The 71,255-nt window shown below is 46.5% G+C and overlaps 2 protein-coding genes and 1 long non-coding RNA gene across 4 annotated transcripts; 2 read left to right on the forward strand and 1 right to left on the reverse strand.

Moving 5' to 3' along the window:
- Positions 1-11,130: 11,130 nt before the first annotated feature.
- On the forward strand, positions 11,131-43,938 carry bmt2 (base methyltransferase of 25S rRNA 2 homolog). The gene is made up of 5 exons (XM_036520220.1): positions 11,131-11,325; positions 21,585-21,726; positions 24,540-24,665; positions 39,482-39,596; positions 43,199-43,938. The coding sequence occupies exons 1-5, from the start codon at positions 11,160-11,162 to the stop codon at positions 43,838-43,840; spliced, it is 1,191 nt and encodes a 396-aa protein (XP_036376113.1). The 5' UTR covers positions 11,131-11,159; the 3' UTR covers positions 43,841-43,938.
- A 3,486-nt stretch (positions 43,939-47,424) lies between these two features.
- tmem168b (transmembrane protein 168b) lies at positions 47,425-57,537 on the forward strand. The gene is made up of 5 exons (XM_036519651.1): positions 47,425-47,546; positions 48,754-50,012; positions 50,880-51,022; positions 52,805-53,079; positions 56,936-57,537. Exons 2-5 carry the CDS (start codon positions 48,828-48,830, stop codon positions 57,502-57,504), a joined length of 2,172 nt encoding a protein of 723 aa, XP_036375544.1. The 5' UTR covers positions 47,425-47,546; positions 48,754-48,827; the 3' UTR covers positions 57,505-57,537.
- Positions 53,183-54,263, reverse strand: LOC118771643. 2 transcript variants are annotated; one of them, XR_005004620.1, is made up of 3 exons: positions 54,097-54,263; positions 53,607-54,008; positions 53,183-53,529 (listed from the first exon to the last, which is right to left on the reverse strand). It is a non-coding gene; the product is annotated as an uncharacterized LOC118771643 (long non-coding RNA). The 2 variants fall into 2 exon arrangements; XR_005004619.1 differs by having other exon boundaries at positions 53,183-53,276; positions 53,354-54,008.
- Positions 57,538-71,255: the final 13,718 nt, after the last annotated feature.

Below are 71,255 nucleotides of genomic sequence, written 5' to 3' on the forward strand. Positions count from 1 at the left end.
GTTTAAAATTTAATGGAGAACGCTGCTCCGCTGACCGGGCGAAAGGGAACAGTGAAATGGAGTCCCCCGCAAAGCCGGGCCTTTGTTCGGTGTTGTGTGATTGGGACTGCGCTACCCTGGCGGGAGGAGTAATAGAGCACTCCATGTGGCCCAGTACCTGTGAAAGAGACCGGTCCCCGCGATCCAGAGTGGGTGAAACCTCATAAATGCAAAAGGCTTAAGGTTCTTTCAGGACACCCATCCCTGTTTGTATTCTCAGACTGGCACAAGGAGCTGAAGACAACCACTGTGAAAAAGCCCTTCTGCTGTACACTCTAATGCAGGGAAAGATGAGCCGTGCTGATGCCTCCATTGAAATGCAGATAAACCTGATCCCTCACGATGTTATCACTATATACTTGAGTTCTGTTGTGAAGCAAACTCCATTCATATCAGACTGTTTATTAAATTACTGTTCCTGTTCCAGTGAGCAGTGGGGCTATTACAGGGCCCAAGCATGTCCCTCATTCAAAACAAATGGCTATGATCAGCTCTGCTCTCATAACGCTGTTGCTGGAGTATCACACTGTCTTTTCTATCAAGTAAATCTATCCTTTCTCCCCCGTTCTTTCTATTCATATATTTTAATGACTATAACTTGTATGTGCATACACACATGTGGTTGGATGGTTGAATGACAATGAAATGTCGTGTTGATGAAATCTGCACTAAACGTGTATCCTCTGTTGAAATTTCAGGAAATTTACCTCTGTGATGCACTATTTTTGTATTGCATCCGTTTGATGTACCTAATTTTTGTGCTTACTGAAGAGAATTCAGTGTGGACAGTTTTTCAGCTGAAACACAGACCAACTCTCCAAGCTCATGGGAGTGGAGAACAGCCAATAATGACCAAATACTTCAAGCTGAAGCAGACCTCTCAAGTTACAGGAACACTACACCAATGACAAGGAGCCAGTTTCCTACAGATTGCTACCTTGTTGATAAACCCTTGTGTTGACTTCATTGTGTAGTGCATGACTGTTTGAGCCAGCTGGTGTCCTACATTATAGAGCCGTTTGTGTATAGCAGAATGGATCTGTCCTTTTATTAGGCTTTTAGATAAAATATCCCCCATGTGTTGAACAGTTATTGATCCTCTAGGTCCAACATGGTGCTCTGCACCAGGTCAAGCAGCAGAGTGATTTTTTTTCCTTGCCGGGAGGCATCTAATACCGCTAATGTGCAGTTACCAATCGATACAATGGCAATATTAATGGAAAGATCATTTCTGCTCCTTTTACAATGTCTGGCACAGACGCTATGAAATGACTCAATTTGTCTCACGTTTTAAATGCAGTTTCGGTTAAAGCAAAGCAAAGCCTACACTGAGAATACTGTTTCTCCAAATGTCACTTTGTTATGTTTTCAAACAAATTACAGTTTGAGAAGGGTGAGAGAAAAAACCTATTTTCACGCATTTGAAACTCAGTTATCTAGCCGCCTCTGGTGATTCCAATATTAACAACAGGTGTTACATATTCTGGCACATTTTTGAAATGCATTTGTATAATCAAAACACAAAAAGCTCCAGGTCAGTAGCCAGGTTAGTTTCACATTTAGCCGCTAAATGTCTGCTTTAATATAAATGTTTGATATGTTTGATTAGGTACACTGCAGTATACTAAATGATGGAGGTGGTTGAAAGAAACTGAAAAAGAGGTCATTATCAGTCCCTTTTGGTCTGCAGTAACAAAAGGCTACTGTATCTGTCATTAGCCTGGCTAGTGATGTTTTTGGACAGCATAGGCCTTTGAATACAACCATACAGAGCTGGCTTCCAAAAGTGTTTGAATGAGGACACAGAGAGATGACTCCCCGCTCCAATGACTAAACACTCTTTTAAGTCCACCATTCTACTGGCTCTGAAAAAAAAAAAAAAATTCCTGCTTTAAATATTTGGTGATTAATTGCACTTGAAGCTTCAAAGGTAGCCTTTGAATTTTCAAACAGCAGTTTTCTCTGATATGGGACTTTAAGGGAGATGGGTGATCATTTTCATTAGATATATTACAGCACATTGCAGGGATTTAGACTTGGCCGGATAAAAGGCACCACATATGGCGTGGGGCTGTGCAGTTTTTCTCATGGCCATAGGGGGTGCTGTTTTTTGTGCCAAGGCTGTGACAGAGCACATCTATTTCTTGCAGTGTGGTGCACCGAGAGGCTGCAACAACACCCCGAGGAGCAATTCTATTATGTTTTTCTGTTTCCCGTAACTCTGGTCCTGCAGCGTGGATCGGGCGGAGAGGTCAGAGCCGGTGGGAAGAGCCGCGTGCCTTTGTGTCTGCCCTGCAGGTTCTAATTTACCTCATTATCACTCCGGCTTGAGGCTCGTAAACCTGGGAGGGCAGGCGAGTCAGGAACAGCTTTTCCTGTGCAGGAGCATCTCAGAGAGTATCCGAAGGACATGGCTGAGACCGAGGCGACTGTGTGTGTGTGTGTGTGTGTGTGTGTGTGTGAGAGTGTGTGTGTGTGTGTGTGTGTGTGTGTGCTTTCTGCGTGTGTTTGTGTGTGGGTGTATGTGTTTGTGTGTGTGTGTTTATGTCTTTGGCTGTGTGTGGATCACGGAAAGCATGGCCAGGTTTTAACCCCCGCAAAAGCCCAGAAGCCAGGCCTAATGTCTTTTGTGCAAGATAAAGGTGCTCCATGATATAAACATCTCACATACTCCATACTGGAAAAAACCAATGGTCTGAACAGATAATCACTGACAAGAATGTTGATGAAAGTGAAGTACATGCTTCAACAAACAGAGCATATAGACCATTGAGCAGCATGTAGCTGTGAGTCAATCATGATTTAAAAGAAAGAATACATTCAGTCACTCTCACTCAGAGGTGTGAAATGGAGATCTGAAACTATCTTGTCAGCAGAAAAGAAGAGGAATATTTAGGTCATATGAAAATTGAATGGGATCTTGAATACGGCTCACTAAATTCTTTCAAATTCCTCCAATGTGTATCTTCAGATCCACCATTAATGTTCTTAAATTAGATGAAGTATTTTGGGAATATGCATCTTATTATTCTAAAAAATATTATTTATTTTCCTAACGTTGTTTTTAAATGCCATAAAAGTGCCAATACAAAACCTCATTATATATCCATATAAAGATGTTTTATTAGCATGTCTAAAAGTGGCACAAATAAATATTAAACACACTCTGAAAATTATACATGCATCAAAAATGTACATGGACATAATATGGGGAAAATTGGAGATTATTTTGTACATTTTTGTTGTGGAGGCCCTTTGTTCTCTGGTAGTATCACTATCATTTTTTCATGCACTGGATCAAATTATTTAAGCACTGTTTTTGTGCCTTTTTCTGAAATGTTGATATGAAGTTGCTGAATTTTCAGTTAGGTTCAATGTTGCTGATGCATGGTTTATATTGTTGGGTTTAATTTGCATATGGAGGGTGCAAACATTTGTGACATTCTCTAGCTAGCTGCTGCCTCCTCATTGGCTGTCAGCCTGAGAGAAAGTGTCAGAAGAGGGGCCGCGTCAGCAGGGACCGAGGGGCTCATTTGAGAAGTATGCAGCATCAGAGCACCGGGGCCGCTACAGGCAACAGCAGGGATTAATGACATTAGCCATGCGGATGAAACATCTGTCCCCCTCAGATTCCACAGCAGCGGGACACAGAATTAACAGAGGCTCAGTACATACCAAACAAATACAAGCAGCAGGACAGCCACGTCCAATCTGTGTCTGACAATTAACCCTGCAGTGTGGTCGAAGGCAATGAACGACGCAATGAGAACTGGTTTGGAGATCGAATGGCCAGCCTAGCATTGTGCACCTTCTTCTGAATTTGGTTCTCCAAGAACTGGCAGTGAAGACTGCCTCTCCAGTCCTCACTCCTGTGAATTGAACAGGAATTGAACGATTAGTCCTCTGAATGAGCAACAGTCCTAACCAGCCCTGGAGTAAGAGACTGGAGAGATATTTCAGCTGTTTTAAGCAAGATACAAGTGCTTTCTCTAACACAGAGGCATCCAATGGGAGGGAGAAGCTGGATTTTGAAATGTCACGGCACAAATGAAGAACAGAATTGAAAGTTTTTCAGTTGCAAAGGGGAAACAGGATCAAGTAATACGTTGTGTGGATCATTCACTCCCTGTTTCAGGAAACTGAAATCCTTTAAAGAGTTCAGTGACTAACATTACAAACCAGGCAATTATAACTTTTAAAGATTGTTTGAGTTACTTGGGTAAGCATGATCCTAGGATGCAAGAATGAATTTTGCTCTGGCAGGTGACCTTTAGGAGCACTACGTCAGTAAAGACATAGAGAAAGAGCTGCTTCAGGTAATGTCATTTAAGTTGAATGCTGAAAACCTACAGTGTTGTAAAGAGATGAAGTACTTTTCAGACACCTGAGACTGCAAGTCACAACGCAAGTCAAAAAGAATGGATGTCTTTAAATCCTGTGGGTTGTGGCTGTTGGGAACTCACAATTCAGACAAAGTAAACACTTTCTGAACTTGATGCAAGTTTAAGTCAGAACAGGTAAATGTCTAAATGTCTGAAAGAATCATTTCTGGTTGAACTGTTAGGGCTTGGTCTAAACATCTGTGACTGCAGGTACCAGGGTGAAATGATCCTTTTGAGATACCAGGAAAATATCTTCTGTGATGCCAAAACATCTGTGGTACAATTTACAGAGAAGCTTCACAATGCTCTGGATTTCCTGGGGAGAAATACCACATGTTGTAAAAGCAAACAGTTTGCCGATGAGCACCGTGATCAAGAGGCGCTAGGTCCAGGGCAAAGCACTTAAGTATGGATTTTAAGCGTGCTAGCATGCACGGCCCTTCAATGTGTCAAGCAGCAGTTTTAGCAGGTACTGCAATATGGAGTGCAATGTGACATCCCTGCTGTCATTGGTCTGCAAACAAAGGAGTTGCACACTAACGGTAATGACCTTCAGGCATGCTGGAGGTCGATGGAAAGGAGTTATGTCAAGCAGTGATCATCCTGGCAGACGAGCTGCCACACACGTCATCGCTGGCTGACATTTTACAGCTCATTTTGTGCACTGGGGACTCGGGGGCCTTTCTGAACACCTGGATTGCACACAGACTGCTGTTAACACTCTGTGCCTATGGGATCATGAAAAAGGAGGTTTCTTCATTCTGAAACTGATCAAATCTACCAATAAACACATATGCACCACCTTCAGCTGAGATGAAATGTAATTTTCCAGACAGAAATGGATATCTTAGACCCCTGCAAATGGCAGAAACCTGCTAGCTATTTCCTCACAGCAAGGAAGAGTTATAACAAGAGTATGACTATCATCTTGCCAATCAGGCTGCCAGTAGCATTGCATTTAAAAAGCAAGATGAGTTGAGTGACTGACAAGGTACGTTGTGAAAATTTCGATCTCCAGCTGTTCAAGCTCATGAACACAACAAACTCTCTCCTCTAATTGGTCCAGAAGCTTCACTGAACACAAGTGCTAGGTGCAAGTTGTAAAATGCCCTTTTCAGTCACATTGTTCACGTTGTTCTATTGTTAAATCAATATCTTGATGATGTGCTATAGTATTTGTTTGTTGGGGGCATTGGTTTGATTATGCTTATGTATGGATTAGGGAGCATATGTATTGGCTTGCTTGGCATACACCCTGGTTTTCTGGTATGCATATTGCTGTGTCTTTTATACACTGAAAGTTCATTTCAGCCTGCCATGATAGAAGCAGCAATAGATTATGTCAATTTTTTCTCTCAGTGTTGTATGATCCACTTGAACCACATGCCATTAATTTGGAAATGATTTGGGGAAGCTTTTGAATCTGAAAATACCTGTGCACTTGAACTGCAAAGGGTTGCACTGATTGAAAGATTTACTTAAAGCCCAGACAATGTCTTTTAATTGAGAATCTGTACATTCTTGTTTTTGCATATGGGGTACTTTGAAAGAAGCAGCACTTTACTTTCAGGGCATGCTGTGACCTACCTACCTTAGACTTGAAACGAGTGTATGCTTTCCTCTTTTTATCAAGGCCGTTCCCAACATCATGAGGAACTTCAGGACAGGTATAATTCATTGACCAACTTTTCCAGTATATGTGTGTTGCATTCCTCTATTGCTGTGTTCTCTTCTATTTGCAGTAATTTGTGTCATAAAATAAGTAAATATATAAATACATGAAGACTCCAACTGAATTAATTTCCATTTATCAGAGTGTATGGATATGATCGGTGTTACTGCAAAGTGAAAGAGATAACCTGCTGTGGCTAATCCACTATTTTCTGCAGTGCACTAAAAACCATTAATGAGGAGTTCCATAATATCTGATAAAGAAATATAATGCTCAAAGCCATGGCTGGTGATTTAATTCCATAACACTGAAAAGTTAATTTAACTATGCAGTAAAATGAATGAAGATATTTTTTTAGTTGCATGCTTTGTTCTGTTGTACCAATGTCAGATTAAGTAACTTTGTATAGGGCGCTGGCTGCCAAAGTGTCATGTAGATTTTTGGTAACATTACTTCTATGTACTTCGCATGAAATCATTTCAAAGACATTCAAAATACATTAATTACATTATTTAATTTAAATTGCATGATTGAGAGATCTACTTATATTAAATAACTTTGATTGACAGAGGGGAATATCTTACAACCAAACTTTATATTACGATTATTTTTGCTGTCACAAAAATAATTTAATGTAAAATAATGTAATGCTGCCCTATTGTGGACAGTAATGCAATTCATGGGAATCAGTGGGAGACCAGTGAAGCTTATTAAAAACAGTCAAAAACAGTTTCTGCAATATTATCATTTTAAAATTAGTTCTCCACTTCCTCTGTTTATTGCTTATTGACCACCACTGTGTGAAATGAGCTACTAAATTATTTTGGAAAACAAAATATACAATAGACTTTTGTTGCAGTCTCAGTATACCAATAACTCTTCAAAACAGTCAAGGTATTGTCTGATTCATCCTTTTGCCCTTGAATGTGCTCCAGGGAGTCAGACAAGGACTACGCACAGCAAATCACAAATTTGTCTTATTTCATCAGACTTCTTTCCTTTCTTTTAGCCTCCTCCAGGCCTGTGTGTGTCGATTACAGATGGTGCTCTCTGTAGTTGCTAATTATGTTTTGGATATTGAGTGATTCAAGGTATTTCACTAAGTGCTCGGCTGCTTTAGTACCTTTCAGTAAGACAATGCTTTAGCAATATTCTTATTCATGTATACATATACCAATCAGAGAACTGAATTAATGCATGTATTGAATGGAGTCCTGAATGGAGTTTGAAAACACACACACACACACACACACACAAACACATACACACACAGACACACACATACACACATATAAATATATATATATTTGAACCCCCTGCATACATAGAACAGCAGTTATAAGTTATCCCTGTGTAAATGGATCCCTTAGTCACGCTGATTGAGCCTTGTGCAGCGGTGCATTTCTTCAGTGAATGCCCTGCAAATGTGCACTGTAGCGACGCAGTAACCCAGGAAAGGAGCTACACAGTCTGCAGTCAGAGCGTCTCCATTTGCACACGAACAGCCAACGTTCAGCAGGGAAGGGCGCAGCATTCTGCCGGACTGTTTCAGGTCTCTGTTTTAGATGTGTTATGAATTAAGCGTTCATCTGGAGATATTCATAAAGATACAGTGAAATTAAAGACACACTTTCTAGTCTACATGGATCTAAGGCTGGTGACTGGAATAGCATGGGGGTGCAGAGGTTTTGTAAATAGGTTATAACAGCCAAGAAATCAGAATGAACCATGTAACAGTTTTCTGTTGTAATAAAAAAGGGACACATTTCATCATCATTAAGATGTAAAGACACTGCCATTTTCATCTCTGGAAATAAATAACCTTTCTATAGTGTTGTAAATGGCAGATACTATTGCTAGGAACAGTTAGCATCTTGGGGTTGAGCTGTCTGTTAAAATATCTTACTGACCCTATAGTAGGTACACTGGCTTGGGTTGTGCCTTAGAACTTTATAGATCAACTCCAGTCACTGACTGAATGAAAAATCACCTCAGTTTGTTTCTCAATGTACCAACAGCACCTGCTTGAATGGCATCATGTGATTTACACCTTGCATGGCATGTGTGATGACACGTTCCTCAGTGAATGAGACACAAGGAACACCAACAGACCCTGCTGCCTTCCCACCATTACAGTCAACCACATGCAAGCTGTGGCATACCACAGAAAAATGGCACAGTTCTGACACACAACACCAGGAGGGACAAGTCAGAACACTCATCGTTCATTGACAGCTCGGGACCGTAAATCATCAACATAATGAAATTGGCTGTCCTGTGTTAACAGCGTGACATGAGGCTAAAAAATTTAAACAATAAAGACACGACAAACACTGCATGGCACAGAAATTACACACAATTACAACACAGGTCTATTACTTAGAAGGGTTTAAATGTGTCATTATAACTAACTGCGTTTAATTCCAGCTCGAGTGTTGTGTTTGAATAGATACGGTTTTACCCAGAGGTACTGCTTCTGAATACACGTCCTGCACTCAGATATCAGAGTACTTATTGTGTCCCTGGCCTGTCGTTGAATATATTGTTTACAGCACAGACAAGCTGGCACTGTTTCTGCATCACAACCAGCATGTGTGGTGCTTTCAATTCTGCCGTCACCGCTGCCTCCACGCTTTCTGTCAATCATTTTAGAGATAAAAGGCCTTAATCATGACAAATACAGACACTTTATCAATTAAAATAAAGGAATGCATAAATCCAAACAGGATACTCATAAGCTGCCCTCAGTTATTCAATCATTAATTTGTTTTGATGCACTGCCATGTAGATAAGAGAGATATGTCAACTTGAGAAGTGAAGAAAAAGGAATGTATAATTCTTAAGAGTGTGTGACAGCTGAAAAGGGCTTTAGATGCTGTTCAGGTGGACATGAAAGCAATTTTTAGTGCGCTCCTCTAAGTGTCCAAACAATGTGCTTAATCCCTGCTGGAGAAATGCTTTTTCAAGGTTATGACATCATTGTCTAGACTTGCAAATAAAAAAGGGAGAAAACCACACCACAGAAATACAATAAAAAAAACAGCTGCAAAATGTCAAAATGCCACTTCTCAGATGACACACTTCTGCCTGATCAGTACAATGTCTTAAGCATCCATACCACAGCTAGTCCTTAAAATACACCATATAATAGCCAGGGGTGTTAAGACATGCCTCCTCAAAGGACAGGTGCATGTCTTGAACTCACTGATAAATACTAGGACAGTTTTTCATTTTTTGAAAAAAATTCTAACTTCAATTCATTTTAAAACATGGGTGAGCATCTTTGGGTAACACATTCCCTTTGTTGAAAATATCGTGGAACTCACACATAGCCTCTCAGTCTTCAAGTGTAAAATATTACTGCCCAAGGATAATAATTTCCAGGTTTACTGTCTAAACAACGCCCTCCTGAAAAAAATTCCCTCCCCCAGATCATCATTTTAAAAGCGAATTGGTGCTCAGTTCATCCTTCTCGGTAATGTAAAGGTTAAATAAAAATGAAACCATTCTTAGCAAGGTCTGTTTTATCACTGATGTCCGATTCACTTCCTGCAGGGTGTTATCTGGTGAGGGGGAGTTCTGCAAGGCCATCGCACAGCTGCTGTAGCCCCCCACACAAGCACTAAGAGCAGAATGAGAAACGCACATAGATAATGTCATCTGACGAGGTACGGCATAGAGAAGTACAGTCCAAAGGAGACAGTCGCTGTATTTCATGCGGGAAGAATCAAACCAAAGGTTGATTTTAATAATAACAACCATTTGGTAAACTCTAACTTATTACATGGGGAATGCCAACATATCTTAGCTCAGATTCCATCATGATGCATTATAAACAAAACACAGTCAAGGCTTAGTGTTTATATACATTTAATTAACACTGTATATTCCTGATATTGCAACTGGCGAGTTCCATAGGCTTGCTCACAGCATTCTGGTCACACATTCGATACTGTGCCATGCACAAATGAGGTGAAGCATTAAATAACAGCAGCTTTCAGAAAACCGATCTGCATAACTTTCCCCCATAAAGTGGCAGTTAAATAAACACTTCATTGGTTAAATAAACACTTAACGGGTCAAGGGAAACTGCTCTTTAATGATGTGGGGCTCATGTCGGTAACACAGCAAAGTGCGCCGAGGGCATCAGATTCCACAAAGCGGTTAACTCTTCAGGGGGAGGTGGGCAAACATGCAGGCCCAGGGGACAGCAGGCCTAAAGGCAGTGATATTTGGCATTAGCAAATGACCAGTCCCCTGACTTACAGAGCACCAAAAAGTGTGTCAAAGTCGGTGGCACAGCTTTGGGGTAGATAGTGGTGCTAAGCAAATAGTGTTTGTACTTGTTTATTTTACGCACTGTACTGATTTCACCCGTCTTTGACCTGGATTTCACCAGTCTTTGCACTGGATTTCACAGCATTATGTGGGCAATAAATGTAAAAATTAGGCAGCATAAGCCATTAGGTTGTAAAGGTCTCCGTGAACTACAGTAGACAAAAGACCTCATAAAACTATGGCATCAGTAACTGGAATCTTTGAACACCAGACTATCACTGCCTGCTTACATGTACCCCGTAAGCCCTTAAACTAAACTTAAATTAAACTTGCATGCCCTGGAAACTAATTTAGGGAGAATGGAGAATAACAAGGATGAACAGTAAAGAAAATGCATGCTGCATGCAAGTATTGTTAAACTGCAGAGAGCAGATGCAGACTTCATGTTACTGAGATTTAGATCAGGTCTGTTGCCTTAAAAAAGGAAAGAATGTTATTTTGAAACGTTTTTTTCCTCAGCAAATGCACTGTGGATATGGGTAACTGGTCTCAAATAGGGGGTAATCAAATTCTGCAAAAGACAGCTAATTTCTTATGTAGCTCCAGCAAGCAGCTCGCAACAACATTAGCTAGATTAATTTTGCCTTCTGTTTAACGGAGTTTCCGGTTCTCTGATTGGTTTCTTTGCTGTCAATTCTGCACCATGTGTGTCGGGAAGAGGCCAATCAGCGCCTGCGTTGTTGGCAGGTGACCCTGCGTGCCGGTGGGTTTCGGGCCGGTGCGGTACTATGGATCCCGCGAACAGCGCTCAGCCCGGCGAGAGAGGAACCGAACATGGACACATTCCCATCGCCAAATCACCGGGAGGAGCGCAGAAGAAGAAGATAGAGCAGGAGAAGCTGTCCGGCGTCGTGAAGAGCGTCCACCGCAAACTGCGGAGAAAATACAGAGAAGGTAGGGGCTTCGGAGAAGGAGGAACTCTATTCTTATACTGACAAACTGGATAGCTAGCAGGCAAGGCCTCTCAGATAGAGCTAGCAAGCCAGTTAGCCTGCTATCCTCCTAGCCGGTGATAAAAATACTGTATTATTTGGTTGCTGGTCAGGGTTACTGGTGAGTGATACTGTACAGCATTTCTTGACTTACAACAACAAGTCACGTATTCTAAAATGTCAGTCACTGTCATTACAGAACACCGTGATTGCACAGCTAGCTGTTTAGCTAATTCCGACTTCTGTGAGCTCGGCTCCACTTCTGTCAGTCTTACAGCCCGAAGCTAACCGGCTAGCTTGCTAATAATGTGTTGCAAAATAGCAATAGCTTCTTTGCAAGCAGTGCTGAAACTAGCCGAGCAGTTAGCCCAGCTAGCAATCGGTGTCATTTAGACCTAACTAGCACTAAAAAAAACAAGTATGTTGTTAAGCTCTTAATAAGATTTCCCAGTGCTACATAATGGGTGCAATAAATATTAAAAGTTCCCTTCTTATAGTCCACTAATCGTGGCTATTGTTGCGTTTGCATTTCTTTAAGTTAAGCAGACCTGGAACCATTTCACATAAGAGTCTCTGTAGCTAAACATTCATTGAAAAGTCAATGATATGTTGCCTTTTAACCACCTTACAGACAAGACAGGGTTTAGCTGGATCAAAAAAGTTGTCTTTCTTGGAGTAAATAATGTCACCACTGCCTGTTCACAGCAACAGAAAACCTGTCGTGTGCAGTAAACCAAAGTCTGATACCTTTGTGTAGTGTCAGCAATCACATTGTTGTGCTCTACTTCTTGCTGCTAACTTGCCACATTCATTCCACTTCACCTGTAAAAATTACAGGTCTAAGGATCAATAGAAAGCCACTCCCTTGTAGTCTTTGCAAGATCAAAGATAATTTCATCCATGCATTTGCAATTCTGCTTTGAAGAATCAGTCACTTATTATGTCGCGGATTGGTGGGAATCTAATAAATTTGGTCAAGTGTCAAGAGTCCCAACAACCTGTACATTTTACTTTTAGAAGTATTTTGGCCATTTTAACATTTTATGTCGTTATTATAGACTTCACATTATTCCTTTTCATATGGGAAGTAATCCTTTAAGATATTGCCAAGGTTCTAGTGTGGAACGCTGATACAGTGCTAATTCAGAACAATCAACAGAGTGAGCTAGAAATAGGGTAAGTGCAGAGAGAATATCTGTACACTGCAACCCTATCTCTGCAGGCGGTTTCCATTATCTGCTGAGATACAAGGCCAGAAAGCAGTGAAATGGGGCCGCTCTCTCACTGAAAACCACTCAGCAGAACTCCTCAGACATTAACTTGGCAAAAGAAAATATATTGTGTCGAGAATGTGGAAAAAACAGGTTCAGCTGTCTCATGCCCTTGGAAGTAGTCACCTGGAACTGTAAGCATCTGCTATATTAGGATTGGACTGGCTTCTGAATTCACCAGGGCAGAGGGTGGCGTGATTCTTTGTCTCTTTGTTTAATGCTTTTATTGAGTCCCTGGTCACAAAGTAAGGTACGGATTTAATGAGATCTCCTCTGAGTTTCTTTGCATCTCTGGGCAAGAGGACCCAGAGGCTGATTTCATCACAGCCCGGCTTTACTGGAAAGCAAGCTCAGTAAAGTCCAGAGTGGGGCAACCGTCTCGTTACTGTAAGCGTTTAGGCAATGCTTTTCCTCTCAAAGTGAGCAGATTTCGTGTTTTACAATCCTCACTAGTTTCCCCTTTCTCTAAATAAGTGCTTATGTCCTCAAAAAAGTATGATGTGCACATGCATGGTTCTGAAATCTGTGAACAAATGAGAACACTGTTGGTTCTATGGAGAAGTAGACAGAAACATTGAGTTTGATCCAGTCGACAAGCTTTTGCAGATTATGCAGAAAAAAAATCACATCTTCAAAAAACATGGTTTATGATGCAAATCTCCATAGCTGTTCATAAATATTCATGCAGGTTTGTAATGAAACTTTTTGCACCAAGTCATTAGGTTACCCCTTATTAGCACTGGATTTTAAATCTGAAAATGTTTTTGGTAGTCAAATGGCTGAAACTCCCTTTTAAAGCACATGCAGTGTAATAGTCCTTTCAACATTTTACCAGCATGGCCATAATTATCATAGACACTTTGTACAAAAAGACTGCTAAACTTCTAGTGTTTGGTGTTCTACTGTAAACTTCTAGTCTAAAGACTAGTTGTAGTGTGCAGAAATGTTAGATTTTGCAACTTTTGATAACAATGGATATCAAACATATTTCTGTGTAATACATATTAGTTTACTTTAAATGTCTGACATATGTCTCCAGAAAAAGAAAAAAAAAACATACTGGTTCATCAAACTAATTGTGTGCATGGCCCTTTAAATTAGACTGCATTTGAAACCATGAGTCAGCTGTTTTTCAACCCATCATTGTAGTGCTCCAGAAATGCACCAGCCTGGCCTTACAGCTGCATTTTGTTTTGTTTGAAGGAGAAGTGAAGTGATTAGAATTGGGGGGGGGGGGGGAAAGATACATTTTACCCATGAAAAGACTGCTTATATAGATGCACGCTTCAGTAGAGACACCACATTTTTGTAATAAAATATTATATAAATAGCATAAATAGAATAAGTCCATCATATGGCAAAGCAGTTACTTTTTAAGATGGTTTCGGAATCAGGCTGACACGGCTGAGTCATTTCTCTTCTCGGAAAGTTGCAGCAGTGACATCCACATTGAGTTATGGGCCAGAGCATCGCTGCCAGTCATTCTTTATGAATACACAAAGAAGGTCTTAACCACAGAGGTCAAAGGAAAGCATGTCTGGATATGCTTCTTTTCTGTGCTGCATTCCTGCTTCTCTAACCCAGGACCTGTGTGGCTTTTTTGGATGGCATACCATTTAGCTGAGTAGATTGCAGTGTGTTTTAATTATCAAACATTGGCATGCCTGCTCCATCCTTCACAATTAGCTGTTTTGGGAATATATTTCTTTGAATGCAGGAAGCATGGTTATTCACTGTGTTCAAGGTATTATCTTTCTCTACTGTGTGTATGCATCTTTCCATGTTCTGATACATTTTGATTCAAACCCTTTCTCTCAATCATTAGATTATTATTTTTTTAAAACATACATTTCATTTAACATTTACTTTTTATAAGTGTTGTGTAAAATGGTGCCTTTGACGCTGCCATAATTGCACAGGTTCGGATGGATTTGACTGTATTTTTTTCTGACACCGGAAGACCACACATTCTATTCATATATTGCTCAAGAATTGCATCAGCCAATGTGTCAATGGCTGTAGGAATCCTATAGAATCATGACGATAAAACGGCGGAATATGGTAAGAGAATGCACAATTTCCAGAGCTGGAAATACCACAGAGGACGTGTGAACTAGGTGTGATCAGAGGTGGAAGAGCAGATGAGTTCCATGCATTGCTACTGAAGTCACTTAGCTGGCCAGCTGATTGCCAGTTAATCATAGCTGAAAGAGCTGTGTGCATACACTGTTTTCCATCTTTTTACAGCTCACCTCTCACAGCTCTCTCCTCAGCCCCCTGGTCCATGGGAAAACGCTTCCCTCCTCTCTCTCCTGCATATTGTAATGGTTTGATTCAGCACAACAGTATCTCCCCAGCTGTCTTGAAGTCATTGTTAGCATGAAGTTGCTAGCAAAAAGATCACGGTCAGCTAGCTGGCTGGTTAGCAAGTAAGATAGCCAGGTAGCTAAACATGACAAGTTCTTCACTGTAACCTGCCCCGTTTTTGTGGGATAGCGGTTGAACAGTAATCTCCGTCACCTAATTTGACCTCATCTCAGAGTTTTCTCTGTCTATATCCATTCCTGGCAGCCCGCCTAGCAGTTTTTTTCTTAATGCCGCCTGGGACAGTGGCCAAAAATGCTGCTTAGACCCTGTAATTCTTTCATTATTTATACTTTATAAATTATTACTGTACATGGATTCTCTGGTGCGTTTTGTGTACGTGACCAGAGGGGGCGATGTGCAAGGCGGAACGCATGTATGAGAGGTGATGAGGCTCAGCAGACCTGACACAGTGACAGGCAGCTTTTCCTTTCTGGCAGCTCATGAGCGGTTTTTCTGGAAGCAAGTCAAGGTAACGGGACGGAAACATTCACAGCATGAACAACAAGCAAATCGCGATGCTTTCAGCGGATGTGCATACCGAAACGAAGATGCTAACATGTCTCTCATTGGTTGTCCGCAAGTTTACTTTGTAGAATCAGTGTGTCATTACCCAGGTGTGTTTGCTATATTTCAACTTAGTGCTGGAAGTCTTGCAAAGATTTGTTTAACCATAATTGGTTGGCACAGTGCTCATTTTTTCTGAATGGACATCATTTCGATATCAAAACATCATCAGGCTCCTTTGGGGAATTTCCACCTGAAATTTCCAGAAATCTTGGCTTGGAGTAACTCCACACTAAATTTGAATATGTACTCAAGAGGCAGGCAAGTGCTCATGCTCTGTAAAAAATGAGCTGTACCGTGACTTTGACAGGTCCTTTGAGAGGTCTCCAACCATGTGTGTTCATTACTGCTGTGGTAGGTTTTGACCCTGTAGATATACGTGTGTTTTTTTCCATAACTTGAGCGCATCAGGAAAATTCATCAGTTAATTGAATTATCTTGTACAGATGTGGCCCCATAAATTGCCCCTCATAAATGATATAGAACAATTCCAGGACTCAGTCATACAGCCCACTGTGGTGCTTAATCCATTCAGAACCCTAAGATGGAGAAATTTTAGTGTCTTTAAACAGCATGGAGGATAAAACCTGTCAAAATTCAATAAATAACTAAGCAGAGCTATTAAATATCAAAATGAGTAATTAAATATTAAAATGAATAAATATATAAATTGTTAAAATAATATTAAAATTTTTTATTCTATTTGAAGGCTATTTCAGGCTTTAATAATATATAAATAAATGTTTAAATGGGGCTAAAATACAGAAATGAATAAATTAAAGCTGAAATCTCTTTTTCATATTGTCCCTCAGCACCAGGATGTGAAATGTGAAAAAGAACATGATGCTACACTGAGAGTGAAACTGAGCTATTCGGCGTCTCATTGGAAATAAACATGCACACATGCAGGGATTTTACTGTTTATCTGTTTCAGCATCATTTATTCATTTATTCTTTCATTTATTCATTTCACTGTTGCTTTCAACGATTAATTTCAGATTTATCGATCGCATTTTTCATAGGTTTCATCCTCCGTAGAGTAGGACCTGCATTCATTTCTCAAGCAGACGGTAATACATTAGCCTTGAGGTGGTGCATGTATTTTTTCTCAGGAAAGAAAAATAAATATTGACCTGCTTCTTATAGAGTGGGTTTGAGCAGTACAAGCGTTTGGACTGTTAGGCTGAAGGAGGAACGTATGTATTCCCTCCCTCAGACTCCTGGCCTACATTACTGTAATTATCTGCACTTTGAACTTTGCATTCTGAAATTAAATTCTCAGAAGGGAAATTCAGGAGCCCTTTGGGAGGTTGAGCTTTTTCTGCAGGATTCAAAGACATTTTATTTGAAAGAGCGCTATTCTGTTATTGCATTTTTCATGTACCAGATGTGAGACTAATCCATGAATGCTGTTGACGCGTTGTTGACATGCTAAACTGAATTTGGCAGCTGTAATGGATTTGTCTTGTGCCCTCAAGTGACATGGATATTTCACACATACCTGTGGCAATGAAAACAGTTCATTTGCCTAACCTGAGCCAGTATGAACATCTCCAGTCCTGAATAATAAACATGCCAGATGTAATATTTATGTATTAACAAAAAGAAATGAATTATATGTGTGATTGACATGTTTGGCATTTATCTTGGGCATGGCCTTGGACCTGCATTAAGGCAGAATCAGAAAATTCATACTTCTGGAAGCTATGAAAAACAAGTGTCCTAATTTGTAAATTGTGGCAAAATCAGCCGTTGGCTTCAGGTGTAAAGCTGTGTGACGCTGTCTCGTAAGAGGGCAGTTTTCAGCCCAGCTTAGATGCGTGTCATTGTTAGCATTTCCTGCGTTTGCATGCAACACCCAGATGGCATGATGCTCTCCATGGCTTCAGTGTTAACGGGAGGTTTGGAGGAAACCACAGACGCCTTGATCGTGCCGTCCTGGAGGACAGTCCGCTGTCAGGGCACAGCTCCTCCTTGCACCTGACTTTAACACTTACTGTGTATACTCTGGAGGCGTTTCAGTAAGAAGAGGAATGACATTGTTCAGGATCTGCTCCAATAGCAGAGAGATGAAACGTGCTCTTGGGTAGAGCCTCCATATTTCCAAGGGCTCCTGCGCGTATGCGTGGGTTCCTGCAGATTCAGCTGACCTCTGTGTGGAGCACGCAATCAAGGTGGTTTATAAGATAATGAAAATTCTGTGTCTTACATAAGTATGCAATTATGAGCTTTATAAAGCTGTACAGCAGGGGCCCTAAATTACCTGCCACCAACACTTTCAAACAATGATAGGAAGGAGCTGCCAGCTGAGAAGTTTCAGCCTAGCGGCATACAGTAGCTTAGTGTAATGCCTGCGTGTTGACCTGCTAAAATAAAATCTGATTTGTCGTTATGTATTGAGGGGAAAAAAAAAAACATATTTTACAGCTTGTTTTTTCAATCGGTTCTCCCCTTTTAATAGAGAGGGTGAAGTTGTGAGCAGCACATCTGTGGCTGTCCTAATGGCGGTGCATCTAATTGCCACACCACTGAAACAGAGACCCACTGCCTGGTTTTAATCGAAAAGGCCACATTGGGAATTGAATTTTATTTTTGGAACTGAGCTGACTTTCCCCATTTTCAGTGTGGCGTTGAAAGAAAATTGCATCATTAGACCTTGGGACTGTTTCAGACAATAAACCAATCAGAAGTAGGTCTTCTCCGATAAGGTTTGAAGTGTGGTTTAACCATGACCACCCTTGTCCTCTGCTGCGGTGAATAGCAAGCTTCAGTGGAGGAGAATACAGCAGGCAAAACATGACAGGATGTTGCTAAAGCTGGGTGAATAGTTCATGGGAGTGGTACAATAGCTCCTTCAAATAATATTTAGATGTTGAAGCACCGTTGCTGGAGGCCTGTTTGAGAAGAGATTTTCTGCTGTCTTTTGTCACGGTTTGGACTTTTCGTGCAGAGGTTAAGTTCTTTGATTAGCATTGTTATGCTCGCTGAGCAGATATTTTTGTTGCTGGGTCGAAGAGATTAATGATGTAGGCCTTATGTACTCAATATTGCAAGGCTGTGCAAATCAGATAAAACCTGTAAGTACCTTATTTTAAAAGGCTGTACACCAAAGCTCTTTTCTTGAAACCAAATTAACCTACATACAGGCTGTGGGTATGTATGAGGACAGAGGAAATACTAGAACAGTTTTGTGCAGTTCCCCCAAATTAAGGGTAACGGGAGCAGAATTTGGCGTTTCATATTTTTCACATTTAATTTCAGCGAGTCCCGAGGACATCTCCCAGCGAGGCCCAAAGTGAAGCTCATTTCTCTCTCGCACAGTGGTATCCCAGCGCCGGCGCGCCATGGCTCTCAGCTGAAGCCAGACAAATAGCTGCTTGTTCTGCGGGCGAAAACATGGGGAAAAAAAAGACTTTAGCTGTGTTGTTTCAGTGTATTTCAATGCAGAGAAGTCAATAGGGGGGTTTTGTGGTTATTGTAAGCAACGGGCACAGTCATGTGGAAGAGATGGAGGGCCGGGAGAGACCGCCCAGAGAGAGCGGGACATCTGGAGCGTCTCCCTCTCTGAGGCCGGCGGGGAAGACGGCTCCCTCGGAACGGCCGCGCGGAGAGATCTCCAGAGATCTCGCCGCTTTCTCAAAATGGCCGATTCTGCTCCGTCGCGTCCCGTTGGTCTGGGCGATGCCGACACCGTGAGCAGGGCTCCTCTCCGGCCCACACTTCCACCCCTCTGTCTGCTGGCTGCCCAGACGGCAGCGCAGTCGCACTGCTCCCCGCGCGGTTACCTCCCGGCTGCCGCTGCACGTTCGTATGTGTGAGTGTGTACAGTGCAGATGACATTTATCTGGATGCATGGAACTGGTCAGGTTTTTATTTTTGGTTTTGCAGGTTTCGGAACGGTGTGTTACAAGTTAAGTAACCGTTATTTATTTTGCGTAACTACTCAAAATGAACGATCATGGAAAATCGGGGCAGAACGAATTTTGCTTTTGAAATTTTTTTGTTCTTGCAAGGAGAATTTAACAAATGGAAAGCACAAGGCAGATACATTTTAAATAATGTTTATTTTTTTCCTACAGCAATAAAATTTGATCTCTCCATTCCTCAAGGCTTTTCTCTGTATTATGACTCGTAATGGACCAGAGGGTCTTGGTTGTTGCGTAAAAACAAGATACTGCACAGTGGCCCTTTTCATTAAAACTCATGATTGGATAATAAGTTAAGCATGATCTAGTCTACTTGGCATGATATTGCAGTATTCATGCTGTTAGACCACTCCTGCTTTCTGCTTCCTGTTGTTGTTGTTTTTATTAGTGAAAATCTGATAACGTGTTTTTTTTTCCCTCCTTTTGGTGGACGGAGTTCTCGTTTTCCCTGTTATATCCTCCCGGATGAACTTAGCGAGCTTAGATGCGGAGCGTAGGAGGTGCGCTTTGGGGATTTGGCGTTTCTGGCCGTTTCTGAGTGAAGGTGGTGTTCGGGGAGCCTGGGGAGCAAAGGGGCGCCAGTGTCAGACTGTGGACGCGCTCTGGAGAGTACCAGCAGGGTCTGTAATGAAGGAGAGCATCTGCTGAAGGAAGGGACAGACTCATTCATGGCTGTCAGTGCCGGTCCTGGAGGGCTCTCTCACTCAGGTTGGTACAGCAGAACTTTACATGCCAGAGTGAGCTGCTTTTCATTGCACTGAGAATAGCAGTGGACAGCAGTTTGGTGTAGTGGTAAGGAGCAGGGCTCGTAACAGAAAGGTTGCTGGTTCAATTCCCAGGCTGCGGCACTGCTGCTGTACCACTGGGCAGGGTACTTAACTCAGAACTGCTTCCATAAACATCCAGCTGGATAAATGGATATCATGTTAAATTGTAATATATAAAAGTTGCTCTGGATAAGAGCGTCTGCTGAATGACAGTAATGTAATAATGTAGTTGATGTTTTATGTGTATCTGTGCAGTGATTCCGAATCTCTGGTTAAAGTTTACACTGCAGCATTGTCTTGTTTTTATGACATCATCACCCCGTTATCGGGCACTGTGATGTGGGGCGCGACCAGAAGAGCTCCGTGAAAAGGTGCGTTTGCACACCCACTCCCCGGGCTCCGTGCCGCACCCTCATCGCCATCAAATCCTGCAAAGTCCGACAGAGAGAGACACGCCGGGGGCAGCGTGCGGCGTGGGCACCGCTTACTGCGGGCTGTTTCTGTGGCAGTCGTTCACCGAGCGGAGCGGCGAATCGCGCCAGCTGCTCTCAGAAAGGAAGATGGAGACGGAGAGTGAGGGCAGCGTTCTGAGGGAGGGAAGGGGGAGCCATGGCGGCAGCGGCGGGAGCAGCGGCAGGAGCAGCAGCGGGAGCAGCAGCGGGAGCAGCGGTTATCGCTGTTATTGAGCAGGCGGGCCGCGGCGGTAACGAGCGCTCTCCAGCAGGCAGCCCGTGATGAGGAGCTGAAACCCCGCTTCCCTTTGATGGCACAGCGCGCCAGGAGTTCACCATGAGTTCACCGTCACAAGTGGTTTTTAGCGCGGGGGTTTGCTGAGCCTCCCTCGCGATCTGGAGGATCAGAGTGATAGCGCTCCCTTCTCTAAACCCACAGCTAGCAGGTTGAAACTCTGAGCCTGCTCCTTTAACTAACATTCACTGTTTATTTTATTTTTTTATTATTCATTTTTATTATACATTATTCATTATGTTTTCCCACCATGACGCGCTGATATAAAAATGTTGCTTTTGCCCAGCCTTGCTGAATGACGATTTGTGTGTTCTGCTGGAGTAGCATAGCGTGTAGGAAGGCTACTTAACCCAGAGTTGCTCAGTAAATATCCAGCTGTATGAATAGAAAATGTAAGTAAAAACTGTAGCCTATGTAACTCGATCTGGATAAGAGTGCCTGCTAAATAACAGTAATGTCGTGTAATCTATTGATCATAAGAAGCATGATGTGTTAAAGGACTGGAAACAGATCAGTGCTGGAGAGGTGGGAATGTGCCCGTGCCAGGTGTCTCATGTGTCCCGCTGTCTCCCCCTGCAGTGGGGGATTTTGAGAAGATCTGGCGGGAGCACTGTGAGGATGAGGAGACGCTGAGCGAGTACGCCCTGGCGATGAAGAACCTGGCCCACAACCACTGGACCAAGAGCTGCGAGGGGGAGGGCCGCATCGAGTGGTGCCGCAGGTGAGAGCCAATGAGCTGCACGTGTTTCTCAGACCATTCAATCAGCTTCCTCTCTTACGAGCCAAAGCTGTGCATCTTGTTTGTAAGCATCAAAAAATAGGCCTAACTTCTGTTTCTGAATCAGTCGCTGATACCAACAAATAGGCATAACTTGTCTCTCAGTCAGTCACTGATGCACACCAGGATTGTGCTGCAGTAGACTTGGTGTGCAGATGGATTTCGCATTGTTTATAGAGGCTTGAATGTAGCTGTGGATGTGGCACATATATCACACAGCAGTGTGCAGTGGTGTTTAGTTGCTGAAACTGGGCTTTTAGGGCGGATTTTGGTTTGGTGTGAACACAAGGCGCCGTTACATGGGGGGAGGGAAGGAGGGGGGGGTGTCGCTCCTTTGCACGGTGCCCTGGGGTGATTTCCTCTGATCTGAAGGATTAGGATTCCTTCACACGACGGGCTCAGACTGCCGTTCCTCAGAGCTCGTCTTTATCTGTGAAACTGAATGCCGTTTCAGCTGGCAGACTATTGCTGGTGCTGTGTTACCCCCCCACCCCCTCCCCTTCCACTGAAGGAACGGGGGAGGCTGCAGAGATTTCGCATTGTGCTGAAATCTTTCAAGTGCGTGCCTGTGGGCCAGAGCTGAATAAATAAAGAAGCGCACCTTGTAAACAAGCCGCCGCGCTCCCGGGCTCTCCTCCACCAATCCGCGCGGCTCTCTGCTGATGTCACCCCGCGCTCTGAGGCCTTCTGCAAACTAAAATGTCACTATCATTTACCTTCTTTTTTTGGAACTCTCTCTTCTTGTGTTACAACACTGCACAAAGGTTTATGTGTAGAATTTGTTTGCGTTCAGCTTAGGCATCCCTTTTATAATAAAAATGAAATGTGCAGTAAAAATAGTGAAGATCGTGGGGAAAAAGAACACTTTTTTCCAACATTCAAGGTTCCTTATAGGTAAATATGTCAAGGGTAGCATCAGGCAGCAAAGCAAAGCTTCTCAGCTCTCCGCTCCCTTTTTTCGCTGGTTTGCGAACACCTCTGTCAGTATGCAGGCATCTCCACTAAACAGCAGGTAAAGGATTCATTAGCAGGACCTGTTGTGGTGTGTTTGCGAGGCTGGTGGGTGTTGAGTGGGTGTTCACATGGCTTCCAGCCGTAACTGTAGATCCAAGTAGGAGGCTTTGAGGATTTGTGACAGAAGCCTCATACGGGGAGCTTCAAACAGAGACTCTTCTCCTCGTCAACAAGATGGATGTTATCTGAAGGTGCCGTCTGCTGTGGCATATACAGAGATTTCAGTAAAATAAAGACTTTTTTAAAGTGAGACTGCACATCAAAGGCGTGAAATTCGGGTTTATAGATAACCATCCTCTCAGATTTGATTTGGGTAGAGGAGAATGTTGAAAATATATTTCAGTCAGGAGTTTAGTAAAAATGAAAAGAGCTTTTTAGTCAGTGATGCTGTCGGGCCTTCCAGTGGGGGGAATATCAAAAACAGGGCCTTCCCACAATGCATCAGAAGCACTAATAGGAAGGCCAGCCTTGGTGAAACAATGGGAGACTGTAATGTGAGAGTGAGCATAGCCCTCCAGATCAAAGGGAACCTCCCGAGGAAGTCTAGATATGTTGTGTATATATATGTGTAGTCCTCTAGCGTCGCATAACAAGAGGCAAAGAAAGATTTGTCATTGTCAGTGTTTTACTATGCATGCAATTAAAGTGTTGGATTTTGTCATGGTAATTGAAATACAGCTTGAAAAGTTACAAAAGGCAGCTGTGACTCTGGACAGCAGGTTGGAAGCTGTTTGGAATCGCATGCAGAGATTCTGTGAGAAGCCCTGTCAGTGGGTAATACATGTCAGCATGGAGAGGCTTAGCCCTGCTCTCTCTGAGTTTGCCTGGACTTTCCGCTAAGCTTTCTCCCACAATGGGATGCCAGGTAATTAAAATCTGCTTCTCCGCTGAAATAAGGTTGTTGCAGGGGGGCAGGAGACCGAGACTGAAAGGTGAGCTGCTGGAAAAGGCAGGGGCGGCCTCCGGGGAGGGTTTGCCGAAAAACAAGACACGGGATCACATCTGAAAATGAGACACAGAGTCTCACTCGTATCTCCAGTGCTGTGCTTCCCGGCCTCTTGGTTTAGAGCCAGCTTACTCAACCACGGCATTTCACGGTAAAATTATGATTTGAAAGTCCCGTAAATGTTTTTGCATTGTAAATGCTCCAGGCAGCAACCTCTTAAAAGGATTTCATGTGCAGAAAAACCTCCTGATTCCCTAAATTGTCTGGATACAGTGCGAAGTGGCCCCCAGTTGGGGGAGCGGTGTATTTACAGAGCACTTGAGTCCGACGGCAGCTGTAAGGTCTCAATCAGGGGCAGTAATGTCTCAAACGGTCTGCTCTTATCTGACAAGACAACGTTTTGTCTATAGCACTTATGTCCTAGTGCAGTAATAGGGGATAATTGCCCATTGATAAGAGTGAACTGTAATTACGATGTTTGAATGCTTTAAAAGACCAGTCCGTGTTCCTGGCTGCATTGAGCTGGCTGTCAGCAGGGCCGCTGGCCTCCGTGGTGGTGCCCCAGGCAGCGTAAGGTGCGTTTCACGCAGAACAGGGTGTGGCCGGACGAGGAGGAAGCGTCGCGTCCCCGGGCACAGTGGGGTTCAGAGCAGTGTGGTGTGAGTCCTGGCCTGTTCCCCCGCAGCAGAGAGAGAGCAGGACTGCCCGGCCATTCCTGCCATCCGGAAACCCCCTGTCTGAGAAGGGAGCTGCGTTTGGCTCTGAGCTGTCATGTGCTGGTCTGCCTGTCTTTCAGTGTTTGCCAGGAGTACTTTCTGGATGGAGGGATGAAGAGGATGCTGGACAAGGATGAGAAGACTGCAAGGCTCGGCACGGGAAAGGCCCCTGCAACCCCACCGTATCAGAACAATGGACCACACTGGTATTTATGCTCCCATGCGCTTTACTTCAGTGTTCTTGTTACCTTTATTCTGGCGTATTGGAACGCTGAAGTGCAGTGAAATTAATGGGTACACTTTATGTGAAGTTTACATACCTGTGTTATTACACTGTAGTGAAATATGCAAGTGCCTCAGGTGCTATGCAGTATTACATTGTTACATACATGTGAAATTCTGTGTAATTACAGAATGTATCTGCCCAATTCACACTGCTCTGTTCCACATTTGTTCCTACTTAGTTACTATGTAACAACATGTTATTACACTCTCCTGCCTTAAGTAATCACAATACTGTTATACTGTTACATGTTCACAATGTTAGAAAACAGAGTGAATTTGGGATGTTTAATGGATCAGATTGTTTCCAGTTTCCCTTTCCCCAGCTCTTTAAAACATATTCTCCTAAAGAGATTAAACCTAACTTCCTATTAATTTCAGTATCTCCCTCACCGCCGGGGTGCTCTGTGTGTGTGTGTGTGTGTGTGTGTGTGTGTGTGTGTGTGTGTGTTTCACTCTGAAAGAGTACAGTAAATGAGAGATGATGAAAAGAGGAGATAGAACATTCCCCTCTTGTATTGCTTTTTTTAATGCATATAGATACAGAATTATTTGAATATGAAGGATGTAAATGGGGAACGTCCTCCAATCAAAAAGCAACAAACAAATCAAAATTCGCCTTGCCTTGCCGGTGTGCTTTTCAAATACTATAGCAGTTGATCTGATCACAGTGTGCTTTAATGTGGTGGTTACGGTAGTGGTTGTGTTCCTGTGATGTTGGAGTGGAGCTAGAGCTGAGTTCCAGAGCTGCGGCACATGGGGGGTTCAAAGCCACGCAAGCCCAGCCCTGCACCCCCAAAATACACTGCCCTGATTACCAGCTGCGCCCCCGGTTCCAGAGCCGCTGTAAAAGTGCATTGCAGTAAGAAGTCAGTGGCAGCTGTTCATGGTGAGCAGCCATTGGCAGTTCTTAGTGGTGAGCAGCCAATGGCAGCTGTTCATGGTGAGCAGCCAATGGCAGCAGCTGATGGTGGTACCCGTGTCAAAACGACAGTACCAGCGGGCGGTACATGTGTCAGGTTGTGGAGATGAGTGACGTTCTCCCCTCTGCTCTGCATAGCATTATGGGCCGCCCGTGCAAAACCACAGCGTCTGCTCTTACAGGATGCACCACCTCCACAGACCTTCTCCCAAGAGTTTCTGAAGGAGCGGGGTCTAAAAAAAGACAAGCTTTTTCAAGATCATTAAGAGGACTAAAAGTCAGAAAACTGAAAGAAAGCGTTTTGAGCGTTTCTTTTCCGCACAGTGAAGGAGATAACCGGAAAACAGGAGGAGCATAATGTTGCAGTGTTTTGTAATGTGTTTTTTAGTTATGACACAGACGGTGAGGCTGCAGAACTGATACCTGTTTTAAACTTCATTAGCCTATGACAGAACTGGAGAGGTTCTCAGTATTGCAAGCAATTTATTATTAGCTTCTTATTTAGACAGAAATGTCAATCTGTCTATATTTAATTCTATTTTATATTAGAATGGAGCTGACAGTGTAGGAGGTGTGAATATCCTTTCATGATTAATTATCTGCCTTGGAAGAATTTTCTGGTAATATTTCTCGCCCAGTTACTCAAACGCCTCTGTTTACTTAACCCAGCACATTTGAAATGTCATCGGGAGGATGATGTTTTCATTAAAAATGTTCATGCTTATTCATTAACTCACCGTTTTGTTAATATCACATCTTGTCATTGTCACATCCCGGTACCTCAGACGGGCAGTCTGTATACAGACTTCTTTAAACAAAACCATGTCTGCAGCTAGATTTTTTTTTTTGTTTTGGTGGTGTACATTTTGGGGTGATTTTTAAAAAAATGATTAAAATGGGTTTTAACAAACAAAAAATACACATTATATATATATAATAAAACATTAATCTAATTATTATTATAATATATAATAATAATTATAATACATGTGTATTATAGTGAGACACACCCAGTGGAGGGAGATGGTAGTTAGGTACAGGGTGACATCACACGCAGAGATCCAAATTCATTCTCGTACATCCTCACAGAGCAATTACCTAAGCCACAACGCACTACCAATGCTGTCTGCTGACTGTGAGAACACAAGTGGCAAGCAGACAGTGCTGACATGCAGCAGGTGTGTATGCGGTGTGTGCCTGCATCACTCTGCCTTTTACAGTTAAACAGGGCAGGGACCCCTGCATGACTGTACTGCGCTCTTACAGGTGAGTGTTGCGATGTTTTGGTGGTGGATTGATCACAAAGGGCTGTGGAGGGAAAAAAAATGGGCCCCGCAAAACAGCTCAGGCTAGACTGTGAGGGAGCTGGAGATATGTCACCTCCTCACCAGTACAACTTCAGCAATCAATGGAAGAGGAACGCTTTCTAACTCGGCATTGGGAGGAGCCTGCATCTGTCATCCAGTAAGCAGCTTTGAACGTTATTCTGAGGGTGATTGGTGTCGTGTCCAGTGTCTGAGCTGCTTTTTGCCAGTGCGCGTGTCTCACGCTGTTATCAGAGGCACCGTATGTTTTCACAGCGTGACACTTGTCTGCTGCCTCTGCTTCATTAACTGCAGTGATCTTAAAATTGGCATCCTATCTCCCTCCCAACCCTTTGGATGCTCGCCCAGCTTTTGATCCCTTTTTTCAACATGGCTCCTGCAGGTAGGCTTATCCGCCAAGAGCTCATAAAGAAAGGGCTGAATGCACAAGCTTTGGACAGTCGCCTCACCTTTCCCCTCTCAGCATTTGTTGTGACTGCGTTGATTTGTCCGCGCGTGCCCAAGGGTGAATTATGTTTTTGGAGCGTAAGACCCACCTTGTGCTGTTGCCAGCAGGTTCCCTCTTCGCCCAGAAAGAATCACCTATTTCAGTCTGAGGTACCACATCATGAGGGTTCATTCTCAGGGTGTTCCTTTCCTGTGATTGGATGACCTTTCTGTCCCACCATCCAACGGCTTAAAATCTCCATGTTCCCGCCTTTTCCAGATGCATGTGTGACTGACAGATCAGCCGTATTAGACGGCCAGCAACTTGACCAAATGTGCCGGCATGCCCCTTCCCAGATGGAGGTGTCCTGACGCAGGAAGTCAGTGGGACAGGCTGCCATGGTGTCCTCATATTGCTGGGTCGTGTCATTAGCTTCATATCCAGGAACCCAGAGGGTCCCCACAGCAGTCATGTCGATTTGAATCATGTGCGGACAATGGCCAGATGCACTTCCCCCGAGACCTAAAGCGTGTCCGTGAAAGCCTGCATCATGAGCTGAGGCTCTGACCGTCCACGGTCTTCTCCCAAGCCCTGATCTGCTGGAGAGCATCAGCGGCCCAAAGCAGGGAGTGCTGTGTGTGTGTTGTCTGCCGGGGACATCCCAAACAAGCGAGGTTAAAAAAAGATCACCGGAGTCCACCAGAGACAAGGTCATTGCATGGAAGTGCTGATCACAGCAGGGTAGTAGCCAAAGAGACCTACACAGGGAAGAACCGAGCCAGTCTTACAGTTTTATCCCTACATTCACTGTAAATCTGTATTATACTCCAGGTGGATTTGTGAGAACATCTGGAGTTTAGGTGGGATTTCGAGTGCTTTCCATAACCGTCAAGAGAGCACATACAGTATGAATTATGCTTCTGCCCACATCTCTCGCTCTAGCAGGCCAGGACTTCCCAAAACTGTGCCGTCTAAAACTTGCATTTCATTTTCACGCTCCTTTAGCCTTGCCCTGAATAGCCCAACGTGACCACAGTGCAAGTTGTCCTTCCTCTCTGGGGTCAGCTCTTAGTCTTCCAACTCAGCGGTTGCAGCAGAAAGGGGGAAAAAAGGACCAATGAAATGCGAGGTACCCGTGAGCGGCCATTTTGTCAGAACGCCATGCCTGGGGAGGGGAGGGGAGGGGAGGGGAGAGGAGAGGAGGGGAGTGGAGAGGAGGGGAGGGGAGGGGAGTGGGCATAGAAGTCTTATGCCTCCGTCACCGGAGGAGGTCTCCTCAGCCCTCGCCCCTGCGCTTGTCACTGTGATTCATTAAAGGTGAATCTCCCGGGCGCGGCGAGGCGGCTCGCTCAGTGCCCTTACAGGACGGGAGATGTTATATTTAGCCCAGCACTGTTTGTTTGCTGGCTGGAAGTAAGGGGGTGCTGGAAGGCTGCCAGGGCGCTGGAGCGCGCTCCCCCCAGCGTAGCGCAGACGGGCCCGGGGACCGCTGCAGTCCCCTCCCGCAGAACCCGGAGAGGAGATTTAACCTCACTGCCGGAATACCCATGGAGCCGTTTGAGGTGGAACCGGAAGGCCTGCATCAGGGCGTCCCTCCACAGATGTCCCCCCCCCTTTAGTCACGACTCAGTTCTGTGGGTCTCTCATCATTCCCACACACCGCTAGAAGATTGCATATGAAGCTGGGGAGCTCAACAACAATGGAACGTCCTTATTAATGTGGGGTCGACCTCACTGGAACCATGTACATGTATTTGCCATAGCTACTGTGGATGTATTGGTATTTTTTTCTGAATGGTTAGCTGTGAAGTCCTGAAAATGAACCATAATCTTTGTGTTTCCTCCACCATTAGGGTTGTTTGTTAGGTGTATTTTGTCTTTCCTCTATTGTGGGGTGAGACTGTAAATGGTATTATCCCCACTGGAGGTGTGTGCTGTGTCTGATGAGATTAATCTGTTCATGGCAGTTGGATTATTTTCAGATTAACCACAGACCTCATTGGGTGATTCTGTGCTGGTTTATATTTTTGCTGTGTTCTTTACGTTACATGCTCTCACCCTAATAAACACTTACTGCTTCATTTTATTTGTACCAGCTCCCCTGTTTTGTTTTCTGAGTTATTGTAATAATTATTTTTTTGTACAGAAGTGGAACAGCTACAGTATGAGAGAAATAGAAATGTTTAGGGTTTTGCCATGATCTAGATCTATTAGTTCCTGTGTGACAGTTTTTCTTTTTTGGTGCCTTGGGTTACGTGAATACAGCCAGGTTTTCTTAAGAGTGTTGCAACGTTGGCAGTGTTTCCTTCTTGTAAATCAGATTGACATTTATGTTTCCTGTTTATGAGAAGTCTGGGTTTCCTGTGCCCGAGCCTTTGCCTAAACCTGGTCTCCTATTCCCAGCCCTGTTGTGTTATGCCCTTCCCTAGTGTCCTGTGCCCAATCCAGGTCGCCTGTGCCCAACCCTAGTGTTTTATGCCCAAACATGATTTCCTGTGACCAGCCATGTTGTCTTGTGCCTAAACCTGGCCTCTTATGCCCATACCTGGTCTCTTATAAGCAATGCTGGTTTCCTATGACCAACCCTAGTCTCTTATGCCCAGACCTGGTTTCCCTCCCACCTCTGAGTACAGCCTCTGAGTCCCATACGCCTGCCTCAGGAGTCATATTTTGTGATTCTTGAGGCCAAACCCAAGCTAAACAACAGTAGTTGAGGTCATTATGTGTTTACTTCTTCCAAACATGCTTTCTCATGGCTTATTTAATAGCTTGATTTTACTTAAAGCACAAGCTAGATAGAATTTTTTTTTTGCTCTTTGAATGATCTTAGAAAATATTTTCTGTCTCTGGGTGCTTTGCCAGGTCAATATTATTTACAGCAGATGATTCCATTATATGTGTTGCTGAGGAGACACAGGCAGACTTGCTAACAGGGTGTGCACAATTTCGACAATTTCTGAGTCATAAATCAGATTTTTCTGAAATGCATAAACTCGGTTTAACCTCTCATGACGAGACGCAAAATGTACAATTTTGATCCCAGTAAAGTGCCCAGAACATTCTAGCGAAGGTCAAATACCATCACAGTTAAACAGTACAGCATGCTTTCCTAAGTTGAGCAGTTATAAGATCTCTCTTCGTGGTTATTTTTAAGTGATACGTTACAGAAGTGTTGTATCAGTGGAGGGGGCTGTGCAGGGCCCATCCAAGACGGAAATACGCTGGACCTCAGTGTGCATTTGTGAGAGTCGGTCTTTACCTGTTACCGTTACTCTTACATTGATTTACTGTGGTTCAAGCAGCAGGCCCTGCAGTAAGAGGCCCTGATGCACTATGGGGTGGAACGAGTTGCTAAAGGAAGTCCACCCCACAGTGCAGGGCCTTCTTCCTTTTTCCACTGAGCCCAGGTAGGTGCAGCCCAATAACTCCTCCCAGCTCATGGGCTGTTAGCAGTCTTAGGGTGTGAGGTGCTGAAGCCCCCTAACTCAGCGGCCGCGCTGAATCCCGTCGTCTTCGCTAGGGACCCGGGAGCGTAACCCTTCAGTGGAGTCGGAGTCACGGCGTAATGCGTCCGCGTGACGCCCCCTCCCACAGCACCGCCGCTTATCTCACTCCACAGGAGGCGCGCGAGTGTGTGACACGCGCTCTCCTCTCCTCCCACGCCAACGCCAGCCACGCCGCTGCTCCTCACCAGAGCCGCAACCCTGGGAAGCTTCTAGAACCGGGGCGAGCGCAGCGCAGTCTAACGGCCTTGTTTGTCGGGGGATGTTGTGCTGACTGCGTTGATTAGTGCACGTGTGTGTAGCGGATGGGATCACTGTTCTCCCCCCCCGCGAGAGTTTCGGTGTTTGATAACTCCTGGCAGAGCAGGGGGAACGCTGCTACTTTCATTATGAGCTTTATCCTGGTGCTTCCACTCGCGGCTGCGCTCGCCGGCCAGCATAATCAACTTGTTCTGCCGCCGAGCAGAGGAGAGATCCGTGCCAGTGTGTTCCAGCACTCCCGCCCCGAGCTCATCTTAATGCAGTGCCCTTCTTCAGGAGCGCTTTGCATGCTTCTCAAAGTGTCGAAAAAAAAAAAAAAAAACACTTTATGTAAATTGTCTGCAGCTGAAAGTTACATAAAACCCTTTGGGGGAAATTACTGATAAATGTCAGTTTTAGTATTCAGTTCACCGTGGATTATCGGGTCTTTTGTGTAGTCTGTCGAGCTCTATGTGTGCACAAGTATTACAAATATCTTTCTTGCTTCAATCGATGAAGGATTTTTTTTTAAACCCATTTCATGCATACAGTGTAGGAATGATAGTTATTAACATCTCCACATTGTAACCTGATCTGTGTAAATTCAGGCCTCAGACTCTTACAGTGCAGTTCAGTGCACACATGTCCCTAAACACCCCGGAGCTAGATGAGAAGGCACGATTCCTCTCCATTATATAGCAATCTCTTTCTGCCTTCACCATATGTTAGTGGCTATCTCTGAAAGAATATAAATCATTCTAAATGTATATGCGGAAACCACAAATACTGCAGTAACCCATTTATTGTTTTTTTTTTCATCTTAGGTAAATATCGTTTAGCAGCCTCTTTGCCTTTCTTCAAAGTGTCTGCTAACTGCGCTGAGAGAGTCCCCTGTATGTGTTGACAAACAGTCTTGAAACTGTGAATTCCCGCCATTGCTTTGTGGGAAGAAAACCGGAATTTAGCCTGCTCTGTATAATGATGAATGAGGAAAGGAGTTGTCTTGGGGATGACCTTTGTGCCAGAGATGTGTGTTTATTCGGTCTGTGTGATGGTGGAGGAGAGGCTGATGGAGAAAGTGACTGCTGTGAGAGAAGCATCTCCGGGTCCGTCTGAAGTTATCTCCCGCCACCTGTAATCACGCTGCCTGTACCCCATCATCCTGTGCGCCTGCTGTAATCAGCACCAGCCCTCCTGCTCCTCCCGCCTTCACGCCATCTCCCTCCTGTTATTGGGATTTGGCCGGGCTCTCTGGATATTGGGTATGTGGAGACATGCTGTCAATCTGCTGCTCATATCACGGTCCTGTTTGTCAGTTCTTGAAGGTCATGGAGGTCATGCCTTTCCATAAACGCGAGCTGCGGTGCTCGGCTCGGCGGGAGTGCGCTCCCTCGGGGGGTGTGTTTGGCTTTACATTGTTGCGCTTGTTTGTGCGGTTTCAGAGGCCTGAGTGCCTGACATACGCCAGAATATACAGCAGCAAACAGGCCCCAACAGCACAGAAGCTGATCCGCCCGGTTACAGACAGGAAGGTATTCTCTGAGGGTGCTGGGGGTTTGTTTAACCAGAAAGGAAAGCTGGTGCGGGCTGTACCAGCTAATCATTCATAAATCCATGGACCGTTTGCAAGGCCTGACAGAACTCTTTCCCTGGGGTTTTGCTCAGTAAATTTTGCTTAGACTTGTCCAAGATGGTTTAAAGTTTAATTTTAAGCTCCAGTTAGATATCCGGGTTAAATGGTAATTTTACACTGGTTGCCAGGAGTTTTCTCCGAAAGGGATCATTATTATTATGTTATTGTGCAACCTACAGAGAAGGCAGTTCAGCCCTCCCTGCAAGTTGCGGCACCTTGCTCCCCTCCATGACCGGTAGAGCCATTTTCTACCTGTTTAACATCACCAATTGAGACAAAATACTTTGAGTAAAAATGGCAGTCCCATTTTATTGTGTGCAGGGCTGCTGTATTTGAGTATGTAATTAAAAGGATTTGCCAGTGAAGTAATACATTTTGAAAGATTTGCACTGAGGACAGAATTCTGAATCAACAGCAAATCATTGAGTGAACAAGAGCAAGAGGACTTTCTCCTCCTCTGCCCTGGAATTTAGACAGAGATTTCTTTCCTTATGAATGAGCTGTGTGTGATTAGAACTATCCCAATCATTGATGACCTGTCTGGCAGCAGTGACTCTTTTTGTTTGCTAATAATGTAGATATCCTTTAAAAATGTAGGTGTCAACCCAATGGCCAACCCGAGAGAAGATTGGAACTTGTTATTTTTGGATCGGCTGTATTATTTGAGCTTTCGCAGGTGAATACTTTATCTTGCACCAGAATGTCTTTCATGCTAAATTTCATCAGCAGCTTCTCTTAATAGCCCCGCCCCCTCGCCGAAATGAGGCCTGAGTGTTGTGCTTGGCATTCTCGTGCACCCTACCTTGGGAGGGAAGTTTCTTTCTTTTGTGTGATTGGTTGGCTGGTAACCAATGATGGGGCTCGTGTGCACATGGAAGGCTCCAGATGGGTCCCTGTGAGTGCTGGTTGGGACGGGTTAGTAACCGGACTGGTAGTTTCTGGAGGTCACAGCAGGAACATCTTTGGTGTTGTTCCTTCTTTTTGGGAGATCCTAGCCAAATTCCATAAAGGGCCGTCCATTAGCGGTCACGCTATTTGCACTTCAAATGAATCTTTTGCCCGCCATCTGTGTTGCATGTGGTTACCACAGAGACCCATATGTGCCAAACCCAGGCAGGCACACGGCAGCGCATCAGAATGGAGTCTGTGGCTTAATTTGCCTTGATTTTTCTTGTCCACCCCTCACGGAGAGGAGAGGCGGTTCTGCACGCGTGCGGCTGTTGTTTGTTGGTGACTGAGGTGAGGGCGGCCGGCTCCTTGGCCTCGTGTGAGGATGACTCAGTGTGTGCTCTCTGCAGAGATGCATTCCAGATTGAGATGTCATATGAAAGCCTGCCTCCCCCAGATGGAGTTTACTGCAGACTTTGCTCCTGTGTTGTGTGTGTGTGTGCGTGCGTGTGTGTGTGTGTGTGTGTGTGTGTGTGTGTGTGTGTGTGTGTGTGTGTGTGTGATGTGCGCGTGTGTGTGTGTGTGTGTGTGTGTGTGTGTGTGTGTGTGCGTGCGTGCGTGTGCGTGTGCGTGTGCGTGTGCGTGCGTGCGTGCGTGCGTGTGTGCATGTGTGTGTGCGTGCGTGTGTGTGTGTGTGTGATGGTGTGCGTGTGTGTGTGTGTGTGTGATGGTGTGCGTGTGTGTGTGTGTTAGTGTGAGTGTGAGTGTGTGTGTGTGTGTGTGTGTGTGTGTGTGTGTGTGTGTGTGTATGTATTTGTGTGTGTGCGTGCGTGCGTGTGTGTGTGTGTTAGTGTGTGTGTGTGTGTGTGTGTGTGTGTGTGTGTTAGTGTGAGTGTGTGTGTGTGTGTGATGGTGTGTGTGTGTGATGGTGTGTGCGTGCGTGCGTGTGTGTGCGATGGTGTGTGATGGTGTGTGCGTGCGTGCGTGTGTGTGTGTTAGTGTGAGTGTGTGTGTGTGTGTGTGTGTGTGTGTATGTATTTGTGTGCGTGCGTGCGTGTGTGTGTGTGTTAGTGTGTGTGTGTGCGTGCGTGTGTGTGTGTGTTAGTGTGTGTGTGTGTGTGTGTGTGTGTGTGTGTTAGTGTGAGTGTGTGTGTGTGTGTGATGGTGTGTGTGTGTGATGGTGTGTGCGTGCGTGCGTGCGTGTGTGTGCGATGGTGTGTGATGGTGTGTGCGTGCGTGTGTGTGTGTTAGTGTGAGTGTGTGTGTGTGTGTGTGTGTGTGTGTGTGTGTGTGTGTGTGTGTCTTCTTTTGGAATAGAATTAAAGAAATGAGGCAGGGACAGTTTGTTCCCTGTCGCCATGCATCGGAGGCGTGCGTATTTATAGCACCTGAAAAGCTTGTCCCACTGGGCTTGCGCTTTCTCAACGCGACTGAGATTAGACATAAAACTGAAGAGAGATCTGATTGAATATTCCTTCTCTCGGTGGCTCTTCTGCTGCCGAAGCAGGATGAGGCTTGCAGAAACTGTGGCTTTGGGAGGGAGATGAAGACGTGAACATTCCCTAACATTTCAGCCAGCACCTCGTAGTAATATTCGTCATATTCATACAGACGTTGTATTTTTTGTCTTGGGAGACAATATTTTAAATATTTAAGTGAAATTTAAATTTTTTATGTTTAGGTTTAGCTATTATGGAATATAAACCATGCCTAGTACATGTGATATATGATTGCATGTTATCAGATGTGGGTAGGCCTATGGCGTTTCAGAGCTTTGAGGTTATGCCGTGCATGTGGTCTATGTTTGCTTTTCCTTCTACTCTATCCTTATATTTCCTTGTTTATTCCTTATTGCTATTGTTCTGGTCCCTGTTGGCAGTGAGTGACACTTTTCATCCCACAAAGCATAATTGACTAAAGACACGCTTAATCATACCGGATTTTAATAGCTATTGTAGGAATGGTGCTCTTTGAGGTTGTCATGGTGACAGTTCACCATGTTGCGCTCCGTGTTTGGCGGTGCCGGGTCCCGTCTAATTACCGTCAGCGGGCTGAACTGACTCGCGGCCTCTGCGCCTTTGACTCTAACGCATGTGACAGCAGATCTAAGTGCTACAAGATATTTAAGGACAAACAAAAGTTCACGGGAAGCGTGTGAGGACACGGCGTGAGGCTCCACGCTCCGCACCCTGGAACGGAAGGCCGCAGGGCAAGAGTGCCGCACGCTTCCGCACGCGTCTTTTCCCGAATTCCATTCTAATGCTTGCCTGTCATGCTCCTGTCTCCCGTCACTGCATTTCACCAGCGTTTGGAAGAATTTGGACAAACGGAAATCGTGGTTTACATGCAGATCTGCTTTCCCGTCTGAGTAATTGGCATGTGTTCCTCACGCGCTTGTTCTCCGAGGCTCCTCTGCGCGGTTAGCGTGCATCTTCCCGGAGCCGATTGCTTTTAAAACCCATTAAATGAAGTGTGCGACTCCGTGGCGTCTGAAAGGGGAGGGGAGGCCGGGCCCCAGAGCCGGCCGCGCCGCGCTTCTCTCTGCTTGTTGATGTTACACACATCGGTTTGATTTTACAAGCGTTCGGGACGGAAATAAAATGTCTCGGCCGCGGACGGAATATTTTAAGATAAGACGGGTGGAGGGATCCTCGGCGCGAGGGGTCAGTGTAACGGGGAACCTGTGGGATTTCCTGCATTAAGCTCTCTTCACTCGGAGCTGCTTATCAGTAAATAATGCCTGCAGAACACAGGGGCCGTGCTTCGGGTTCAGGCGTAAAGCAGCAGATTTGTGTTAGCCTAATGGAGGAATTAAATTTACTGCCACGGGTTTTTGCCGGATGTATTGGATGAGTGTTAGCCAGGTTTGTACTGCTGCCTTGCAGTTTACCACATGTGTGTTGGATATGCATGTAACCACAGATAAAAGCCCACAAGCAGAGATATTAAGAACAGTGGTAATTACTGTTTGTAAAACAGGGTTTACACGTTTTGGTCAGTAGAAAAACTTTACTCTGCAGGTCTTTGCTTTTGGGGTTCTTCATGATTCAGGTTGGGGGGTAATGAGAGGCAACTTGTTTATGATTAAAAAAATAAATTTAAAATTTCCAACACCTGTGACAGCTTGTACTGGAAAGTGAGAGGCAGCACCACTGCGAGCTTCACTAATTAACTGTGAGGCGCCTCCCTGTTCAGGACAGAGATGAAGAGTAATATGGTAACATGACCCAAAGCTCTCCCACCACTTTCTGCTCCGCAGTTCTTTATCCACTGTGATGTAATAATGCGGTCTGTGTGAGCGCTGGTGATGAAGGCAGCTTCATTCATGCGGAAGTGCAGGAAAGCTCCAGAATGAACATGCCTCCTCATTCTGCCTGTGTGAAGCGGCAGAAGCCCTTCAGTGGGTGTGAATGACCTGGAGAGACTGTGAATTGGAGGTGGGAGAGAATAGTGAAGGCGTGCTGCAGAGAGGTGCTTTTTTCACTTTATTTCTGTCTCACTCCCTTCCTGTCAGTGGGACTCTGCTTTTGGAGCCTCTTCATTTGCCCCCCTGGTCTCTCTTGCTCATGTCGGCACCAAAAATAGGCTACCCTTTGCTTTAGATTTCAAATATTAAACAGCGCTTGAGTGAGTGTGTTTGGTGAGGGTGAGGGGTAAGAAGTGCACACGTTGCTGTATATTCATGTAAAGAACCATGTGCCTGTCCTAGAGGTGCAGCCAGTCTGGCTGTTGATGGACTCTCAGTCACGAGCGTGCATGTGGACAGCAGAAATCTAATCACTGGCACACTGTTTTTCTCCAACTGTTCAAAATTACACAGGACCAGTAAGTGTCGCTGGGTAATATTGGCTGATATTCTAGGAGGGGTGGGGATGTTTTTTCCTCATTCCAAGCTTTTCTGTAGAAGAGATGACTAGGTTACCTACTGTAAACAGCAACGCATTTTACATCTAACTGCATGTCATTGTGGAGGATTGAGAGCTTTGATGCAAAAATAACTCAGATTCAATTTAGGCATAACTGTAATTTAGCTTTTTTTTTTTTTTTTTTTTTTAGCAAAATCAAGTTTTCTGACCTCTCACAGCCTGTTAAGGGCTGTCTGTGTTTTTCAGTAGACCTCTTGTGCATTGGCTTTTGTTAAATATCTCTTTATAAATGGTCCCCGACAGTCATTTAACCCCTTGCGTACTGTGGAATGTTGCGCTTGCCCTAAATCTTAACAGCTTGTGCATCTGTCTCACAATTTAGTCATGCATTCAGAGGAAAACAGAACGGCCACATCTGTGTGGTTTGTGAGAGTCTGGATAATAGAGGGTGGTTATCAAAACTCGTCCCCAGTGCCAGTAGCCGTCCAGCTGGAGTCCTGTACGCCGTGAACCTGAAGGAAGCATCTCCAAATGTTCGCAGATTATAACTATCATGGCAGACTCTGCCTCACTGTGCGCCGTGTGTTGGAGAGCAGTAATTAATTCAGGCATTTCATATGCAGCGCGGAGCCGTAGGAACGGGCGCAGTAATTATGAACATAGTTTTGCATATTTCAGTTCAGCATGATAAATGAATGCCAAATAGCGAGGTCTGTGTTTGAGCTTCAGGTTTTGGGGAGAATTTTTATTCTTTTTAATTCATTTTTAATCAGATTATTGTGCCTTTTTACAATGTGCTTCCCTGGAAGGTAATACTGGTGTAGAGTCACTTTAACGCGCTCTTTCTGTGGCACACTGAGAGATGGAGGCAGACACTGCTCATTAGATATTAACCCCTGCTTAATAGATTTTAAGGCAGACGAAATTCGCCCTGAAACGTGAGAGTACAGATCTCTCTTTGTGAAACAAAGCAGGGTGAACAGTCGCTCTGGGCAATATTACTGCAGCAGAGAAAATGCATAAAGTCAGCCCTCTGGTAGCCGGTGTATTTATAACTCCTCTCCCTTATCCTGCTGTCTGCAGACAACGCTCCTGGCTTTTCATTACAGCAATCATGTGCATTTAGTGAAGCCTGTGCAGGGCATGGTCGTGCCCAGCTCGCCCATGTACACACACACACACGCGCGCTCACACACACACACACACACACACACACACACACACACACATGCACACACACAGACACACATGCACACATTCACACAAACTGATGGACACACACATACAGAGTCACACTCATAGACACACACAAATGGGCACACACACACACTTCATGGCTAATGAATTAATTACAAAGCCTTTTATCTTTTCTAGCTGCAGGTTGAAGTGCTTGATAAAGAAGTTGTTCAGGTCCAGAATATAAAGCCTCACTCATCTGTTTTGAAGTTGTTTCAGTTATTGGCGGGTATAATTGGTTCAGATGTGATTGTGAATCTTTTAGAGACTATAATGTTGAGCTACACACTACAATGTGGAGAAACCGCACTGTTTCTTTGCCTCACTAGACGGAATACCAATGTCAGACTGTCACCTCAGGTTCTCTCACTGATTATTTATTCAAGTGTTTTTAAATATTATTTGCAGACCAATTGAACATCTCCGTGTTTATGTCCGTTCTGCTCAGTTCTGGATGTAATGGACCATGATAGTGCTTTTGTATTTGCTCCCTGTCTCTTTGTGTCTCCAGCTTTGGAAAGTGAGCCTCTCTCTTTGCCACAGGCCGGGAAGCGCGCGCCCGTATTGCCATATGAGTACGCAGTTTGTGTGTGTGTGTGTGTGTGTGTGCGTGTGTCTATATATGTGTGTGTGTGTGTGTGTGTGTGTATGTGTGTATGCAGTCTGTAACAGTTGGCCTCTCTCTCTTGCTGCGTTACAGGTCCAGTCTGCAGACAGGAAGGATCCGCTTGCTGGATGTGGGCAGCTGTTTCAACCCCTTCCTGAAGTTTGATGAATTCCTCACCGTGGGGATTGACATAGTGCCTGCCGTGGAGGTACACTCTCCTCTGAGGGGTTTACCTGTGGGTGCAAACCTAGAGGAAGGAGAATACTCTGACCCATAGCACTTAATGTATTCACCTGATTCCAAAATGGAGGTCAATGAGGAATCATTCGGTCCAGTATCTATAAGCTCAATCCATGAACAGTCTGGAGGCAGCGGAGGGACACAGATACCTTTAGGAGAAGCATATTTTCTGTATGTGATGAACACATCGCCTTGCATCTGTCAGAGAATTCATGAACTATATTCTTTACTGTATTTAAACAGACTGTGGCACGTGTGAGATAAAAGAAATATACATTGCGTTGTCATCATACAGTAAAACACAAGTCTAAGCATAGTCCCCTAATAGCTACACCGGCTTATATTATACCAGCATTAAAAACGGTAGAGATTAATGAAACGACCATCCTGTTTAACAGTCATATTGTCAAACAGTGGCAGAGGCTTGCGGTGGTACCTGGCCTGGGAAGTGGGCTGCTAAATCAGGCTGCTTTCGCTTCTGACGTGCTGCGAGCTCCATTAACAGATCCCCGCCGGCCGGCGGAGTGGAGCGGGAGGCCACGCGTGATAAATGGCACCGTTCACAGATCTCACAGAGAGGTTGTTCCGTGGGACCCCTCTGCGAGCCGCGCAATCAGTCACTGCGTCTCCGGCGGTGTTGCACGCGCTCGTCGGCGCTGCCCACAAGCTTCCCGCCGCGTTTCGGCCTGCGGTCGGCCGCGGAGCCCGCCGAGCGCAGCCTCCACCTGCCCCGATTCACCAGCTCCGAGCTGGGCTGCGCCAATCCATCTCTCAGCACCACCAACATAAACACAAACAGTGTGCTTTCCTGCAGAATCTGCAGCGAGTATTCAGAGGCTGTGAAGGCCAGCGATCCTCGTGTTCCACACATGGGCTAATTTGTCGGGCCGCTCCCCAGCCCCTCGGAAAGAGCTCTGAAGCCGTTTGTTTCCTTTAAGGACGGCGCAGGCTGAAACGGGTCACTGAAGTGCCGAGCCGGCTCTCTGGCTGTTGGAGAGACGCGCCCAGCTGCACCTCCCTGCTGGAAGTCTCTGCTTTCCTCTGGAGAACGGCAGGCTTTCATCCCCAGGATCCCTCAGCGCATGATGAATGGCTGGAGCTGAAGAAGCCAGGCACGAGAGAGGGTTGATTTCAGAGCAGTCTCTGGCAGGTTATCCAGCACTTCTCTCCCGGTGTCAGAGGGAAGGAGGCTGAAAAATAGGAGTCATGATCTACGCACGGTGGAAAAATCCACCTGTCAGTCACAGAGAGCCGCCAAGCAGCGCACACGAGAGCAGCTCTGCTAAAGCCATCACTGGTGAAGCGCAGTAGCAATGAGTCCCTCACTGATTCTCAGTTAGCACATTTCTCAGATATATCATCTCCCAGAAATAACACTGCACCGACCCATCTTCTCCTCTGTCTTAGAACTGACATGTTTATTGCATTGTTATGTGAAGATACATTTTGCTCCATTTGTTTATTGCATTATTAAATTTTTATACTGAACACCACAGGAACAGATCCCCCTTTACACACAAATCTTTACAAGCAGTACAGTATTCAGAAATGTCACCATTCGTTGGGGTCTGTAGAAGGCAGGCACACAAACCCTTCCCAGACTCATTTGGGGGGGGCCTTTTCTTTTTATCAACCCAGTAATGACTTGTTGTCTTTTTTTGGAAGTTATATTATTTTGGCGTAATGATACAGAACAGATCAGATTATTAAAAAGTAATCACTGTTATACATCATTGTTTCAATCTTTTAATCGATAATAAATGCATGCCCTTGAGTGGCAATGAATCGTATAAATAAAAAGGAGCACTGAAAAATGGTGGAAAATGTCTCTATACAGCGCTCTGAATAATCCATGAGCCGTTTTCCCTAATACAGCAGTAAGTGATTCTCAAGGGCCGGGTTCCTGCAAGTGTTACAGATAGATTTCAGTTAAGAGAGCATGGGCGATTGGCCCTTTGATCCATACAGGGGCTTCAGTTAATGGAGTGGGCCCTGAAGAGGGGCGGACAGCTGGAATCCCCCTCAGATGGTATCGGAGGTGGGGAGGAATCGGCCGCATTGATAAGGCTGATCATGCCATCAGTGTGTCTCCCTATGCTTTGTTTACCATGGGGGCTCTGGAGGGGCCTGCCTGTGTGATCGATGGCGGGGACGCCTGGGTCTGCGCAGAGAGAGTAATGGCCACACTGCCTCAGATGGATCAGCCGCAAACACAAATGAGGGGCCGGGATGGGCCTACCGTCTCTCTGCCGCTTTCAGCAGCCACCAATGCGTGTGCCAGCGGCCTGTCAAAAATGCATCGGTAGTGAAGATAATGATAGTGTGTGTGTGTTTCTGCGTGCATGTGCGTCTGTGTCAGGTGTGTCTGTGTAAGGTGTGTGGGCAGTGTGTGTGTGTATGTGTGTGTGTGTGTGTGTGTGTGTGTGGTTGTGGTGTGTGTGCGTGTGCGTGTGTGTGTGTGTGGTTGTGGTGTGTGTGCGTGTGTGTGCGTGTGTGTGTGTGTGTGTGTGTGTGTGTGTGTGTGCAGTGTGCGCGCATGTGTGTGTGTGTGTGGGCAGTGTGTGTGTGTATGTGTGTGTGTGTGTGTGTGTGTGTGTGTGTGGTTGTGGTGTGTGCACGTGCGTGTGTGCATGTGCTGTATGTATCTATAAATACATGAGTCCCTTGTGATGCTGTGGGGCTGGAGCTGAACCCAGTGCTGCTCTGATAAGGATCAGCAATTAAGGCTGCTCTGCAGGAGGCTCTGCATTCTCCCACGTCTCCCAGCTCGCCTCCCGGAAGCAAAGCGAGAACAGCAGCGGCGGCGCGTCTCGCGAGACCGTGAGCGAGGGAGCGCGGCGGCCGGGGAGGTCCGCGTGAGTGGGCGGTGCTCACAGTCATGTGACTCCGCGCTCCTCTGTGTCCGTTGGTCCTCCGCGCTCAAACAGGAAGCGGGACGTGAACCCTGGCGTGTTCGTTTAACGTGTTGTTGGTTCACGAGGAGCAGAGTGCGTCAGTGGAAGCGTTCCCCACACTGAGACGGGAGCACGGTGCGTGAGTCAGCGGGACTCAAGTCCTCTGTGTAGGGGTCGAGGAGGGGCGCTGATGTTCTTGCCAAAATGATGTGACCTACAGAGATAGACACTCCATCTAGTCGCAGGCATTGGCCGACACTCTGAGCCACGCTTTTTAAAACACATTTTCAGTCCAGTGTGTTTCTTTACTGCTGAAAGCTGATCTAATGCTGTCGTTTTATTTAGAATGGTGTACTTCACCCCTGAAAATAGAGGGTGATTTGTGCCCGGAGCAGCCGATGCACTGCCGGTTACTCTTCGAGGCAGTATCTTAACACGTTCAAACATGGGACAGTGTTTTAGCTGTGCGCTACACCTCCTGGGCTAATTTAAGAGAGGGCACGTTCTCTGTCACGCTTGCGCAACGCTGTGTTGCCTATATAGGAAAATGACCTCAATATTTCATGTGAGAAAAAGTGAAATTGGACTAATAGGGTGTATTTATAAACCGCCGTGACCTCTTAATGTACTGCGAAACGGTCTAAAGCGCTGTCTCCTCTCACCCCTCTCTCTCCAGAGCGTGTACAAGTGCGACTTCCTCAACCTTCAGCTGCAGCCGCCCCTGCAGCTGGAGCGGCAGGCCGTGGACACCTTCCTGCAGCAGCTGCGCAGCCCCATCGACGCCCTGCCCGCCGAGCTCTTCAACGTGGTGGTGTTCTCCCTGCTGCTGTCGTACTTCCCCTCACCCTACCAGCGCTGGATCTGCTGCAAGAAGGCCCACGAGCTGCTGACGCTGCACGGCCTGCTGCTCATCATCACGCCCGACTCCTCCCACCAGAACCGCCACGCCCCCATGATGAAGAGCTGGCGGGTGGCCGTCGAGTCGCTGGGCTTCAAGAGGTACAAGTACGTCAAGTTCTCGCACATGCACCTGATCGCCTTCCGCAAGGCCTCGCTGCAGACCTCCAGCGACCTGGTGAGCCGCAACTACCCGGAGATGCTGTACATCCCGCAGGACTTCAACGGCGCCGAGGAGGAGGAGGACGAGGAGGCGCGCGCGGAGGCGCCGGCGCCCCTGCGCTCCGAGCTGGAGGAGGAGCAGCTGGCCTGCGGCTTCCTGGAGCTCCCCGACGCGCCCTATGACTCCGACTCGGGCGAGAGCCAGAGCAGCTCCGTCCCCTTCCAGGAGCTGGAGGACCCCATCCTGCTGCAGAGCTGAGGGGGTGGGGCCAGCTGCGAAAAAGCACGCCCGTCTGCCCCAGCCGCCGCGTCACCAAACTAACCCGCTGTCCCACCCCCCCACCCCACGCTCTCCCCCTCTCCCCCTCTCCCCCTCTCCTCAGACAAAGCCGTTTGCACACAGAGAAAAAGACGTTTACACCAGTAGGATGCGTTTGCTCTCCACACTCCATGCATACTCACACAAACTCACACACCACGCGGGAGGACTTCCCAGGAAGGTGTTTGGTAGCTTAGCGCCCTTTGGGAGAGGGGACCGGTGTGCTCCTTGGTATCCGTGCTGTCATGTCATTTATCATGTGGCGTTAGCAGGAAAACCCTGTAGAAACCTTTCGAAAGACTTGCAGAAAAGGCGCTCCTTGCATAGGAGGCTGGTGAGCTTATTTCCTACCTTAAAGCCAAATACCAAGGCAGTGTGTAGGCCTCTCCTTGAGAGCCTGTAGATTGTGGATGGGGTCGGTGAACCCTTGATGAATTTTGTGCCTGCTGCCTGCTGTCAGGCGTCAGTTTTCACCGAGCGGCCCGCTCGCTTTTCGAACGAGCCGGCATCGGCCATTTTTAAGGCAACAGCACCATTTTAACCAAACCCCTTTTGGCTGACCGAGTCTCGGGAGGTTTTAAAAAAAATAAATAAATAAAATAAAGTGATGTTTGTAACGTTTTCCACTTTTTTCAGAACTGAAAAGAAAGGCAATAGTAATTAGGAGTTTTACTAATGTGAAGAAGTAACAGATCTCTTTTCCTCTCTCTCTTTGATAACAGTGAGCATATTAACTTGGTACTAGCAATGTGAGGCATTCCAGCTGCAATCCTTTCCTCCCTTCCTGGCAGGTTTGTCATGTATGTGTAGGTACAGATCATCTGAGAACAACCCATAAAGGACAGTTAAGTACAGGTATGGCCAGTTTTCAGCATCTTTGCTTTGATGTTTTGCAGAAACAGTTTGCTTCGATACAGCTTCAGAATAATATAATTGAATATTAAATATTGTGTACTTACCGTATTCATGTTAATATGAGTGCTCTGCCTCCCCATGATCAAATACTTTGGATCTTAATCTCTTCTTTCATGCAGTGATTCCTCTCAGCCAAAAGTTATTTGTCTCAAACATGTTTTTACAAATGCCTTTGTGTCGGGCTGTAAGTGTCTTGTACTTCTTTGAAATAATTTACCTCAATGAGGTTTTGCACTAATATCCTGTCTGGACTCAGTCATAGCTACTTTTGTTTTGACTGCATCTCTGCAATAGCTTGGTGTAACCTTAAAGAAGTACTGTATCTTAATATTGTGGAAAAGGTTTGTTATTGTTAACACTAGCGTTGAAATAGTTAACGTTGCACTTGTTTATTACAGTAGTTCCCTGAGTGGTTGAAATGTATGTGTATTGTATTTGTGTCTGATACTTTTGATTTTTTTTTTTTTTTTTTTAACACTCCAGGGGTGTTGGATGTAGTATTTTGGATAAAACAAAAATGGGTTCTTGTTCTGGGTAATGTGCAGTACAACGGAAAAAAATGGTCTAATGTGATTCAGTGGGTCCGCAGCAGTGGCGGTGTCCCTTTTGACATCAGTAATTAGGTCATTCCTAAAGGTGCCTTTTGATTCTGCAGTGTTCTCTTCCTTAATGTGTATTCCCTTCTCATGTGAACAGCTGTGTGGCTTTAGCCCGGCAGCACAGTATGAAAACAGTTTGCCAAATGAACTTGCTCGCGCACACGGGGGGGGGTCGCGATTTTTACCCGCTTGTCCTTCACTGCCCCCCTTGAAACACTTCATTTTACGAACAATGGGAAATTGTTCACATAGAAAAACGGAAAGTAAGTTGGAAAAAAAAATCCTTGATAATTGTATTTTTTAACCCGATAAGTGCGATAACTGGGTCCTATTGAAGTAATGTTGTGTTCTGCACATTATTGTTGGACTTTCAGTATGTTTTGAAAGATTGGGGACATTAGACAATGCAATACCTCGTTTTTGGGGAGTTTTTCTAATTAGAGGATGGTTTTATGTAAGCATGTGGGATGCATAAAGGTGTGATTAATACTTGTGTATATCCCCCCTCTGATTTTTTTTTTTGCGTGTGTAACTATCTGCATGACTGACTTCCTTTCCTGTGTAGAAGGTGTTCTGACTCCCATACTGTAGGGCACAGACATGTGCTTGTATTGTTCAGCGTTTCTCCTTTTATAAATGAATGTGAAAACGGTCATCCTGTGTGGTTTATTATGACGCTACATTCCTGTCTATGTTCTGATCACCATGACAGTGATTCAGGACTGAGAATCATCTGCTCTGTAAACTTCCATGACATCATTCTTGTCGCACCTGCTAAAATACCTCCCGCACTGCTCTTGCGGTGTATGTGTATATTCAACTAATATTCGCCTCATCTATTCCCTCATAAGACAAACACATACATTATCTTTTTGCTGTGTAATACCTGACCTGGTATAGTGTATGAGGGAACAGATGAGGCTCCTTGTAAAGGCTGCGTCCAGATGCCAGATGCCAGATGAGCAGTGGCAGACATGATGACAGTATGTCAAATCCAGCTGTTCGGCTCACACACGGGATTGTGGGAAGGGTTTACCTCTCTCTTAGTCTGCATTGTGCCAGGTTACTTACTCCTTACTTATTGCTTATTGCTCATCATATCACATTATTGTCATTTAGCAGAAGCTCTTTTAGCTCTTACGACTTACAATTTCATCCACTCAAACAGCTGAATATTTACTGAGGCAATTGTGGGTTAGGTGCCTTGCCCAAGTGTACTACAGCAGCACCCCAGTGGGGATTTCACCCAGCAACCTTTCGGTCACAAGCCGTGTCCTTACTAATACACCACATTGCTGCCCACTGCGGCTCACCAGGTCCATAAACACACTTGTCAAATGCATTGTCATCACACCTTGGCCACATCCACTGCGACATTCCCAACTGTACCTCTCAGCTACATCTCGCCTTACACCTGGCTTTGAGTGTAAATGGCCACTCTCAGCTGCACCTAGGCATGTCCTAACAGAAACAAGTCATTTGACCTCTCTCAGGTGAGTTGTTGCCACAGAGCTCTGTGGTATTATTTCCGGGGGTGATGGCCAAAGGGGGCAGTTGGGTCAGTGCGCCCCCTTTTCTTGCGTTTCCACAACTTCAGCATCTTTTCAGAACCTCGGAGCTGAAGCCAAGGTTTCCTCTCAAACTGTGGTATGTATGGCATGCAAGTGATGAACAAAGACCCACTTTGTTGTATTGAGATGGGTTACAAAAGATACATGCATTATCGTCACCAAAAGATATATATATATATATATATATATATGTGTGTATGTATATATGACTTGAAAGACCAGATTATGTCTCCAAAGACTGGGAATATTTGAATGCATAGATTAATTTACGTAAGGACTATTTGTGGAATGGAATGGTGTTTTACTCGCCCCCACATTCTTGAGGAAAGCCTGCGGAATCTGCAAGAGCCGGATGCCTTCTCGCATGCCTTCTGGTCTCACGCTCAGTTTGAAGCCACTCGCTTGCCGTACCTCGGACTACGGAAACACGGTGGAAGCGGCGAGCTAGTTAGCAAACATGCGAGTGAAGTTTATCAAGTGAAAAAGTAGCGTTACTTAACCCAACTGTAAAGTACATACCACCTTTTTCAAGATTCACGGAGTTACAACGGACCGAAACAAGTAAAACGGCTTTTTCATGGTTATAATTCTAATGTGAAGAAAATGTTAGACAGTGTTAGCTTGTTATAAATTTTGCTAACCAGCTAAAGAATGACAGAATTTAGCGACTGAGCTTTCGTGCGAGCTGCCCGTCCAGCTGCTGCGTTTTGAAGCGAACGCTACATAACGGCTGTTTCCCTGAGGTGGCGAGCTAAAGGGTCAAGAATTTCTCAGAGAAAAGCAAAACATGCTCTCCTTAAACATACCACCTAGCTAGCTAGTTATAAACGTGTTAATTATAGCTAGTACACTTTGTCTGTTTATCGGCTAACTAGCCTTTTGGCGTATTGAAGTTAAATGAGATGCCGGCTCGGTAGCGTCTGCGTCTGAGGCGAAGTTTAGTCACAACTTCTGTCAGGTAGCGAGCCGGCTGTTTACCAGCTGTCACACAGATTACTGCATTTATGCCAAAGTGCTAACGCTTGCTGCTGCGTTAGTAGGGTAGAAAGCTAGTTTTGCTTGTAAATCAGTCGCAATGCAACCTCACTTGCTATGACGAGTTTGGCTTTTTACCTTAAATAAGAGTCTTTTAACTTAAATATGAGGGGAAAGGCGGGAAAGTCTGTCTCTCCGACCACAATACTGTCATGTTAACGCGTTTACGCCCTGTCATATCTGAAGTAACAATTCAAGCTGGTTAACCAGTGAACCGCAGTCAATAAATTACCCTATGATGTAAATCACGATTTACTAGTTCGGTCGCCGTGTCATGTCGCCGACTCGTGATGCGATTTTAGCAATAAGGCCAAACCACAGCTTCAGTGTAGGCGGCCGTGTGGCGTTGCTCAGACCCATCTGCGGTCATGCTGTAAGTGATCGTGAGCGTCAACAGACCGTCTAACATCACGTTACATTGCTGTCATTTAGCAGACGCTCATATCCACAACCACTTACACAGGTTACAATTTTTACACGTTATCCAGTCAAACAGGTAGATCTTGGTAGCTGACGTTTTAAATGATGTTTAGGAATGTTGTAGAATGTGTCAACAGTTATTTTTACTCAAAACTGTCTAGCGAAACATTTTTCTTGCTTGTTTGCTCTCTGAAAAAAATCCACAAACCACTGATTGGACTTGCATGACATTTAAATTGCATTACATCTCATTGCGCTGAGATTCTTTCAAACTCCTGAGAATATCACAGTTGTCTTTGTGCTCTTTTTGCAGAAGGTCACAGCCAGTCTGTAACGCTCGAGTGATGTTCTGCTCTGAACTGAACTGCTGTGTGTGGAATATTGCGGATGGACCATCATTCCCCCGGTGTGATGAGCCTGCAGCCGTCTCCGCTGATGTGCAGGTCCTTCCGCTACTGTGTCAGCCACTGTCTGTACGCCGCAATGACTAAACTGGCAGAGGTCAACAAGGAGGTCAGCATGCTGTCATCGCTCCGCTGCCTGGGCTACCTGGCCAGCCTCAACCTGCTGGTGGCCATATGCCTGGGCCTGTACGTCAGATGGGAGAAGACGTCAGAATCCACCATCCTCGTCATTTTCATCCTGGGCCTGTTTGTTCTGGGCATCGCCAGCATATTGTATTACTACTTCGCCATGGAAACGGCCAGCATGAGCCTGTTTCATCTGTGGTTTGGGTTTCTTCTGGGCCTGCTGTGTTTCCTGAACAGCCCTGCTCTGGTGGATGATGTGAAGGAGGAGGCCACCAACTACCTCCTGCTGACCAGCATCATCATGAGGACTCTGTGGGCGCTGGTGGAGAGGCTGTGCGGGTTCGTGCGGTACCGCCCGGTGCTGCTCACCTCGGCCGAGTCCCTGGAGCTGTTGGGCTTCGCCATCGCCAGCACCACCATGCTGCTGCACGAGGCCGTCAGCATCATCACCCTGGCGGTGGCCCTGGCCGCGCTCATCGTCGACCTGCGGATGAAGTCCCTGCTGGCCATCCCCAACCTGGCCTGCTTTGCCGTGGTCACCTCCGTCATGTTCTTCCGCTCGCTGGGCATCTCCACCAACGCCTTCGCCCTGGCCTGCTTCCTCAGCCGGCTGCTCTGCGGCCCCCTGCTGGACGTCTACTTCAGCGGGCTGTCGGTCACCGAGCGCTGGCTCCCCCTGCTGGCCCGGGGCCGCCTGTGGCGGCGGCTTTCGGTGCTCCCGCTGGGCCTGGTGGAGCTGGCCTTCTTCTCCGCCGCCGCTGCCCGGCTGGGCGACCTGGGCCACTGGTACCTGGTGATCCCGGGGTTCTGCGCGGCAGGGGTCTTCTGGGCCGTCTGCCACACCATCTTCATCATCACCCTCTGGGGTTTCCACACTAAGCTGAACGAGTGCCAGAGGGTATACCAGGCCCAGACGGCCGGCGGCCGCAGCCTGGACAGAGTGATGGCCTCCAAGGGCATGCGCCACTTCTGCCTGATCTCAGAGCGCCTGGCGTTCTTCAGCTTAGCCTCCACCGCCCTGCTGGGGGCAGTGTCCTGGCAGGTAAGCCTGAATACTGTGAGTACCTCTCTCCTTACTCCCGCAGAGTACACACATTACACCATGCCAGGATCAGGTGGCTGCATTATGGTACCAACGTTCCCTCTCCCTTCTCTGGCCTTGTACTTTTGATTTGACTGTTTTGATGGAGGAATCCTCTCTTAAAGTGGTCATGGACTGTGTTTCCCTCGTGGAAATGGAGGATTTTAGTGTTTTGAAGCCATAAACATAACCAACGGGCGTGATTTATATGCGTTTGTAAGACAGCAGGACAGGAGATGATATGCATTAAGCATTGTGTCATGTTGTGGGTTCGGCTGCAGTAAAGCTGCGGGAGGGTTTCGTCTGAGAGCTGTAGTAATGTGTCAAATGAGGAGCTAAAGCAGGAATGGGTGCCAGGGCAAACACACTTAGCGCTTCTTATTGGATCAGGTCTAAAATTGACTGTCCAATCAGCTTTGTAACGGAGGAGTTATTATTATTAATTTGCTGATGAAATGCTTCACTAAGCAGGCCAGACAGGTGAGATTCACTTTCAGTACCCACCAAATTGGCAATTGCAGTTCTGCAAAATTTCAAGTGTGCTGTGTTTTTCTTTCTCTTAGCGTTCGAGTTGATTTATCTGACTCTCTGAAAGTTGTGTAATTTAAAATCCTTTTTTCCCCCTGCGAAGGTTATTTAATACGTAGACAATAAAACAAAAAAGCAATTGTCTGGGCAATTGTTAGGTTTAACTGAATTGGAGAAAAATTTGACAAGTCGCGCAATGATTAATCAGATCTAGTTGAGCTGAATGAAGATTGTGTCTTGGCTGTGCTCTGCTTGGGGATCAGGGCTGCGGTTGGTTAACGTGTGCTGGTTTTCCTGCAGCCCACTCACGGGATGTTCATGAGCGTCTTCCTGCTGGTGCTGCCTGTGGAGTCGCTGGTGCACGGTCTGTACCACGAGCTGGGAAGCTGCCTGGGCGGGACCTGTGTGGGCTACGCCGTGGTCATCCCCACCAACTACTGCAGGTAGAGCACACCTGAGCTCACTCCGCGCGCTTACCTGCTCACTGCTCTGCACAGGGGAAGGGCAGTACAGTCCAGCCAGAACTCAAAAGAACAGCAAATCAAAGGGGCTTGTGTTTGCAGCACCCTCCCAAACATTCACTGGCACTGAGCTCGCTGGCACGTTGAGACCCTCCAGTCCAAATGAGACTGAAACGGGAATTAAGCCTAACCGGTTTGGGCTGCTGTTTTTCTCCTCGTGGTATATATGGTATCATTTATCAGGCCTGTATTGCATCCATAAAAGCATCACTAACTTCTCCCTTGTTTGAGATAACAAATGTACTCATCATAAAAGCACAGAGCCTGGCCGGTGGCTGCTTCCTCTTTTCTCTTTCCCTTCCACTCTGAGCACTACTCTTACAGTGCTTTCTAAACGGTTCATTTGTATAAGAAGGCGTATTGCATTCCTTTTTATCACAATGTCTGTTCAAAAGGTAAGATAAAGAGAATATTCCAGTAACGGAACAGAAAAACATTTTCTTATGTTTTTACCTTAAGGAGGAGCCAGGTCTCTCTCTCTGAGACTGAGTGAATTGCCCTGGTTCTGGCAGCAGCGTTTGTGCATTAGGAGCTGATGCTTCTCCCTCTCCTCTCTGTATTCCAGCGTGGTGAGTGGCAGTCCCAGCAGGGAAGGCAGCACATGATGAGAATATAGCAGCTTCTAATTTGCTGTTTGATGGTCTCAGATCATGTTTTTTCAATGACGAGGGGCCCCTGGGGAGATGAGTGCTGAGGGGGGGGGTCGGCTTGAGCGCCTTCCCACCTGAATAGACAAGCAGCAGGCCTGGTGCAGGCGGGAGGCAGCTGTAGGTCAGCCTGCTTTAGCGCTGCGCTTTCTGCCTGCCGTACGCCTGTCCACAGCACATTCCTTTTTAAATTTCATCCTTGACGTTATGATGTCAGTCATATTTCCTTATGAAATAAGGACATTTTTGCTGCGTTTTTTCTGCGGCCTCCCCATTCCTCTGGTAATTGAAGCAGGTGGGATGCTGGCCTGCTGGAATGGCAGACTGATGCGGTGGGCCGGTGCTGGCAGTTGAGCCTAATGGATGTTAGCTTCAGTGTTGGCAGAGCGCGTGAGTCACCCGGCCGCGCTGCCAGGGCTCAGATGGCTTTACACAATGGCTGTGTGCAGCGGGCAGCGCTGACCCCGGGCTGCGGCAGGATGGGGGGCCTGGCTGTGTGCAGCGGGCAGCGCTGACCCCGGGCTGCGGCAGGATGGGGGGCCTGGCTGTGTGCAGCGGGCAGCGCTGACCCCGGGCTGCGGCAGGATGGGGGGCCTGGCTGTGTGCAGCGGGCAGCGCTGACCCCGGGCTGCGGCAGGATGGGGGGCCTGGCTGTGTGCAGCGGGCAGCACTGACCCCGGGCTGCGGCAGGATGGGGGGCCTGGGTTTGGGCCTGATCAGGAGGGAGTGAGCTGTGTGCCCAGATGTGCCTGGTTAGGCGGGTGTAGCATAGTGGTAAGTAGCAGGCCTGGTAACTGAAAGGTTGCTGGTTCGATTCCCTGCTGGGGCACTGCTGCTGTACCCTTGGGCAAGGTTTTTTGTTCACAGTTGCCTCAGTAAATATCCAGCTGTATAGATGGATAACATGTAAAAACTAACATATGCAAGGTGCTCTGGATAAGAGCATCTGCTAAATGCCAATAGTGTGTTATAATGTATGTGTCTGGAAACAGGATGTGATGCGATGCCCCTCTGTGTGAAACAGGAAGTGATGCGACCCCTCCCCTCTCTCCCGCAGCGCTGACGGCCAGCCCACGCTGCTGCCCCCGGAGCTGGTGCAGGAGCTGAACCTGCGCTCCACGGGCATGCTGAACAGCGTGCAGCGCTTCTTCTCACACCACATGATCGAGACCTACGGCTGCGACTACTCCACCAGCGGCCTGGCGCTGGACGCCCTGCAGGCCAAGCTGCGCGCCTTCCTGGAGCTGCGCACCGCCGACGGGCCCCGGCACGACACCTACGTGCTGTACTACAGCGGCCACTCCCACAGCTCCGGGGAGTGGGCCCTGGCAGGTAAACTCACCTGCACCACACCTGCACCACACCTGTGTGCTGTACTACAGCGGCCACTCCCACAGCTCCGGGGAGTGGGCCCTGGCAGGTAAACTCACCTGCACCACACCTGCACCACACCTGTGTGCTGTACTACAGCGGCCACTCCCACAGCTCCGGGGAGTGGGCCCTGGCAGGTAAACTCACCTGCACCACACCTGTGTGCTGTACTACAGCGGCCACTCCCACAGCTCCGGGGAGTGGGCCCTGGCAGGTAAACTCACCTGCACCACACCTGCACCACACCTGTGTGCTGTACTACAGCGGCCACTCCCACAGCTCCGGGGAGTGGGCCCTGGCAGGTAAACTCACCTGCACCACACCTGCACCACACCTGTGTGCTGTACTACAGCGGCCACTCCCACAGCTCCGGGGAGTGGGCCCTGGCAGGTAAACTCACCTGCACCACACCTGTGTGCTGTACTACAGCGGCCACTCCCACAGCTCCGGGGAGTGGGCCCTGGCAGGTAAACTCACCTGCACCACACCTGCACCACACCTGTGTGCTGTACTCCCACAGCTCCGGGGAGTGGGCCCTGGCAGGTAAACTCACCTGCACCACACCTGTGTGCTGTACTACAGCGGCCACTCCCACAGCTCCGGGGAGTGGGCCCTGGCAGGTAAACTCACCTGCACCACACCTGTGTGCTGTACTACAGCGGCCACTCCCACAGCTCCGGGGAGTGGGCCCTGGCAGGTAAACTCACCTGCACCACACCTGCACCACCTGTGTGCTGTACTACAGCGGCCACTCCCACAGCTCCGGGGAGTGGGCCCTGGCAGGTAAACTCACCTGCACCACACCTGCACCACCTGTGTGCTGTACTACAGCGGCCACTCCCACAGCTCCGGGGAGTGGGCCCTGGCAGGTAAACTCACCTGCACCACACCTGTGTGCTGTACTACAGCGGCCACTCCCACAGCTCCGGGGAGTGGGCCCTGGCAGGTAAACTCACCTGCACCACACCTGCACCACACCTGCACCACACCTGTGTGCTGTACTCCCACAGCTCCGGGGAGTGGGCCCTGGCAGGTAAACTCACCTGCACCACACCTGCACCACACCTGTGTGCTGTACTACAGCGGCCACTCCCACAGCTCCGGGGAGTGGGCCCTGGCAGGTAAACTCACCTGCACCACACCTGCACCACCTGTGTGCTGTACTACAGCGGCCACTCCCACAGCTCCGGGGAGTGGGCCCTGGCAGGTAAACTCACCTGCACCACACCTGCACCACACCTGTGTGCTGTACTCCCACAGCTCCGGGGAGTGGGCCCTGGCAGGTAAACTCACCTGCACCACACCTGCACCACACCTGTGTGCTGTACTCCCACAGCTCCGGGGAGTGGGCCCTGGCAGGTAAACTCACCTGCACCACACCTGCACCACACCTGTGTGCTGTACTCCCACAGCTCCGGGGAGTGGGCCCTGGCAGGTAAACTCACCTGCACCACACCTGCACCACACCTGTGTGCTGTACTCCCACAGCTCCGGGGAGTGGGCCCTGGCAGGTAAACTCACCTGCACCACACCTGCACCACACCTGTGTGCTGTACTCCCACAGCTCCGGGGAGTGGGCCCTGGCAGGTAAACTCACCTGCACCACACCTGCACCACACCTGTGTGCTGTACTCCCACAGCTCCGGGGAGTGGGCCCTGGCAGGGAGGCTGTGTGTGTTAATGTGCCACACCCTGTACAACAGGGACAACAGGGAAATGAAGCTATTTGTCAGTTTTATCCTCACAGAAAACAAAGCCTAAATCACAGTATTCTTCATGCTTACCTACAGCGCTGTTCCCTTCACAATTCATAAAGTGTAATATGACAGACCGCTTGCTAGCTACCACCGATCACTGCAGTCTGACACTCAATACAGCATGTGAAAAAAGGTAACATCAGTCACTGGACTGTCACAAGTGCCATAATGCAGAATACAGTATCGGTTTACAATTCTTCTAAATGCATCAGATAACTTATTTTTTCCAGCAATAAACCAATGCAAGGTAAGGGGTAAGTGTTTGCTGAGTGTTTGCGAGGTCGGTGATCCTCGTACCGCTGAGAATGACGGCTCAGGCCAGCGGGAGGAGGCACCTGGAAGGAGAGTGTGAGTGGGAGAGGACAGTGTAATGCCTCAGGCATGCATGGGGTGGCTGTTTTTAGCTAAAGCCTCAGTACGTGCCTGGCAGGCCTCCCTGCTAATGCCCCACACTGCACTCTGCCCCGATGGAGCAGCCGTGCACATTTCTGCAGGCCTTTATCTGTTGGCTGCAGCACCACTGGTTGTCTCTCGCAAACACCCATCTCTCACTGCCTTTAATCTCACTCTCATTGCAGTCACAAAGCCAGTGCGTGATGCTCACTACCCCAAGGCTAATTTTTTCCCCTTTCATGCGTCCTGTCTCAGTGTTTAACCTTAACCTTCAACCCTAGATGATGTTCAGGGTCCTGAGGTTTCGCGGCTTTTCCCCCAAGCCGCCTGGAACTCGGACACCGTGCCAAGCCTGTTTCATTATTTCTGTCCGCTCGCGAAAATAACTCCCACTTTTGGATGCGGGTTGGCGTTCTGCGTCCAGAGACGCTCCCAGCGGTGAGGGAGTATCTCATCCTGGCCGGGCCTCCGAGTCGCAGTTTATCTTGTGAGCGGCACGGCGGTGAAAGCGCATTAATCCCAGTGAAGGATCCAGCGTGTCGCGCGCTGTGTCACGCCGTTAGATCAGTGGTGGGGGTGTGGGTGCTGGGGCCGGGGCTGGGGGCGGGACGGGGGCTGGGGGGGGGGGGCGGGGTGCCGACCTGGCATGGCGGTGCACAGGCTGAGAGAGGGGAGATGAGTGGGGATGACGGTTCTGGCACTCGGAGCAGATGACAGGGAGCACTGAGTATTTATCCGCTCTCCCAGATTCTAAAGAGGATTAGCTCGAACACGGGCCTGCAGCTGGGAGTGTGAGGGCCAGGCCCTGACGATGTTTCCCACAGTGCAGTCCTCAGCCCCCCTGCTCAGGGGTCTGTCTCTCTGTTTTTCTGTCACTCTGTTGTTGTCTCTCTTTCTTGGTCTCTCTCCGTCTCTTTCTCCGTCCCGTTTTCTGCCTCCCTCTGTCTTTTCCTCGGCCTCTCTCCGTTTCTCTCTGTCTGTCTGTCTGTCTATCACTTTCTTTCTCTTTCTCTCTGTCTGTCTGACTCCTGTGGTCTTCTTCCCTCCCCTCAGAGTTCAGAGAAGCCTGACTGACTGGGACTCCTTGTGTTTCAAAAGCATGAGCAATACTGGACACTTTGCCTTGGGAAACATTCTCACAGATTATTACTAGAAAACCCACTGTTATTTGTGAATGGTTTACTTTGGCAGGACAAGTGGTTAGTCTGGTCAAAATGGTGCCCACTTTAGGTCATTCGTGAACAAACATCCCAGCAGCCCTTGCTGTGGTACCTGCTTTCCTGTAACTTTCCTCAAACAGCGTCTTTCCAACGCATTAGCCTATGCATCACGTAGGCGCTGCAAAGGTAATTGCTGGAGCTCTGCGTTGTTGCATGCAATCTCAGAGGCAGTACCATTTCCTGTTTGGCCATTAGCAAATTACAATTATTTGTAACAGCAAGAGGACATGAATAAAACATCAGTGTGTGAGGGCGTGAGGATGCCTGAGGGGGCGAGGGTGTGTGGGGTGTGGGAGGGAGCGAAGGCGTCAGGGCATGTGAGGGGCAAGGGGACTCAGCGGGGCTGTGAGAGGGTGAGGGCGTGTGAGAGGGTGAGGGGTTTAGGGTGTGTCAGGGGGCCTGTGAGGGTCGCGGGGACTCAGCGGGGCTGTGCTGTTTGGGCCGCAGGCGGGGACACGCTGTGGCTGGATGAGCTGCTGGAGTGGTGGCGGGAGAAGAACAGCGGTTTCTGCTCGCGTCTCATCCTGCTGCTGGACATCGAGCACGCGCAGCCCTGGGTGCAGGAGGTGCGGCGCGTGGACGAGCTGTACGTGGCCGTGCAGGGGGCCGAGCTGTCCCCCCCTGCCGCCGACGTGGAGGAGTCCGACCCGCCCCAGCTGGGCGACTTCACCGCCGACTGGGTGGAGTTCAACTGCGACCCGGACAGCGGCGTGCGGTGGGCTGAACCGGGGCGGGGTGGGAGGCGGGGCCGGGGCGTGGCCGCCGTCTACGGCGTCTCCAAGCGCTGGAGCGACTACACGCTGCACCTGCCCACGGGGAGTGACGTCAGCAAGCACTGGAAGACCTACTTTCCCCGCGCCACCTACCCGCTGGTGCACCTGGCCAACTGGTGCGGCGGACTCAGCCTGCTGTGGCCCTGCAGCCTCTGTCTGCGCTGCCTGCGCAGGTTCAAGCTCACCTGGTTCCCCCCGGCCGTGCTGGACACCGGCCAGGGCTTCAAGCTGGTCAGATCCTGAAAAAAGCCCTGCTGCTGTTCTCTCAGGGGACCACCCAGGACTCTGTATTTTTCTGTGGAAGGTTTTTCGCACTCCGTTTTTTTTTTTAATTGTTTGTGTTTTGTTATCAGTCGTGTGTGTTTGATTTGCTGGTTGTGTAATTTTGTCTCCTGTAACTCGTTCATTGTGCCCTGCTTGATTGGCCACTGGCCTGGCTGTGACACGGTTTGTGAAGTTGAGCCGGGTCCCTGCACGTGGTTGAGCTCCCCTCAGCCGCGGTGTCTGTGCTTGTCTCAGGAGAACGGGGGTAGAAAACCCTTCTGCAGCGGTGCCGGGGGGGACTCAAAGCCAGTTTCTGAGTGGCATGCACCAAGTGCATGTCCAAATTGACAGGAACACAGCAGTTTTTTCTCCTGATTTTTAAATGTCGACTGCACTTCCTGTAAATGCTCTGACATGACGCTGGCTGCTGTAGGAGCTCTCCGGGCAGCAGAGGCAGAGGAGCGGGCGCTGGCGGATGTAGCTTTGCTGCTGGTACTGCTTTAACTCACACACAGGCTGCTCAGGCCACAGGCCCCAGAATCACACCGTCATTGTGCCATCAGTCACTGCTCTCTAATGCAAGATGCCAGTTTACTCAGAGTCTCCTGCACAAAGATCTGTATGTACGTGCGGGACAGGATCAAACACTGAATTTCGAGTGCATCTTTTCTGTGCCTGATCACACAGGGATTACATGTTGCTATTGATAATGCAGGGAATGCTGTTTTTCAGCCTCCACCGAAGAGTGAACTCACAGACCAGGTATGAGGTGGTTCACGGCATTATTGCACTGTTTCAAAACGCCACATACCTTCAACACAGGCTGCTGTTTTCAATACTTACTTGTCGTTAATCTGTCACATTGATGGTTGAGAGATGAATATGCTAAAAGGTGCTTTCGCAGCAAGGAGATGCTAAGATAGCACTGAAACACTGTGCAGGGTTCCTCACAGAAAACAATCACAGTTTCTGAATCTGTAAGACTGTGAGGTCACGTGATGATACCTGTACCTGTAAAACTGAAGAATATACTGCATTATTTTCTGCATGTGGGGAGTTAAACCTACATGTACCCATTTGAACTTGCAGGGTCATTGTGAGTTGTTCCAAACCAATTGAAATGCTCAGATTGGTTCACATGAGTCTCTCAGTAATGAAGCAGTCAGCTCAAATGGTTCTGTATAGATTGAGTTATACAAACCGCTTTCAGTGTCCTTATCGGTGGGGTACACAGGAAAGAGCTACGGTCTTCCCTGTTACTCCACCTCTGCGTGTTCAGCGTGATCAAGCTGAAACTGCTCAACGAGGCCTTCTGTGTAAAGCACTGTGAGAATTAAAAAATATTTATGCAAACATGCCAAAGTGTATTTTATTCAGATTCGAGTACATCCTTGAGAATATTTCATAAAGCTTTGCAGTCTCCTGTTTGGTTATGCCTTGGCTTTAGTGTAAACATCCCTTCACTCCATGATTTTTCATGCTTGGTTGTTTGCCACTTAGCATTGATGTCATTGACTGTATGAGATGAGACTTACAGCACCGAATAGCCTCATTTGTTAGGTGACCTGCTTGTCCGCTGTATGCAGAGGAGTTCTTGCTCTGAATGATCTCCCTGCTTTTTTCCATCTCTCCATCTGTCCTGAAACATGTTGTGCGCAGAGACATGACCAGCGAAACCTCTTTTCATTAATAAAGGCTCTCTCTCCTGGGGCCAGTTCAGGACCGGCTCCTGTCTCTGTCAGTAATTTAACAACTTAATCCGCTCCTACAGCCACAGGATGATAGCTGGGGTCATCAAGCACTTAACCTTTGAAGACCGGTTTTTTGGCAATGAGGAAGACCATCGGAGAAACTTAATTATGGCGCCCCATCTGTCAAAGGGCGAGTCGCGGATTCCCTGACGTAGGAGGCCCGCACTCTCCACGCTTTGCAGAATAGAGAAGTAATTATGTTAACGATGCTTCTGTAAGGCCACCAGAAAAGGCGAACTGCTGTGAATGTAAAGCAGACATGGCAGACGATACTGTTGCCGTAGTAATGGCTGCAACATTTGCCTCTCTAACACTGTTTAGGAGCAGAGGCGCCCAGAGGTAGCACTCGGCTGCCATCTGTGTTGACATAACTCATGTAGCCAGCTTTAAGTGCAATGCAAATATATAACAACGCTGTCCAAATGTTAGCGCTGGCAAATATTAGCTCGGGAAAAAGTTGCTCAGGCAAAGCTGTTAGCCACAGAGACACTGTCGGGTCTGGAATAACATCTGCCCGTAACAGGATGTGGTTTCATCCCAGCTTAGCACTGTCTTTGAAGTAGTCATCTGAGGAGTAGTGAATGGTACATGTTGTTGCTGGGTGGCAGGTTCGTGACCTTCTGGTATTTTGAGTTTAGCCTATGCTAGAGAGTCCTCGAAGGCTCTTAGAGGTAAGGCTGTGCATGTCTTCCATTCAGTTCTGTCTACTGTGAACTGGCCATGTTATAGAAAGAAAAAAGGTGTTTGCTGCAAGCTATAGCCAGGAAGATTTCCTCTGACTGCAAGGTGAAATAACACTGACAGTTCTCGAATATTAATGCATAACCAACACAAACTATCGTCACGCTGTATCAATATGACTATGTGTTTTTTTTACTCTTATGCATGAGGGTATCAGCATTCGTAAGATCAGTCTGATTAATGAACTGAGCACAAAGCATTTTTTTTTTGTGTTTGAGAAGTGAAATTAGTGGCTTGATTCATCTCCTGAACTGGAGTAGGACTTAAAACTGTCTTTCTGCAACCCACACGAGAGTGCTGAGCCAAAGCCTGACATTCATAATTAGGTCTTATCTGAATAGGACTTTGTCTGAATCAACAGCAGGGACTGATGTCTGTTCAAAGCATGAGTCAATTCTATCTGAAAATGGATCATTCATCCACGGATAAAAAAGATATTCCTACACAATACCTTACATATATTTAAACATCTTGTCAGATTTTACGTTGCAGTGAACTCGTCATTGGCATCACTGGCAAACATAGAGGCTCAGGTCTGAATTTATTTTTTCAGTGCGGTTTGTTTGGAATTGACCGCGTTTGACATTGAAATATTAAAGCTAAGGTAAAAATGCATTCAGTGGCCGTCTAGCAAATTCATGCTGAAAGCTGTTTGGGAGTAACAGCAGTGAAGAACTGCCAGAAGGCTCTGCTGGATCACACACTGATGCTTTACCGATAGAAAAGCGCCATGGCCTACTTTCCCAGGTCAAAAAGTTTGACTGCTCTGCCTTTTTATATAAATATTACAGATGAAATAACACTGTATTTGTCCCAAGCCTGTTTTGCATAATACATATGGTGTTAAAATGCCATGGGCTGAAAGACAGCCAGCTTATGGCTGCAGTCTGTCAGTGACTGTCACCCTGTCGGGGGGAGGTTTATATCGGTTTAGACGGGCTGGAGATTCGAGCTCAGGTCAGCCAGAATGAAAGTGCTCCTCAGACGAAGCCGTTCCTGGGTTTCCTGGATCGGATCCACCCTCCGAATGCAGCGGCAGCGCGGCTCGGTGGCCGGCGCCATGCCGCGAGGTCCGACTCGGAGGACTCAGAGGCACGGTGTTCTCTTTCTGTCAGCCGCTTTCACAGGCTGCATCCAAGCCCTTCTGTTCTAATCATCTTAAGGAGGCCTCGAAATCAGCCGCCGAGTTTCAGCTGAGTCATATTTATGTGTTCTGGGTGGTGGAGGGGGGGAGCACAGTTGGGCAGAATTATAAATGTATTATGTGAAAACTAATTATTAAAATAGGCTACCAACTGGATTATTGTGAATTAACTGCAAACCTGCCGTAAGTGTGAGAGACTCACATTAATGCAGTATGTAGATTTGCTCTAATGCAGTCTTCTCCCAGGTGTGATGTTGGCCGCACGATATCTTTGCACCCCTTGATTTTGAAATGATGGACGACTCTCCATCTCAGATTGACGAAGAGTCTTTCTTGTTAGCATTACAAGAGAATGCCGTTTCTGGTAATGGATTTGCTGTGAACATGTCTTGATACTTTTTGCCCAGTTGGTGTAATATGGAAGATTTTTCCATAGTCATGATCTGTCTGTAACCATAGGAGTCAGTCACATTCAACCTTGTGTTTGAAAAAATTATACAGGCCATTTTAAAGAGTCTTTTTTAAAAAACACAACCCAGGCTTATAACACTAAATAGTGAGATGCATTTCCCAGAGGGCGTGTCCAGGCTTCATTAGCTGAGCGCGTGAGCTGGTTCTGTGGCTGTGACGTCACAGTGGCCCCCGAGGGGCCCTGCAGGGGCTTGTTTGATTGCATCTGCACAGCTGGCTATTGATGTAGGGCAGCCCGCGCGAGGGGGGGGGGGGCCTGGGTGCCCCGCGGTGAGAGCTGCAAAGGGGCCGTCCACTAACGTGCCTGTCTCTAAGCGCGCACTTCAGCATCTTGAACCCCCCCTTCCCGCACCAAAGCTATTAAACCGGGCCAAACCTCCGCTCTGCTCCAGCACTCCCTCTCTGCGCTGTTGGGCAATTTCCGCCCAACAAAATGGAATTGTCTAATTTAGAAGCGGATAGCCGCAGCTGCCCGTGAGGAGTGTGTGTGTGTGTGTGTGTGTGTGTGTGTGTGTGTGTTTTAGACAGAGGTACGAAGCTCCCTTGGGAGCCTCATCTCAGATACTCAGATACTGTGTTTGAAACACTGCAGGCATGGGGTATATTTGAGAAGTGAGCTGTGTCCCAGGGTGTGGTGGGTATGGCAGGGAAGGACACTCCGTTTCACACACATCCGAGCGGTGGATCCAGGGAAGGGGCTGTGCCATTGCTGAGTGGACCATCATCACCTCAGCGACTGCTTTATTAGGATGAACACAGCAATTAAGAACAGAGTGGTGGGGTGTGTGAACTCTTACACCTCATTGGTCCACTTAGCAGAAGCACTTTTATTCTGAAAACAGTTTATTTTAAATTCTGTTGTCGTGACAACACTGCTTAAGTAATAAGAGTGTAACTTTTCAGGAACATTGGAAACCCGCTGGTGCAGAATGGTATTTTTTTTTAAATTAGCTGTACGGTTACAGCACAGTTCAAATTTCCCTGTCACACTGGTTGACATCTTGTGAAAACAGGTTTTACCGCTGAACAGATTATACGTTTAGCTGGGCGTTTCTCCTTTGTGTTCATGTCATGTGAAGACTGTTATTCATCACCCCACTTGTAAGTCGCACTGCCTCACTTGCAAAGCGTCTGCCATATGATTAGATGTAAATAAATGTAAATTTAAATCGCACCCGAGAGATGGGCAACAGTGAGAAGGACTGTAAACTGGGTGGGGACCCTGGCGTTGCGCACAGTGCGAGAGGTCTGAGCAGGAAGGAGTGCAGACGGCTGGCTCATTGTAGAAATTCTCATTAATAAACACAAAGGATGCTCCTATAAGGAAAGCTAAATTAAGGGGTGGCTCAAGCATTCCCCGGTTCTATTACAAGAGGAGATCTGCTCCTGTCTCGCATCTGCGTTCTTGGCTGCTGAAGTGATGAGATTTTAGCTGCTATTAATTCCCTCTTGGTCATTTCATGCCATCCTTATTATTAATGTAATTATGGCTTACTTGTACAATCACCATATGACATCTTCACATGCACCATAACTCCATATGTCATTAAAATTATTTTGCTCGTTTTCTTACAGGATTACTGGTGAATATTTTGTTGTGTGTTTGTTCTTTAAGTCCAAGTGCCATTGACTACCACATCACCCATCACTCAGACCTCCCACTGGGGGCTTGATCCATTGCTGGTCCAGTCCTGACCAAACATGTCTGGAGCCCAGGGCAGCATGAAGCCCAGGGCGATGCGAGGACCAGGTGCTGGGAAAACTCCCATGATCCTCTGGTCTGTGGGACACTGTCCAATCACACTGTGATGCCCCGCTTTTAAGGACAGCCTTGGTCCGATGCTTGGCCCGTGCTTGTTGTATGAGTCATACCCCTGACGTACCGTAGATTCACTGACAAACCAGCAAATTCCAACACTTCCAGCTACCGCATGCCCTCTAACCTCCACCAGCTGACCTTTATCTGACTTCATTGTGAGGCTGTTAAGGGCTGAGAGGCTTGCTGCCGGGCTGTGCGTGTGAGCATGAGAGACACGGAGAACGCAGAGGTCGTTTGGTTGTTTCATGAAGCGTTCAGCTCTCCCACAGTTTAATTACTGAGTGCAGCACAGTGACATGAGATGGTGCAGTAATGGTGTGCATCCCCTTAGAGAATACCCAGACTGCTTTTTCCTGCTCTGCCGTCAGCATTTATGCAACAACGTCTCGCGCTGCGGCTCAATGGGTCCCCCTGCTGGTGTGGAGGGTTTATAATTTCACATCCTCCCTGAAGCCAGAGGTAAGAAATAATGGATAATGCTTTTATTTTAATAAAACGCATGCAACTTTACATGAAAAAATTTATATCTGCTTCAAAAGAAATCCTTGTTTATAAAACATTGCAATGTTATGTTCAAAAAAGAAGAGAGACAAATGAAAAAAAAAAAACAGAAGGCAAAAAGACAGCATGCGCCTTATAGGTAGGCACTGCTATCGGTATTGCTATTATTTAAAGCCTAAAGACTTATTATTGAAGCCTCAAAACAGAATGAATGCAATGAAGCCATTCTAGAAACAGCACAGTACAGGCAAAGTAACTAATGTTGAAAATGTAGTTGTTTGAGGGATTTGTTGCTGCTGAGCTGATAGCCTATAAAAGTGTTTATGATACAGTGCACAGCCGACCTGGCGATCTGCACTGGACAGGGTTCCCACTGTGAACAACACTACCTCTGTTTACGCACACAGTAAATATCAGTTTCCCGTTTTAGATTAATAATGCAGTCACCCACTAAAAATGGTGCAAAGTCCGTGTTTAATAGGCCAAACGTGGCTATATTTATTGAGTCGCTTAGCTGTGTGGGCGATTGTGTACGCCCTGAGAGCTGTGATTGAATCAGACACACCTGTAGGAATAGGACTGCTCTCTGGCGGATGGGTCAGATCCTCTGTCATATGTGACCCACCTGCTCCCTAGGATGTTACCTCTCTGACCACAGGTGCTGTTGCTAGGCAGCGACCGCAGGCCGAGCTATTTTAACAGACACTATTGGCTTTGATTCCACTTCAGCGCATGTTTATGTATGAGGGATTCCCGGGCTTGGCGAGAAGCACTTCTGACTTTGTGCGCTTTGAAATGACTGTAATTAGCCTCAAACAACGGCGTGCGCGTTCTGATGAATTCAAAGGGTTTCTTCCCATAACGTTTCTGTTTGGATCAGTGTTCACGCTTTGCCTCTCGTTTTTTGAAAGATGCCGTTCAAAGAATGCAGTGATTAGCACAGCAATCAGCGTTTCTGTCAAAGTGACCTTTTTCAACATTGGAAATGTCAGATCTTCAAAAAGGTCACTCTGACTGAAATGTTGATTGCTGTGGTTGAAGCAGTAGAAGATTAGAGGGAAGTCGCAGAGATTTGATGAATGAGTTATCTTTTTTGTACAGTCTTTGTATGTGGATCAATTCTCCCTGCTCCATGGGCTAGATGTGCACACCAAGTATGCTGAAAGATTCTGTTCATATCATTGAAAAGATCAGATGCACAGCTATATCCAGATGGTCTCAGAGATCTGCAGCATCATGAATGTCTGAGTATGACATAAACACTCACAGCAGAGTCAGTATAGATAGGGAACCTGTTGAGAGTTACATGGTATTTTGTACCTCCTTACCTTACCAAGCCTCTAGGAGTTAGGGTTTTTGCAGAAAATAGATCAACTACACAGCTCTGATTCCATATTTTCTACCATCTGGTTTAGAGAAACAAAACAATTAGTACACATTAAAATAAGCACTATTAAGGCTGTTTATTTTGCCCTCGGTAGGAAATGAAGTGAGAACCTCATGGAGAGCTGCTTAATGAATGCAGTGTCTTTTCTGATCTGCATGGATGAGACTCCATTAGCCCTGATAACGGTGATAACCTCAGATGCACTGCCACTGGTTTCTGTGTTCATTTTATGTTTGGTTAGGATTGCTTATTGTAATACGCAACACGTTTCTAGTGTGCATGCATTTACATGTTTTTGACAGTAATAAATGTCAATGTACTGTAGGTTCGCCGTAAAAAATTACTCAGGAGTATGCTCTTGAACAGCAGAAACCTGGCAAATAGCTCACACGCGCTCCATATGCAGGAAAGGGGATTAGCGGCACAGTCGTGACGCGGGCGGTAATAGTGAAGAGGCTTCGTGACTGATCCATGGTTCGCTGAGGGTTGAGGGTGACAAGAACAGAGTGATGGCTGTTACACCATGGATGGATCAGAGTGTGGTGTCACACAGCAGGGGACAGAGGCGGTGAGTAAGCAGGCCTTCTCTGACTCCCGGGTCCTTTAAGGAGGCAGGGCTCTGGCCTGACCGAGTACATGCTGTAAAGACAGTACATTTTATATTGCATTCCATTATTGGCATTTAGCAGACGCTCTTATCCAGAGCGATATACATCGGTTACAGTGTTTTTTTTTACAATGTTATCCATTTACACAGCTGGATATTTACTAAGGTAATTGTGGTTTAAGTACCTTGCCCAAGGGTACAACAGCAGTGCCCCAACCAGGAATCAAACCAGCAACCTTTCAGTCACGAGTCCTGCTCCTTTGACCACTATGCTACGCTGCTTAGAGAGAGGAGAAGAAAGGAAAATCATAGGGTGAGAGGCCTGGTGTGTTTCAGTTTTATTTGTGTGTAAATGAGGTTTACTCCTTGCTGAGTGATTTGTGAGGTGAAGGACACACTTTATTACCCCAAGGTCTTCTGTCTGCCCCACTTCCCGCTGCAAGGAGCCAGCTATTAACTTCAACAAAACAGAGTACACTCTGTTTTCTTTCATAAATAATAAATATATATATATTTTTTAGTATGTAATAACCATTTTTAACACATTTTTAGCCATTCTGGTGAATATATTAAAACTATTAATGCAAAAAAAGCCTTACTATACATTTATCGCAGTGTACCCTTGACTAACCTTATGTGGGATAAAATGAGTTTCTCTTATGCAGTTGTTTTGCAATGCTGACACAAGGTCTTGAAGATTTACCTGCTTCCACACTCACCTTTCTGTGCAAGTGCGAGTGCTGTTCTGCCTCAGGAGGCACAGTTTAAAGGGGCACTCTGGCCACTTTGTATGAAACATGAACCTAACTGGCAGAAAAGGATGTTTCTGGAGTGCAGTTAGCACAGAGCCAAAGCCCCCTCTGAACAGCTGATGACACAACAGGAACTGAGACACAGCTATCAGCTGTAAGGTAGTGGGAGGAAGTAGAGAGGGAGAAAAAAGGAGATATAAATCTGAATCTTGTTTCCCCCTGGTTAAGCCTCATATTATAGAAGAGCAACTTTAACCCTTCAGATTGGCTCCATTGTAAGCATGCATCTCCTTCATTACATAAATGCTGGTTTAGTTCGAGAGTGTATATGACGTCTGGTTACATCAAGAGCAGGTTTTCTGAGGTGGCAGTGCAGCATAGAGGTAAGGTGCATGGCTCGTAACTGAAAGGCTGTTGGTCCAGCTCCACCCTAGGGCACTGCTGCTGTACCCTTGGGCAAGGTACATAACCCAGAATTGCCTGAGTTAATATCCAGCTGTATAGGTGGATAGCATGTAAAAATTGTAACCTATATAAGTCGCTCTGGGTAAGAGTGACAATAATATAATGTTCAGCTGATGAACGGTACCTGTGCTGATGTCACAAAGAAACATTGCCAGGTGTGATTTAATCACACCAGATGATATTCTTCCTTGTTTAATCTACAGTGAGAACATGTGCTGTGATGTGGATGTGAGACATGATGTGGTTTGTACTTGTATGTGTGTTCTAATAATTTTTTTTTCGTTTCTGTCTGCATTTCTCTTTGATATCTGTCACTGAAACGTCTATAATCGTCAAGAATATGAGCCCATTTGAAATTTCATAAATGACCTCAGGCCATCTGACACTCACAGAAATCCCAGAATGCATTGCTTCACCCCCCCCTGTGGATTGTTGAGCATTGTGTTATTGTAGCAGGAATGAAGTGAGGTGGGTTACTCTTTATATGCGAAATGTCACCATTTGACCAAATGATAATCGGTCAGCCACCACAGGTGTTTTAGATGCTGATATGCGGATCTGGAAAAATCTGACATGCATTAGAGAGAAGGACTTCACACTTTGATGTCATGGCCTGCAGTCATGCAGAAGGAAAGAGGTTCCCCTGCTGTGACACCATTATTTCAGTTTGCCTACTTACCATACAGTAAAAGGCAGACAAATGCAACAGTGAGCCACATTTTAGATACTCATCCCGTTTATTCTCTAAGAGTTTTGATGAATGTAGCAGGCATTTCAGACATTATGTGTGAGCAGTTGTGGGAAAAAAACACGTAATATAGTTTGTTATGGCAGATTCTCCCCTTTTATAAATAAGTCAGCTCTGCAGAATGGAATATAAAAAAGCTGGAGAGGGAAGGCGCTGGCGGCGCTGCGAGCCGTTGGGGTCCCCTGCGTGTTGTGAGAAACGCTCCGCGGGTCGGCACGGCTCTCAGAACCGCCGCCGCTTAATGGAACTAATGAACGAGCGTCCTGCCGGGCGGAACGACCTGCACGGCCCAACATCAAAGGCTTCTCCTGCTCCGCTAGGAAGCGCCGCTCAGTCGCGGAGTGGTCAGAGTCGCGGGCTGCCGTTTGACTGTCACACGCGGCGGGTATAAGTGTCAGCACGCCCCTGTGCGTACGGGCAGTAATGCCAGGAGACTGGGCGACTAGCTCGCTCAGGACAGAGATGCAGAGAGAGAGCCTGTTCCAAAGCCAGCTGCCTGCTCTCACTCTCCGTCTCCCACACAGCACCCTGCCTGCTAAACCAGAATAGACTCAAAGTAAACATTAGCTGAGAGGGGTCATCCTCTCCTGTCACATAATGCAGTGCACTCTCCACATTGTTCAGGGAGTGGAAGAGGAGGCATTAGGACGCATGCTCTTGCCCCCACGGGAAACGCTCAGCCTGAATCTGATACAGCACCTCGGAGCTGTGAGCTTGTGTGGGTGAGCTTTAGTTGAGCTGTCTCTCTGATGCCCCTCCCCTTGCAGATCGAGTCTGTCGGAGGAAGAGAGGAGAGGAGAGGAGTGGTATACTGTCAGGTCATAAGGAAAGGGACAGACTTTTCATCAGGACTGTCCAGAATTGCCTAGTCCAGATGCTGGCCCATCTGGGTATGTACATGATATCCCATCTCGGCAAAAGATGCAAAAGAACAGAACAGTTATGAACTGATTATTAAATATGCAATATTCTTCGGCTACATCTCCTCTTCTGTAGGCATTGAGTGAGGTGAGGATGAAGAAGGTAGATTGTAGTCTAGAGACAGCATATTTTTGTTTTTTTGTGGGCCTGTGTGCTGATTGCATTATCAAAGTCAAGCATACTGTGCTAGCATTTTTAAGCCCCTAAACATATACTGAAATGCCTGGTTTCTCTGCCCACCCACCCCCACCCCCCCCAAAAAAAATGCATGCACGCAAACACACACACATTCTAAATGAATATTTCCTTGTGTATATGGAAAAACAGTGTGCCTGTCTTGCAACCACAGAGATGGTAGTAGTTTAACAATCTTGTAAGGAGACACTCCTCATTGATTCATGGGCAGAAGCTGAAATGAGGTGAAATTTCCTTGATCATTTCTCGAAAGGACAAGTATTTTCCACTAAAAAATATGACAGAACAGGGTTTTCAGCAACTTCCAAAAACTCAGCGTGGACACTCAAAAAGAGTACAAGAAGCGTAGCAGAGGTGCTGTGAGGTTAGCTGTCACCTGCAGCATTTCGGCTCTCTGCACCGCTCTGATGGATTGGGACGGTCTCATGCATGCGTGCAGATCTCTCTCCGTATCCGTGGCAGTTTGCCCCCCGTGGAGCCAGCGGGAACAGAGACCGCTCTGAAATCTCTGGAATGAAGCCCTGAGCCCACACTCAGCCAACACAGAATCACTCAGGATGGAACATGCCAGAAGGCTGCATGCATGTCGTCATGCGCAAAACCCCTGGCCCTCTTGTGCTTCTTAATTTGGCAGTGGTTAATGTATTAGAGTGCAGATTAACTCCACTCACTCCCCATAGTAATGTGAGGCATTTTGACAACGAAATGGCCTCTATAAACAGTAGTATTACTGCTGCCTCTACGTTTTAACTTAGGGTTAAACAAGGTTTCTGGCATTGCTGATATGAATGCACAGCTGCATTTCTTAGAATTGAGAGGTAGACTAATTTAAGCTCTGGGTCCTCTAATTAAAGTCAGAACACTCAGAGTAAATGGAGAGCAATGAAATTATTTCATTAAATATGAAAGAGTGCATATCAGGCAAAAGCCTTCTGTTGAATTTCACTTTTTCTTTTGATTGGCGTTTGCTTGAACAAACAACCCATCGCAACGTTAATTCTCATTTGAACATTGACATTTATTCGGCGTTGGTTTTTCCAGTGTAGATTTGGAAAGGTTTCTCTGGGTTCTGCTAAATGCCCTTTGGTCATTGTGGATTAATCTTGACAGCGCTGTTTTGGTGTGCGGGGGGTATCATTGATTTTACATTCTCCTTACCTTGAAAAACCTGTTTTCACCTTTTGAGGACATACTTGGGCATCACTGCAGCCAAACAAATGGACAGCAGGTAGAACGGTATTCTGGGCTGTACTGGATCTACATCCACTGCAATGATAAGAATGATGTCTAAGCCTGTGACAGCTACCTCTTCATCCAGGACTCATGTTATAGCAGTGGGCACGCCCTTTACATGCACACCAGGCTAACTGTATGAAGCACTGTGAAATCGGGCTGAAAACATGCCAGGAACACCTTGAATTGCTGTAGAGTGTGACACGCGTCAGACCCAAAACCATTAGCGTGACAGCGTCATTTTACAAGGTGAGCATGTGGGCTTTTGATCAGTTATTTTGTGCAAGGTAAAGACATGACCGTTTGGTGCCTTCTAACGCAGTATGTATAAAGAGCATATGCAGCTTCCTTTCAGCGGTTAGTGGTGCTTATCAGACAGTATTTAAGCACAGTTACAGTGACATTCTTTCGTTATTTTTCTGTGTTATCTGGTTTTGTTCTGTATGGATTACCAACCCGGCGTCTCTGTAGAGTATTTGCTCTGGGATGTCTGTTAAATCATTTTTTGCAAGGTGTCCCTGTTATATGGATTGCCCTTTAAAATGATTTATTGTAAATGTGATGATGATGTCACAAAGGGTTGGAGCTTTGCCAAAAAGAATTATAGACCCTTTGAAATGGAAAATGGGCACTTGAGGACAGTCCTACTGGGGGTTGACGTGTGTTCTAAGGACAGATGGGAGTAGAGGTGACAGAACAGTGTATTAGAGACGGAGGGGTGTTCTGGGGACATTTGGGTGGACAGGTGCGAGAAGGGTGTATTAGGAAGAGAGGGGTGTTTTTAGGGACAGAGGGATGTACAGGTAAGTGAAGCGTGTCCTGGGGACAGAAGGTTACAGTTGGAATGAGAATATTGGAATGTCTGTCATTGAGCAGTCATGCGAAGCCTTATTTTGTAGAAATACTACGTATTTAAAATCCCCAAAACAGGTCACCATCATGTTGTGCAGTAGATAATTATTGACTCAGCTATAGTTGTATTGTAATGTGTGAAA

This window comes from Megalops cyprinoides, chromosome 25 (genome assembly GCF_013368585.1).
Source record: "Megalops cyprinoides isolate fMegCyp1 chromosome 25, fMegCyp1.pri, whole genome shotgun sequence".
Taxonomy (NCBI): domain Eukaryota; kingdom Metazoa; phylum Chordata; class Actinopteri; order Elopiformes; family Megalopidae; genus Megalops; species Megalops cyprinoides.

Coding starts and splice junctions, on each gene's coding strand:
- bmt2 (XM_036520220.1), top strand. CDS start 11,160: ATGGATCCCGCGAACAGCGCTCAGCCCGGCGAGAGAGGAACCGAACAT. Junction 11,326..21,584: donor GCGGAGAAAATACAGAGAAG/GTAGGGGCTTCG, acceptor CTCCCCCTGCAG/TGGGGGATTTTGAGAAGATC. Junction 39,597..43,198: donor ACATAGTGCCTGCCGTGGAG/GTACACTCTCCT, acceptor CTCTCTCTCCAG/AGCGTGTACAAGTGCGACTT.
- tmem168b (XM_036519651.1), top strand. CDS start 48,828: ATGGACCATCATTCCCCCGGTGTGATGAGCCTGCAGCCGTCTCCGCTG. Junction 50,013..50,879: donor TGGGGGCAGTGTCCTGGCAG/GTAAGCCTGAAT, acceptor GTTTTCCTGCAG/CCCACTCACGGGATGTTCAT. Junction 53,080..56,935: donor CGGGGAGTGGGCCCTGGCAG/GTAAACTCACCT, acceptor TTTGGGCCGCAG/GCGGGGACACGCTGTGGCTG.